The 72,089-nt window shown below is 36.7% G+C and overlaps 1 protein-coding gene and 2 pseudogenes across 1 annotated transcript; all 3 read left to right on the forward strand.

The window, feature by feature from the left end:
* The first annotated feature begins 2,079 nt into the window (after nt 1-2,079).
* LOC129899903 (uncharacterized) lies at nt 2,080-20,476 on the forward strand (annotated as a pseudogene).
* Nucleotides 20,477-28,250: 7,774 nt separating this feature from the next.
* LOC129899904 (secreted RxLR effector protein 161-like) lies at nt 28,251-28,592 on the forward strand. Its single transcript, XM_055974902.1, has one exon. The coding sequence runs from the start codon at nt 28,251-28,253 to the stop codon at nt 28,590-28,592; it is 342 nt and encodes a 113-aa protein (XP_055830877.1).
* Nucleotides 28,593-45,723: 17,131 nt separating this feature from the next.
* LOC129900997 (uncharacterized) lies at nt 45,724-55,965 on the forward strand (annotated as a pseudogene).
* Nucleotides 55,966-72,089: the final 16,124 nt, after the last annotated feature.

Genomic DNA, 72,089 nt, shown 5'->3' on the forward strand with positions numbered 1-72,089 from the left:
CGTGCCAAGAATGTGCCTCAGTAGTTTGGTCCTTGATGCGGTGCGCCACTGCGATGTGTGCAGGTTTTAGGTGTAATCAGCCTGGCGCTGCAATGGCGCGATGCGCCACTATCGCGCTAGGTGCATTTTTGCCTATTTTTTAGAACTTTTGAGAAGAGGCAATTTGGGAACTTACCCAAATTATATATGTATCACCCTAGACTATTTTGAGATCATATTTTCAGCCCCCACTCTTTCTTTAAAAATCCCTACGAGTTCTTCTCTCTCTCTTCTTCTTCTTCTCCATTTCCAACAAGAAGAGCTCCAAGAGCTTCAAGATTTGAGTTCCCCATTGAAGACACAACATCAAGGTTTTCTTCAAGTATTTACTAAGGTATGTAAGGCTATTCAAAACATGGGTTGAGTCCACCCATGTGCCCTACTCTTGATTTGAGGTTAGATGTTCATGAAAATGGAGTTTCTTGGTGTGGTTTATGTTTGTATGAGCTTTGTCCCCTATTTATTTAATTCTATATGTGTTGATGTTGTTGAGCTAAGAAGTTCTTAAAATGGGCCTTTATGTGAGTATGAGTTGATGAAGATGAGTTGTTAAATATATTTTATTGATCTTCTTAATTATGTGGATTATGATAAAAGATGCTATCTTCTTAAAAATGTTGCCTATTATAAGGTGTCGATTGAAATTCTTGAAGTTTTGATGAGTCTCAAAGATTTCTCAAATGGATGGAGGAAATGATTGGTTATGCCTATATGTTGCTATAAACGTGCATTTAATTTTCTTTTGAAAGATATGATTGAGATTGATCGGATAGTATGATTGGAAGAGATTTGATCGTGATAGAGTTGATGAGTTGACAAGGTTGTAATGAGACTTCTCAATATGATTTGATTGAGTTGATTGGATGGAGTTTTATGAGCATTGAGTCTTGGGAGAAGTATCGAGCACCGAATTGGGCAAGACTATAGTCTATAGTCGAACACAATAACTACGTCGCCAAACGTAGGGGGGATTGAACCGTTAAAGTTGGATGCTTCCCGCAAGATGTTTGTCCTGACATTATAGGACTTGGTTGGATTGGATCCATGATTAGTTGATTCATTCATACCCTGGAAAAGTATGAACGGATGCGGCAACAACGTCGGTTTGTTGTACTTTCACTGACTCATAAGTGATGGTTGTCGGGTAAGAGAAACTCCCAAATAGGTCTTGATAGTACTCTAAGTCAGATTGAGTGGAATTGTATGTGATTAGTCCCGTCTAAATCATATCCTTATTTAGACTTAGGACATTTGATTGAGTTGTTATCCCTTTTGAGTTGAGATTCCGAGTTGATTGATTCTTCCTTGATGTTCGTTGCATTCGGCCATTTTAAATACTCGTACATTCTATGTACTGACGCCATTTGACTTGCATTGTTTCATGATGCAGAGACAGGTACTAGAGATCATTAACCAGCACTCCGTTGAAGATCCACATACACTCCCAGCTAGTTGGTGAGTCCTCCTAGTTCCTAGAGGATGTTGAGCTTTCTTGTATAGTGTGTTGTCGTTTCCTTTATTTTGATTATTGGTAGCCATGGACTTGTCATTGGCACCTCTTAGACTTTGATAAAGGCTTCATAGACTGGAATGTGGGGAGGTTGAACTGTTATTTTGAGGAGTCTTATTATATTATTTTGTTTGGGTTGAAAATTCTTGGCCTTCAGCCCCCATATATGTATATGAATAGTATTTCATTAATTGAGTTTTGCATTAAGAGAACATGATTGAATGAATGTGTGACTGGACCAGGTGGTTCGCTCAGAGGTCAGAAATGACCTTCGAGTGCCGGCCACGCCTAGGGTACCCTCTCGAGGCGTGACAAATATGATATCAGAGCACAGAGTTCAAGTGTCCTAGGGAGTCTATGAAGCCGTGTCTAGTAGAGTCTTGGTTATGGGTGTGTTGTGCACCACACTTATAAGCAGGAGGCTATAGGACATTAGGAATTGTTTCACTTCTTTCATACTCTGACTTCGTGCGCTAGAGTTAAACTTTATAAAACTCCTTTCTAATTCGTGCGTTTGTACATTATAGATAATGCCTCCTAAAGGTATGGCTAGCCAGCTAAACGTTGACAACGCCGAGATGCCCCAATCAGAGGTACTTCCAGCAAGGGCTAGAGGCCGACCTGTGAGGTATGCGAAGATAACCCAAGTGCCTGCTACTTCGCCTGCACCCACATCAGAGGCAGAATTTCGAGGGGCGATTGCAATGCTCAGTCAGTTAATGGTTGCCCGGAATGGCAACCAGAGTTTGCCGACTCTTAGCTCTAGTTCCCAAGAGCCATCTGCTGCCACTAGAATTAGAGACTTTCTGAGGATGAATCCGCCTGCATTCATGGGTTCTAAGGTTGATGAAGACCCCCAAAACTTTATTGATGAGATGTGGAAAATTTTGAAAGCTATACATGCTATGGAAATTGAGGGGGTTAAGTTGGTGTCTTATCAACTCAAGGATGTGGCAAACATTTGGTATAACCAATGGGAATAAGGTAGAGGTGAGGATGCTAAACCTGCTATGTGGGATGAATTTAAAGGAGCTTTTCTTGACCACTTCTTTCCCCGAGAATTGAGGGAAGCGAGGGTGGAGGAGTTTGTAAATCTGAAACAAGAAGGAATGACTGTTAAGGGGTATGGCCTGAAGTTCATCCAGCTGTCCAGGTATGCTCCAGAAATGATCCCAGATATGAGGCCAAAGATGAGTAAGTTCGTCTCCGGGTTAGGGAGGCATATGAAGAAGGAGTGCAAAGCAGCATTGTTGATCTCGGATATGGATATTTCAAGACTAATGGTGTATGCTCAACAGGTAGAGGATGAGAAGAGGAAAGACAAGGAGGAGCATCTGAGCAAGAAGGCAAGATCCGCTGGGCATGAGAATGAGCAGAGGCAAAACAAGGGCAATATGTCCTTCTTCCAGAGGAGGCCTCCCAATTATGCCTCATCTACCGCAAGTACACCTATGCCGCAGAATAGGTATGACCGGCAAGGACAGAGTTGCCAGAATTTCAGACCCTAGAGTTCTCAATCACAAGCTAGCATGGGTAAAGGTTCGCAGGAAAAGCCACCATGCGTCAAGTGTGGTAAACTCCACTTGGGAGAGTGCAGAGCGAGGAGGGCCGGTTGTTATAAGTGCGGCCAAATGAACTATTTTCAGAGAGAGTGTCCAGCATGGGGAGACAGGGCCCAGTTCTCTACTACCGCACCACCGACTAGGGGTGATCAGAGAGGCACTACTTCAGGCATGAGGGGAGGTACATAGTGTTTATATGCCATGGGTAGTCGCCAAGATCAAGAGAACTCTCCTAACGTCGTGACAGGTATGATTCGAGTCTCTTCTCTTGATTGCTATGTATTGATGGATCCGGGTGCCACCCTATCCTTTGTGACTCCTTATGTGGCTAGTAAATTTAATAAAATTCCCGAATGCCTTCTTGAGCCTTTCAGTGTAGCTACTCCGATCGGTGATTCTATCTTAGATGAGAGAGTCTAAAGAGATTGCACTGTGCCAATTCATCACAAGGATACCTTGGCTGACTTGGTTGAGTTGGACATGGTGGATTTCAATGTGATCCTTGGCATAGACTGGCTTTATGTCTGTTATGCCTCTATTGATTGTAGGACTCAGATTGTCAAGTTCAAATTCCCGAATAAGGCAGTCATAAAGTGGAAAAGGAGTCCTGTCACGCCTAAGGGTAGGTTTATTTCTTACCTTAGGGCTAGGAAGCTAATCTCAAAAGGGTGTACCTATCACCTTGTCCGAGTGAAAGATGACAATGTTGATTCTCCATCCCTTGAGTCGGTTCCGATTGTCAATGAGTTTCCCGACGTTTTTCCCAAGATCTGCCTGGAGTCCCTCCTGATAGGGAGATCGACTTTGGGATTGATGTTCTTCCTGATACCCAGCCTATCTCAATTCCTCCCTATAGAATGGCTCTAGCTGAGTTGAAGGAGTTGAAGGAGCAGTTGAAGGACTTGTTAGATAAGGGGTTTATTAGGCCGAGTGTCTCACCATGAGGAGCTCCGGTCCTATTTGTGCAGAAGAAAGATGGATCCCTTAGAATGTGTATTGATTACAGGCAGCTTAACAAGGTCACCGTAAAGAACAAATACCCTCTCCCCAGAATAGACGACTTATTTGATCAACTTCAGGGTGCCACTTGCTTCTCAAAGATAGACCTCAGATCCGGTTACCATTAGTTGAAGGTGAGGGAATATGATATTCCGAAGACCACTTTTTGGACTCGTTATGGCCACTTTGAATTTTTGGTCATGTCCTTTGGGTTGACGAATACCCCTGCAGCTTTCATGGATCTCATGAACCGGGTGTTTAAATCATATCTTGATATGTTTGTGATTGTGTTCATAGATGATATTCTGGTCTACTCCAAGAGTGAAGAGGAGCACACCTATTATCTTAGAGTCGTTTTACAAACTTTGAGAGACCAGGTATTGTATGCAAAGTTCTTTAAATGTGAATTTTGGCTTGCATCAGTGGCCTTCCTAGGTCACATTATATCTGGGGATGGTATACAGGTTGACGCCCAGAAGATTGAGGCTGTGAAGAATTGGCCCAGACCCATATCCCCGACAGAGATAAGAAGCTTCTTGGGTTTGGCTGGCTACTACCGAAGGTTTGTAGAGGGATTCTCATCCATATCATCACCATTGACTAAGCTGACCCAAAAGAAGGATATGTTCTAATGGTCCGATGCTTGTTAGGAGAGTTTCCAGAAACTGAAGGCCAAGCTGACCACTGCTCCTGTCCTGACCTTACCCGATGGAACAGAGGGCTTTGTGGTCTACTGTGATGCATCCAAAATTGGCTATGGTTGTGTGTTGATGCAAAGGGGGAAGGTGATAGCCTATGCTTCAAGACAGCTTAAGGTTTATGAGCGAAATTACCCAACTTATGACCTTGAGCTGGCAGCTGTGGTGTTTGTGCTTAAACTTTGGTGCCACTACTTGTATATAGTGCACGTTGATGTGTTCACCGATCACAAGATCTTAAAATATGTTTTCAGCTAGAAAGAACTCAACCTAAGGCAAAGAAGATGGCTCGAGCTACTCAAGGACCACGACATGAGCATCCTCTACCATCCAGGTAAAGCTAATGTTGTTGCTGATGCTCTTAGAAGGTTGTCTATGGGTAGCACTACCCATGTAGAGGAGGGAAGGAGGGAATTGGCAAAAGAGGTACATAGATTAGCCCGATTGGGCGTTCGTTTGGAAGAGAACAATGGAGGCATAATTTCTATTCAGGATGGGTCTACATCCTCACTTGTAGTAGAGGTAAAAGAAAAACAAGATCAGGATCCCGTCCTCCTACGGTTGAAGGATGTTGTTCACAAACAAGGGGTGATGGTTTTCACCAAAGGGGTAGATGGTGTGTTGAGGTACCAAAGTATATTGTTTGTACCTGATGTCGATGATGTTCGAGAAAGGATTATGGCCGAAGCGCATAGTTCCAGGTATTGTATTCATCCAAGCTCCACAAAAATGTATCATGACTTGAGGGAAATCTATTGGTAGAGTGGGATGAAGAGAGATATTGCGGAATTTGTTTCCAAGTGCCCGAATTACCAACAGGTGAAGGTTGAGCATCAAAGGCCATGTGGTTTAGCCCAAAACATAGAAATTCTAGAATGGAAATGGGAGATGATCAACATGGACTTTATTACAGGCTTGCCGAGGTCCCGAAAGCAACACGATTCTATTTGGGTGATTGTGGAGAGAATGACAAAATCAGCTCACTTCTTGGCGATTAAGACTACCGACACCGCAGAAGATTATGCAAAGTTGTACATTCAGGAGATCGTCAGATTGCATGGGGTCCTTTTGTCTATCATCTCAGACAGAGGAGATCAATTCACTTCCCAATTTTGAAAATCCTTTCAGAAGGGACTGGGTTCGAGGGTGAACTTGAGTACAACCTTTCATCTCCAAACATATGGCTAGGCAGAGCGCACCATCCAGACATTGGAAGATATGTTAAGGTCATGTGTGCTTGACTTTAAGGGAAATTGGGATGACCACTTACCTCTCATAGAGTTTGCGTACAACAATAGCTATCATACAAGCATCCAAATGGCTCCCTATGAAGCTTTGTATGGGAGGAGGTGTAGATCACCCATTGGGTGGTTTGAAGCTGGTGAGATTGAGTTGATTGGGCCTGACTTTGTTCACCAAGCCATGGAGAAGGTGAGAGTTATCCAAGATAGGCTAAATACAGCCCAAAGCCGCAAAAAATCTTACACCGATGTGAGGAGGAGAGACTTGGAATTTGAGGTGGGTGATTAGGTGTATTTGAAAGTGTCACCCGTGAAGGGTGTCATGAGGTTTGGAAGGAAAGGGAAGCTCAGTCCTCGATATATTAGTCCTTACCAGATTTCGAGGCGGATTGGGAGTGTTGCCTATGAGTTGGAGTTACCCTCAGAGCTAGCCTCTATTCATCCAGTGTTCCACATTTTGATGTTGAAAAATTGCTTGGGCGATCCCTCGTTGGTAGTCCCCATTAATAGTATCGGAGTTAAGGATAGTTTATCCTATGAAGAGGTTCCAGTCTAAATTCTTGATCCCCAAATCCGCAAATTGAGGAATAAAGAGATTGCCTCAGTTAAAGTCCTATGGAGGAATCAATTTGTTGAGGAAGCTACATGGGAAGCGGAGGAATCCATGAAATCTAAATATACACATCTATTCGTGCCTACCGATGAGAATGTTGAAGGTAATGCCCATTTCCTTGATTTGAAATCATTTGTGCGTTTTGAGTGTTGATTGAGAATTTTATTGACTGAATGACTGAATTTTGATTATGATTTGTAGCCCGAGCCCATTCTTGGTCACTCGTCATTCGAGGATGAATGATCCCAAGGGGGAGATAATGTAACACCCCTCAAAATTTTTCCCTAAGATTTGGACACTTCTTGTATTCGGGTAGAGTCGAACTCGAGTATTGTGGGGTCACAAAGGACCCCTAGGACCAAGCCAAGTCCAAACGATTCGTCGTGACTAAGTTTGATGGGGAGTTCGCATGAGGGGTTGACTTCTAACAACCCTATATTTTGATATATGATGATCTGGGTGGACCATGACCTATTAAATTAATGGTCGTCGAGTCTTCTTTCCAATGCCACTAAGAATGTACATTTTGGAGTTTGGAGTCAAAAGATATGACGATCCTAAGATGAACTAGCACAGCAGAGATTTCCAGGCCTGGGTTGCAATTGCTGGAAAACTAGGCTTGGCGCCGCAGAGGTTTGGTCTCTGGCGCGGCGCATCACTAAAAGGTGTGTAGGGTTTTTCAAGCCAATTTCCAGAACCTAGAAAATATTGGCCTTGGCACTGTAAGGGCGCGACGCGCCACTATCACACTAAGAATGTGCCTTAGTAGTTTGGTCCTTGACGCGGTGCGCCACTGCGAGGTGTGAAGGTTTTAGGCATAATCAGCCTGGCGCTGCAATGGCGCGATGCACCACTATCGCGCCAGGTGCATATTTGCCTATTTTTCAGAAATTTTGAGAAGGGGCAATTTGGGAACTTACCCAAATTATATATGTATCACCCTAGACTATTTTGAGATCATATTTTCAGCCCCCACTCTCTCTCTAAAAAGCCCTAGGAGTTCTTCTCTCTCTCTCTTCTTCTTCTTCTCCATTTCCAACAAGAAGAGCTTCAAGAGCTTCAAGATTTGAGTTCCCCATTGAAGACACAACATCAAGGTTTTCTTCAAGTCTTTACTAAGGTATGTAAGTCTATCCAAAACATGAGTTGAGTCCACCCATGTGCCCTACTCTTGCTTTGAGGTTAGATGTTCATGCAAATGGAGTTTCTTGGAATGGTTTATGTTTGTATGAGCTTTGTCCCCTATTTATTTGATTCTATATGTGTTGATGTTGTTGAGCTAAGAAGTTCTTAAAATGGGACTTTATGTGAGTATGAGTTGATGAAGATGAGTTGTTAAATATATTTTATTTATCTTCTTGATTATGTGGATTATGATAAAAGATGCTATCTTCTTAAAAATGTTGCCTATTATAAGGTGTCGATTTAAAGTCTTGAAGTTTTGATGAGTCTCAAAGATTTCTCAAATGGATGGAGGAAATGATTGGTTATGACTATATGTTGCTATAAACGTGCATTTGATTTTCTTTTGAAAGATATGATTGAGATTGATCGTATAGTATGATTGGAAGAGATTTGATCGTGAAAGAGTTGATGAGCTGACAAGGTTGTAATGAGACTTGTCGATATGATTTGATTGAGTTGATTGGATGGAGTTTTATGAGCATTGAGTCTTGGGAGGAGTATCGAGCACCGAATTGGGCAAGAGTATAGTCCATGCTCGAACCCAATAACTACATCGCCAAACGTAGGGGGGATTGAACCATTAAAGTCGGATGCTTCCCCGAGATGTTTGTCCTGACATTATAGGAATTGGTTGTATTGGATCCATGATTGGTTGATTCGTTCATACCCTGGCAAAGTATGAATGGACGCGGCAACAACGTCGGTTTGATATACTTTCACTGGCTCATAAGTGATGGTTGTCGGGTAACAGAAACTCCCAAATAGGTCTTGATAGTACTCTAAGTCAGATTGAGTTGAATTGTATGTGATTGGTCCCGTCTAAATCATATCCTTGTTTAGACTTAGGACATTTGATTGAGTTGTTATCCCTTTTGAGTTGAGATTCCAAGTTGATTGATTCTTCCTTGACGTTCGTTGCATTCGGCCATTTTACATACTCGTACATTCCATGAACTGACGCCATTTGGCCTGCATTGTTTCATGATGCAGAGACAGGTACTAGAGATCATCAACCGGCGCTCCGTTGAAGATCCACATACACTCCCAGCTAGTTGGTGAGTCCTCCTAGTTCTCGAAGGATGTTGAGCTTTCTTGTATAGTGTGTTGTCATTTCCTTTATTTTGATTATTGGTAGCCATGGACTTGTCATTGGCACCTCTTAGACTTTGATAGAGGCTTCATAGACTGGAATGTGGGGAGATTGAACTGTTATTTTGAGGAGTCTTATTATAATGTTTTGTTTGGGTTGAAAATTCTTGGTCTTCGGCCCCCATATATATATATATGAACAGTATTTCATTAATTGAGTTTTCCGTTAAGAGAACATGATTGAATGAATGTGTGACTGGACCAGGTAGTTCGCTCGGAGGTCAGAAATGACCTTCGAGTGCCGGCCACCCCTAGGGTACCCTCCCGGGGCGTGACATATTGCATATTGGAGATTCTCGATATCCACTTCTTCTTCGGTCCACATTATTCTTGGAATTCCATTGCTATAAGATACTTTCTACACTGGAATAGGTTCCACTCCAGTCACATGTAAAGGTTTTTGATTCTGAACATTGAGAACATTAGCATATCTATTGTTAGCCATTTGAATTTCGGTATGCAAAACCGTAGGAAAAACAGTAGGCACGATAGGCAAATTAAGGCTACTATTCATAGGATCTGCAGACGACGCTTTGGAGCTTAATGGGGGAAAACATGTATCTTGTAGGAGGTTTGATTGATCAACCCCAAGATTAGGCTGACCTGCATCCATGGTGGCCATAGACAATGAATAGGGGTGGCGGCGATAAGATTTCAGCGACTAGCAGCGGCGAAAACCTTAGGGCAATGTTTTTTGAACTATTGCTGCATGATTCAAATTTGATTTAGAAAAGAAATTTTTGTTATGAATTTCAATGATCTTGATGACTTTTTATTTCTTTGTTCTTCAGACTAATTGAGAATGAAAAGACAAAGTCTTTTTTACAATTTATTATATAAACTCTTGAAGGGGCAACAAGGGAGTGGAAAAACAAAAACTAAGAAAATCTTTCTTCCTTATTTTGTGCTGCTGGATTTTTCTTAAAGCTAAAATACTTCTTTGTTACTTTCTGACTCCTAGTTTTAATATTAGAAGAGCTTGTTGAATTTTGAGGAGTTGGGATACATCTTAATTGGAGAAATATCTTTAAGGACAGTGTCATAGACACGCCTCAAGCTACCAGAATTTTGTGATTTCTAATATTTTACCAATAAGCTCAAGGATATATTTTATTATCATGATCACGAAAATGATCAATCTACTATTGTTACTAATATTGTTGCATAAACATCTCATGGTGTTTTTCTTGTTGTGCCTTTGCATAACTTTACCAAATACTTCCCTGATGTTTCAAAGGTGAGAGTGTTTGGTGGACAAAATTTTAAGAGATGGCAAGAACGTATGTTCTCTACTCTTAACATCTAGGGAGTGACATCCGTGCTAATAGATTCAAAATCGGATGATTCAACTTCTAATCAACTAAATAAGTGGATTTATACAAACAGGGTATGTAAGCACACAATACTAAGTACTCTTTCTAATAAATTATTTGATGGGTATTGTTCTAATAAGGAACCAAAGGAGATTTGAAAATTGCTACTTACTTAATATACTGCTGAAGATGCTACAAAACAAAGTTTGTTAGTGGTAACTTTTACAAATGGAATATGACCGAGGGGAAAGATGTGAAGGAACAAATCAACGAGTTTCACATATTAGTGGAAGATCTTAAATTGGAGAAAATCATTTTACCGAGCAATTCGTGGTTGGTTTGTTGATTGAAAAACTACCGTAATTTCGGAGTGACTACAAGCAAAATTTAAAGCACAAACAAAAGCAATTGTCTCTTGATGATTTGGTGAAACAAATCATCATTGAGGATATCAACCGAAAGCAATCAATCTCTGCCAAAGCAAAAGAAATCACTACTAAAGCTAATCTTGTGGAAGACTATCACGATCCAACTACCGGGATATCTAGGCACCTATTCTAACAACTAGATAGGAGAAACCTAACCACTGGATTTTGAACAGTTAATGCGGAAGAAAATCAAACATACTATAATACTTTAAACCATGACAAAGTGTCCCAACTGTCAGCAAATGAAGGTTGAACATTAAAGGCCTGATGAAATGGCTCAAGATATAAGCATTCCTATGTGGAAATGGGAGATGATTAACATGGATTTCATCACAGGAGTAACTCGTATGCGCCGACAACATAATTCAATTTGGGTAATTGTAGACCGGATGACTAAATCGGCCTATTTTGTTTCTATTAAGGCTACGGACTCAGCAGAAAATTACGCCAGATTGTATATTCCAAATTTAGTCAAGCTTCATGCAGTTCCCTTGTCTATCATCTCAGATAGGAGTACTCAATTCACTGCTCCTTTTTAGAAGTCTTTCCAGAAGGGTATAGAAACCCGTGTGGACCTCAATACATCTTTTCATCTGCAAAACTGATGGACAAGCAGAGCGCACTATTCAGACTTTAGAGGATATGTTGAGAGTTTGCATTATTGGCTTTAAAGGTAATTGAGATGATCATCTACCTCTTATTAAAAATAATGAAATCGAGTACTATACTTTTTTGAGGCTCGCATACACAAAGGAAATTCCTTTCTTGTCCAACACAAAATTGAATATAAGAAAATACTTTTCAGAAAAAAATAAAAAAAATAATTTATTTTCTGCTACAAATTTATGGAACCTAACATACTAGCTTGAAGTTGAAAAATAGATTTCATGCAAATTGGTGGTCCAATAAAATAAAAGTATCTACGTCAATTTATACACAATAGAATTTCATTTAATTACCAACTTCAAAGTATCATAAAAAATAGAAAAACTACTTTTTCCTGGTCAGGTCAATAAAATCATGAAATTCTTCTTTTTAAAAAAAAAATAAAAAATAAAAAATAATTTTAGCTGAACCAATACATGATTTTATTTTAGACTTTCTAGGATCAGGTATCAAAAACTGCTAATTCATATAGATCCATCAAACCAGCCCAAGAAGCACGACAATTGCTATGAATTAAATTATAAGAAATTTTTGAAATCAAAAATAAATATTTGTGAACAATGTGAATATTATTTGAAAATGAGTAATTCAATAGAATTGAACTTTTGAACGATCCGGGTACTTGGGATCCTATGGATGAAGACATCAAGTTTCCATTTTGTATATGTCAGATCATGAATTAGCAACTGCTTTCAATATCCAAAAAAAGTGTAAACCATACAATACAATGCAAGCAAGAGTTCCTAGATTCATGGAGATATACCATAAAATATTTTCAGGAATAACCAAATCCAAATAATTTTTTCATGTATTTATTCTTTGAATTTGAGGTTGCATAATTAATACATTAAAATTCTTTGTATCAACATATCTTTGTTCTTTGTATCTTTGATTAGTTTGGTATTTACTTTTATGAACCAATGAAATACCTATGGTTTGATACATAATAAATTGTCCATTATTTTTTATAGACAACTGAATACTAATGATTCTAACAAAAATCCACTTTTGGGGCTGAGAGGAATCTATTATTTCCACTTTTTATTTGTTATTGAATTGTGTTCAACTTTTTGACAACATGAAAAAATCAAACGCTCTGTCCTCCCTCTCTATCTATCTAAGTGATGGAAGGGCAGAGGCCTTTGGAGTGTGATAAAAGAATCAATTAAAAAGGATCCCCTAATTCCAATTTGAAATTCATTGGTGTTGGATTTTATTAACCAAAGAGATTTGGCTTTGTGCTACAGTTAGCTCGGCACCAATCAAGAATCCCCAAGAAATTCTTTCATGCATAAAATCAAGGATTGTATGAGAGAAGATGTAGGTCTCCAATTGGTTGGTTCGAGGTGGGTGAGGCCATTTTGATAGCCATGGAGAAAGTTATATTGATTATGTAGGCTTAATCTTATTTTATCTAGGTCTGGTTCATAGTTTACGAGACACTAGATGCATCGAAAAGTCTTATCGAAACCTAACACATCCTAAAATCTTACATCAGAACGGCTAGTCCTTTTCAAGATCTTACATTAGAAAGTCTTGATATAACCTAACATATCACGGAATCTTACGTCGGAATAGTTAGTCCTTTCCAAATTCTTATGTCGGAAAGCCTTATTAGAAACCAGAAATCTCTAGAATCTTACATTGGAGAGGTTGGCTCCTCTCCAAAATCTTACATCGGAATGGATGTAAAAATACCTAATGGCTCCTGGAATCTTACATCAGAATAATTGTAGAAAATATCAACATATCCTATAATCTTACATTGAAATAGCTATAACGCTAACTAGCTCCTCCCAAAATCTAACCTTGGGTTAGCTAAAATGTAAAAAAGGAAAATAGGGATACTGAATGAGTCTAGGTCACCACTCACCACAATCAACCAAATATAGATGCTATAAGGCTACCCAAAGGTCACAACCTAGCCCAAAGAGCCACATCTAGCCCAACTCAAATCACGAAACAAGACTCGCGGGCCACTGAAACCAACATCTAAAGAAACTCTACAAAAATCTTGGATAAGGCTCCACAACACCAATACTAAGGCCATTCTAGCCAAATTTCAACTCACGAGAACAATGGTTATCAACTAAAATCAAGAAATCTCAAGAATTACCCGAAATAACCTAAATAAAGCCAAAATGATACAATTAAGGTGATGTAATTCTCATTAAGGCCGTAGAGAGGTATTCAACAAGCGCCAATCGATTGCACTAACTAATGAAAAAATATGCGAAAATTAAAGACAAGAAAGTAAACATAGATAGATAGACACAAAAAGAAAAAATAGAAAGCAACCGAAAGGTATATTAAACCTTAAGACCTCAATCTGTTAATCCTACAATGAGAACCTACCTCTTACGATGACCTCGAGGGAAATCAATTCACCTCGCAACCAACATTTCTAAATCACCCAGGTCGATACAATACATCGCCACACATGATATCTTTCTGATCAAAATCTGGTATAAAGAAACACATTCTGAAATTATACATATATAAACCACTGTTTTACATTCTTCACAAGTGTGCAACTAATTCATTTTAGGTAATTCATCAAAGTTGCCTATAATATTTCAAAAAAAATAGCCATTCGATTCAATTAATGGAACACGTGATACATCTCTCTATATGTATCTCTGGAAATGGTTAAGGGGTGGACTTCTTTCTAGACATCTAAGCAAGTAAGTAGTTCTTATTTTTTGAATGCATTGTATATGTATTACAAGTTTTTATTTGTATAGTTACAACAAATATACAGATCCAATATTGTTTGTTTATATATAATAGATGCCTAACATTTCTCATTCGTATATCTTACATGATTGTATTTGTTAATGATTTTTGGTGATAATGTTATAGTTAATCGTATTAATTGAATGGCAAGAGATACAATGATGATCAATACAAAAAAAAGAACATGATTGCCTTATTTGTGTAGATGCATTTTGGTGGTGTTACTATTTCTAACATAAATTGGTTCTACAAACTTGCCTCTGAAGGACAGCTGCTCGATGACTTGGTATAAATTTTATTGATTATTTTTAATATATATATAATGTATTTGTATAATAATTACTATATGTATTTGTTATTATTATTCATACAACATATAGATGTGATCTTGTACTATCTGAGAAAAAAAGTGAAGTACTCCAATAACATTACATATACGTTCAACACAATTGATTGCAATTTCAACACATTAATACACAATATGTGGGAAGCATATTCTGATACTGAATAAGTTTCATGTAAGGCCAGTTCAAAAGAGATAATTCTCGACTATATAAATGCATATAGGATGCATATTGTTGTACCATGGCATGCGGTTGATAATATTTTTATTTTGATGAACGTGAAGAGAGAATACACTAGGTATTTGATTGTTGTATCCTTCATGAACTGTTGAATAATGGTATACGACTCACTCAGATCCTTTGTAATACCCAGAAATTTGAAAGTCGAAACACAAAGAAAATATTGCAAAAAACTACTGGCGCATGCTCCTACGAGTGGACCTAAAGAACTACAAAGGCCTACGACCTGTAGGAGGGCAGTCATAGGAAGTCTTAATATTTGAAATTTCTTTAGAAATTTCAGAAGTTTGGACGAAGCCACTTACGATTTGTACAAGGACCTATGGAACGTAGGAGGCAATTGTAAAATGGGTTCAGAGATACTAAAATTCTGATTTAGTAGGATGGAGGGTCCCTACGGACCTTTGGAAGAGCTATGGGCCATAGGTGGACCCATAGTTGGAGATTCAGAAAGTGAGTTTTTGAAGTTGTACAGAACGAACGGCGTTTACAATCCATAAGATCATCTACGACCTGTAGGGCTGGGTCGTAGGATGAAATTCAGAGGCTTGGATTTTGACCCTGATTCCACTAACCGTTTTACGACCGTAGAGTGACCTACAACCCATAGGTAGGGTCCGTAGTGTCACTTCAGCATATTTTACCGAGAAATATTTTAGACATTTTTTATTCTTTTAACACCTAAGTTACGTTGTTTTGGGCTATTTTTCACGACCTATAACTATCCAAACCCTTCAAATTTCTCCTATTACCTCTCATTCATCCAAAACTCTCTAAGGCTCTTAAGGATTTCTCTCCAAGGGATTTCTTCTCCACTAATCTAGGGTTTCAAGAACTCAAGTTTCCTTTTCAATTTCATAGCTAAGGATCATCAAAGTATGTGGGAAACTTCATCCATGGATCTCCTTCCATTCATGGAGTAAGAATCTCCAATTTAACTATGATTTCTTACAAAAATTTATAAGGTTTTGATGATCTTTCATTGGGTTCAATCAATTATACTTTTATTCAATTTCAATGATCTTATTATGCATGATTTGATCTTAATTACACGTTTTTAATAAAAAAAAATACAAATTCATGCATTATTCCTATTTTATGATTATGAACTAGGTTTGAAGAATTATGCATGCATCATGAATTTATGAATCATGATTTTTAGGATGTTTAAGAAAGTATCAATATGAATCTTTGTGAAACTAAGTTTGCTTTAAAGGAAAGTAATCTCATCATGATGGTTTTCCATAATTTATCCACTTTGTTTTAAATGTGTTTTTCTATAAAACAAAAAAAGCTTATCTAGATGTAGATGCTTTTGATTCGGTAGCTCTTATGACTTTGATTGGATTGCGTTTTATGATATGTTTTAAGGAGCTATTATAATGGTTTCATGTATTTTATGAAGAACTTGGTATTACTAGATTCTTATCTTTCTTCTAAAAAATTAGGATTTGTTTATTCATGATTTTCTTGTTGAGACTTTACCTAGCACCGAGTGGACTACGAACAATCACCTAAGTCCCATAACTATCTGCCTCCGTAGGATGTCCCAAATTGGACAATCAAAGCTTAAGCTAGTATATCCACAAATAGCTCATATAAATGGTCCTCACTTTAGCAAGTGGGGTGATCTTTTTTCGATCTGGGACAATAATACCATAATCCATGTGTAATATCTCAATTCTTGAGAAATTATTTTTCTATGAGAAATGACTATTTTGACCTTCCCCGTAGTATTTTTCATACTTTGTTTGTGATATGGGGATGATTGGCACAGTTTCCATTGCAATCGGGCGAGATTTTTGTGATTTGAGGCCTTGAGTGAGAGGTTTCATTGATAGGGTTGACTTTGGTCAACATATTGAGATCTGAGCGTCGGATGGGAATTCTTTCAGTTTCATTGGACTTGGAACATCGAGTTTGGTCTAGTTGAGAATCGACTTAGAGTCTCGGGACCTTAGTTTTCGTTTTTAGAAAATAGGCTAAAAGTTGAATTTTTAGGCCAAAAGGGATTTGGGAGGGTAATTTCATCATAACGACTTTTTTTCGAAAATCTAATGATTTCATTGAGTCCAAAATATAAAATTTAGTGGTAGCATATTCGATTAATTTTTATTGGACTCCGAACGTATTCCGAGGGCCTGATCGGAGACTTAGAATTTTTCCCTCTTTCAGGTTCTGGTTTCCTGGTGCAATATCTGCTTAAGCGAACCAGGTTCACTAAAAAGAACCTCCCCTTAAGAGAGGATGCATCGCTTTAGCAACTCCTTTGTCACTTTAGCGACACCTGAGGGGTAAAAAATTGAGTTTTAGACCATTTCTCCATTTTCACTCGTTTGGAGCTTAGAGAGCCGATTCTTGGAGAGAATGTTTGGAGGAAACTATTAGGGTGAGTTTATCTATTCAATCTTTATCATTTTCCATCAATTTCACCTTCTCTAATTATTCAAAAATCAAGATTTCAAATGGGTTCTTGAGGGATTTTCTTCCCAAGTTCAAAATAAAATATTTGGTGATTTCTAACTCGATTCTTGATCAATTTTTATGGATTTTTCAATCACGAACTCCCCTTGATATGTAGAACATGATTTTAAAATAAAATTCTAACTTTTTCCTTTTCATTTTTGAGGTAATATTTGGGATTATTAGACTCTTTTTTATGTAATCTTGTCATTATTGATAGATGGTAATCGATTCGGAGTTGGTATTCGTGGGTTGAGATCCTGTTAGAGTATTTGTACGAAGTTTGGCATTCGAGGTAAGTTTGGTTATTCTTTTTTGAGACTGAGATGGGTAATTAGTCATTCTTATATTATAGACTTTGGGATTGGGTTGTAGTATAAATTGGGATTGTTAATTTCATTGAGATGCCCGTATGGGGTCCTATTTGGGCTGTGTAGCCCGCGTGGGAGCCTTATTTGCTATCTTATTTGCTTTGAGAATATATAAATTATGATTTTCCTGTGAGAGAGGCGTGAGGAGACTATTTTGACTTGTAATGCCCGCTTAAGGGGTTAAGTTGGGGGTTTTGAGCGTATTTGCGTACTAAAATGTTTTACAAAGAGGGTGATCACTTATTTCAAAACATTTCCTTCTCATTACTGTCTATTGAGGGTGACTATTCTTTTTAGGTTGAGTTTTGAGAACTTTGAACCATGTATTACATGTTGAGTTGAATATTGCCTCCACGTTATATGTTTTTTGGTGCATTCATCCTCATTTATCATATCATTGATCATGGGAATTTGAGAACTGTGAAAATTCTTTTTGAGAAAGAAAATGTGACACCTTTTTATATCTTTGAGCACAATCTTGGTGGAAAGTTGATAAGATATTAAATTGTGATTTGGTATATGGACTGAGAGTCCCCCATGGGTCCTTTTCTGGAAGCCTTAGCTCGACAAGTGTATACAACAGGTTGTGCGACAACCTTGATTCCACTGTACCACCACATCATTGCATCATCATACTGTATTGCATTGCATTGCTATCTCTGCTACTTAACTTATTTGATTAATTTTGATAATGAACTGTTCTTATGTGTTTACTTTAATCACGTTGTTTTATATAAACTAGCCGCACCGATGCCGGAATGGGACTTTTCTGTGTCCAGATGAAACTATTCCTTAGTTTATTTTATAGGTTTAATTAGTTCTTTATACTCAGTAGGCTAAACCTACTGAGTATATCTGGATGTACTTACCCCTACTTTTGTGTTCCTTTTAATGCAGATCCTAGTCAAGGTGTTTTGCGTGGTAGTTGATCTTTCTAGTGGACTTCATATCCCGGGTTAGGAGTGAGATCTAGGGATCCGGATTGCCACTAGTTCTATCTTCTATTTCTCAGTATTTAGTACTACTCGGAGACTTATGTTGTATATTCAGATTCAGACTTTGTAATAGATATGCTTTATACTTATAATGTCAAGTTTTGGGATATTCCTCTTTGTTGTCTTTCTTTCCATTGGTTTGTTTGGTTCCTCATTTGCTCTATAAGCTTGGTTTTTCATTTGGTCACGTGAAAATTATCCCAGTCCAGTATTGAAATGCTAAATTCAGGGAATTGTATTACTAAATTGTGGTTTTGCTTATCTTTCAATCTCTATTTGTTGGCATGCCTAGGGAAACCCTCTCTAATTTGTCTCTTGTTTGTTACTCAAGATGGCAGGGGTAATGAAACTGTGCTATACAATCAAAGGCATACTACAAAAAAGTCCAATTTAGAAGCTACTCCTCTTCCATTCACTTTTGGTCATGAAAGCAAAAAAGACAACAGGAAAGATGTTGATGCACTTTGCCTTTCCCTTTCTCCTCCTCCAGTTATGAAGGATAACAGGAAAGCAATTGTTGACCCTTTAAGTAGCTTGTCTCCTATGACTAAAGAAGTTAAGGTGAAAGGAGTAGTTATTCTATCTAGCCAAGTTTCAGGAAATAAAGTTGTAGTTAACAATCGAAGCCAAACTATAAAGAGGCCTAATTTAGAAGCTACTGCTCCTCCCTTCACTTCCAGTCAAGAAAACAAAAAGGACAAAAGAAAAGAGATTGATGAGCCTTTCCTTTCCCTGCCTCCCATGAATATGAAGGATAAAGGGAAAACAATTGTTGAGCCTTTCAGTAGCTTATCTCCAGAGACTATGCAAGATAAAGGGAATAGAGTAGTTGTTTTTTCTACCCCAATTTCAGGAAATAAGAAGACGAAAGCTATTCATGAGCATTTCACGTCTTCATCTCCTAAGAAGGAAAAATCCAAAGCTTAGGCAATTTCTCATGAGCAATTCTCTTCAGTTGAAAAAGCAGCCGAAGAAACATTTGGTGTTTTGTCTGGAAGTTGCTCATCTTTAAAAAAACAAGGGTTTAGTTTCCCCACCTTTCCAAATAAGAGATCGAATAGGTGTCTCTCTCTCTCTCTTTTATTTCTTTTCTATTCATGTCTTTTTTTACATGCATGTAGTCGTGAGGGAGTGGTATTTTCCTTTTTCCTATAATATCAGTGTTTTTTCCTTTTTTTCCGAGGCTAGTCACAAAGCTTGTTGTGATGGTTTAATTTACTGATATCCTATACCAAATATAGGTTGTTAGTTGATGTGAACTTTTCATGCTCCTAACATGGAGCATACAAGCTTGGTCAATTAGTTGTACCTCTAGTTTGCACCCTGAACAATTATCATTGGCACGTCTCCATGACTATCTATCCTTTTTCCAAGTTGGGTGTGGCTGAAAATTTATGTCTTGGCAATGCATTCAACCTAATATTTATTTTTTTATCTGCCTGAAGTAGCTTTATTTTTAATAAATTGGGCATTTCAATGGTTCCACAAGTGCTTAATATGTAAGATAGTTCTGCAGCATGCACATTGGCAACAACCTCCTCTAGCTCTCTTTTATTTCTTGTGGCATATATGAAATTGGGGAGTTTATGTTTAGCATGAAAAAGATATTATAAATGTGAATGTGACAGCCTAAATATTCAATGCTGATGCTCTCTTGATTCTTGTTTCTTATATGTAGGACTGGATTCAGTGAGTTGGTAATATTAAACTAGCTGGATCATGGACGGATTCTACTGAAAAGCGTTATAAGATTTGTCAACAATCATCTCTTTTTCTACTGATATCTAATGAAAAGTATATTTCACTGGCCTTCTTAGACATCCTTTTCATTGTCGTTAAGATCTCTAGGACTTTCACTAATATTGGGTGTTGACCCTATTTTATGTTCTGTTTGTAGGTTCAGTTTCAGATCTACAGGAGATAATATGCTAAAAATAAATTCATTCATATTGTTGCACAATTAACTTGTGAAAGACACTCATTATGGTTCAGTTAACATTCTGAATCCTTTCTTTTCTAAGAGATCCCAGTAGCAAGCCTGAGCTTACATGGCTAATCCCCCGAGCAAATTTTTCTTCACCAACCATGTAAACCTAATATTAGGGGAATATGTACTAAAATATGACTCAGTGAGATATCTAAAACTGTGTGACTGATGTTTAAATCTAGTAGTAATTTTTTTTAATATTGTTGGTATATCTGCTTGTAGAAAGAATGCTCTGTAATCTCTCTTTAATCATGATCTTCCATTTTGATGGCAATTTCCATGCATGTGTTGATGTGGATCAATAAATATTGGAGTTAGGGGTGGGTGTTAGGCTCTTCGATTCAGTTTTATTAGACTTCGGTTCAATTTGGTTTTGAAAAAGTGTAATTCGGATATCAAACAGAAGTAATGTGGTTCAAATTGATTTTTTCTACTTGGATTTGATTTGATTCGATATTTTTAAAATATTTTTTTTGTGCAAATGAGAAATAAGATGAGCACCAAATAATCAACGTATAAGACCAAATTCTTATACTTTTAGGCCTAACTATTTATTTTTCCAAAAAAAAATATTTTGGAAATATTAACTTTTCAGCCTACCAAATACACACTCATGTCTAATCTTTTAGTATAATATCATCATATAAATCTTGTATATGATATCCGCAGTGCAAATGACAAATTTCTTTGTACATTTGTGAGATTGAAAAAAAAAGAGGTTTTTTGAAATTATGAGTCAACATTTCATGTGAGAGAAAGGTGTCAGATACAATTTCAGTTATTCGTTTGAAAATTAGGAATTAATTTATGGCAACTAAAGAGTAAAGAGAGTTAGGAAAAATTACGCGAAATGACAAATATTTAATTGTTATTATGTACTTAAGCTATAGTTTCAGTTAATTATTAAACCCGACAATAGTCCAATAAAATTTTCTATTTATATAATTCGGTTCCTAATTGTATAAATCCATGATTTGTATATTCTTACCCAACTATTTGTATACGATTTGTTGATACATTTGATTTGTATCAGGTATGAAAAATTAATAACTATATAAAATAAGAATTTGTATATAATTATCATCCTTGTCTATGATTTGTTTATATATTTGATTTGTATAAGTTCTAAAAAATTCTTAAATGTATGAATGCAAAATTTAAATATAATTACCATGTTTGTATATTGGTAAATGAAATATACAAAGAAAATATCCATAACAAACAAAACTATAGTTATGGAGCGTAATTAGACAAATTTAGCTAAAGAGCATAATTATAATACTTAAAGTTGTTATTTGTGAAATTTTCACGAAACAATTGGGCCAGCTTGGATAAAAAAAGGTTGTATGGGCCGAAAAGTTTTGGGTCAAAGTTAAATATAGGGAAAATTTCATTTATGTACAAAAAAATAAACCTGAGTCTTACGCGAAATGACAAACATTTATGACTTGTTTGGAAAGTCACCCTGGTAATTGAATTTGATATAATTGGATGTAATTATATTGTTTGGTATGTTTGGTTGACCATAGAATTACTTGGTGAATAAGTAATTGAGTGTAATTGGCTAATTACACTCTATAATTTTCAAGAGGAAACTATGAATTGGTGTAATTACATGGTGTAATTACAAGCTGATTACTTTTTAATATCTTCCTTTTATTTTTATTTTTATTTTTTTGCTTTAATTTACTTTTTATTAATATTTTTAAATTCTTATTATTTTTATTATTCTAATATTTTCTAAAAAAATATATTTTTTATTATTTAAATTTCATTTCCTTCTCATTTTTAACTTTTACTTTATGTGATTTCGTACAGTTTTTCTTATTAGTTTGTTTATTCTATATTTATTATTTTTTTTAGTATAATTTTGCTAGTATTTGAATTTTTAAATTAAAATAGAAGTGATTGTTGAATAAAGTTGCATATTTACGCTTTCATTTTCTGTTAAATCATATTTATGGATTTTACTTTCCTCTTCTCTCTCTTCTCTCTCTTCAAAAAAATGTTAAGTCATCCTCTTCTTCTTCTACCACCGAGACAACTCCGGCCGGCGATCACCAGGTAAGTCTACTTTCCCTTTCCTCTCGCTTCTTCTTAGATCGCCTCTCTTTCCTCTTCACTGTTCCTTTTTTTCAAACTAAAAAAAAACCTAGGTTCTACTCTGTTAGGGTTCAGCGAACCCATCTCTTTTCTTTTCCTCGTTTCTTCTTCTTGCTTCTTCTACACAGAGGATTGTACACAAGCAGATTTTTAGTGTGAATTTTGGGACAACAAGCTTTGCTCTTGATACGACTTGGTATATATATATCGTTGTGTGATCTGGTTCATAGTCAAAACTCAGATTTATTGTGTACAGTATTAGGCATTCTCAAATTTATTATTTTTGTACTGTTTATTACTATATGCAACTCTTAGTTATTGTCTTCACCTAATTGTTGATTGGATAGTATCTTTCATCTCTTGTACTGGTCCTTGCTTTTCTTTGGTTTTGAGATTTACTAGTGTGTTATAGACTCTTTGCAATTTGCTCTCCAACATAGAACTCAATTTTCTAGAGGTTGGCATCTTAATATTATGTTTCGAATATATAAAGTTTCTTTTATACACCACACTAAAACCATTATTACGCTTGTATTTAATCTAACACAACCTCCTTCTTTAACTAGACATCGGACTGAATGTACGAATCTTCATATGAACCAGTTATAAGTCATCATGATTACTTTATCATTAGTAATGATTTCTTTAAACGAAAGACTTTAAAAGGTTTTCAATAGTTAAAATTTAAAGAAAATATTACTTAAATCTGTGTTTCACAAGTTCAGTTTTACTTAAGACAACTACTGCAACTAAAGTTAATAATTTGGTTCATAACTTTTGGCTTTCAGAATCCTCACTGTAGTTTTTTTCCAAAATGACAGAATTCGTTATAATTAAGGTATTATTATTGAGTTGTGGTAGCTGTAAAAGAAATTGAGCTAAAGGTCTACAAAAAACCAATTTCATCATTCCAGATATATAATTTAACATTATCCATGATAATCCTCATAAAAACATAAGCCCACGAAAACAACGAGTCTAAAAGATCAGATAGCAAGATAGCAAGGAGGAATGTTCAGTAGGTGCTTCTAAGCAATATATTTACTCCTTAATGTGAAAGAGGGAAAAAATAAACCTAAATGACAAAATCCAAAAAACCAAATCATATATATATAAGACGATCTAGACCCGCCTATGTGGCAATCTCATTGATCAGGAAGTGTCTTTTATCTTTTTTTAACAATTTTTTTTCCTCCGTAAAGTCAGAACCCTTCGCTACCTAATACACCGCTTCAAAAGAGGGAATCATTTTCCCTTGGCTGATAGAGGGGCTTCATTTTACCTCAACAACAAACCTGTTAACCATAGGCAAGCTACCATGGTTAATAATTTGTTAGAGTTAGTTGAAGCTTGTTAGATGTTAGTTGTAGGTTGATAGTGACTTGTAACTAACTACTCAAACTCTATAAATACAACTCACTCATACCACATGAATGATGAGTGTGTGTATGCACAATGTGACTATTAAGAGCAATGTAATCTTCTCTCCTTTTCTCTTCTTCTCTGTAACATCTCCTCTGCTTCTTCTTCGTCTGCTGCATCTGCAGCTTCTCATCTTCTTCTTCCATCTTTCTTCTCGTCTAACTCATCTTGATTCATATAGTCATCTAACAAGACTCCATCAATGAAGTTATCATGGTATCAAAGCATTTGGTAAAATCCTAGAACTGGAACAAACAGTTAAGTACTGAAAAAAAGAGAAGTGCAGGTGCTTATCTCTGAAAGGTGTTTGAGTCACAGTCAAGTTTCAACATTCTCACTTTCGAAGCAAGTTCAATGGTGAATCTAGGTAATGCTGCAACTAGAACACTAGGTGCTGAGAACTTCAACTCAAACACAACAGCATCTGAGCTGGTAATACCAAATATTGACCACAATCATCCTCTCTTCTTGCATCAAAATGATACTCCAGGTAGCTCATTAATTTCTCTTCAACTAGTTGGTTCAGAGAACTACGCGATCTGGAGTAGATCAATGAGAATTGAATTAATAGGCAAGAGTAAACTTGGATTCATTGATGGTAGATATCCTAAGTCTAAGTTTGGACCTGAGTTTTCTGATGCTTGGGAGAAATGTAATGCGGTAATCCTCTCTTGGATTATGAATGCAGTTCGACCAAGATTGCTGGGGACTGTGGTGTATGTAGGAGATGCACAAAAGGTTTGGTATGATCTAAAGGAAAGGTTCGACAAGATAAATGGAGCTCATGTGTATCAACTCCATAAAGAAATTCATGGTCTAAGTCAGGGAACCATGTCAGTTTCAAATTATTATACAAAACTCAAAGGCTTGTGGAATGAATATGATTCAATTATGCCTTATCTAGGTTATTCATGTCCTGAGTCTAAGAAGTTTCAAGATCATTATGAGTATCAAAGGTTACTAGAGTTCCTAATGGGAATAAATGAGACCTACTCTGCAGTTAGAGGACAGATTTTGATGCAATCTCCAACTCTAAATCTGAACAAAGCCTTCTCCCTTGTCATGGATCATAAAAGTCAAAGGAACATAGCACACACTAACTATGAATCATGCCTTCCTAAACTGATGGAAAGTACTGCATTGTTTAGCCAAAAAGGGAGTGGTCATAGTGTTGGTAATGGGAACTCTGGTCATCAACCAGGTGGAGGTGGTGGTAATTCAATTAGAAGTCACTATGAAGCTCAGTTCAATCCTCAGAAACCACAAAAGTCTGTTATCACTTGTGAGGTGTGTGGTTACAGAGGTCACACTAAGGAGCAATGTTTCAAGGTCAAGGGATATCCAGTTGGCTGGAGATCCAAGAAGAAAACTGGTAGTTCTACACCTAGCTCTAGTTCCTTCGATAACCAAGTTACAGTTGCTCAAAGTGCAGGCTTATCACACAATGAAGAACCTAGTGCAGCATACAAGTCACCTGCAGCTTTCTTCATAAAAGAACAATATCAGCAGATAATGCAGTTACTAACCAAAGGCAGTGACACTGGTGGAGAGCATTCAGCCACATCAGGTAGAGTTTTATCAACACTAGTGTCCAAATATGTGAATAAGGAGTGGATAGTTGACACAGGAGCCACTAACCATATGACATCTCAGCTGTCATCACTAGATAAATGTACCTCAGTGTCTAAGCCTGAAAGAAGGCAGGTACTACTACTAACAGGAAATGTTGCATTAGTGTCTCATGTTGGCAGCACAAAAGTATTTGGAGATCAAGTTATTGACAATGTACTCTTTGTTCCTCATTTCAAATGCAACCTCTTATCTGTGTCTCAACTAACTAAGGAGCCTCAATGTATGGCAGTCTTCTTTCCTAATTTTTGTGTCTTTCAGGATCTCTACAGTGGATAGGTCAAGGGGATTGGTAGAGAAGATGAAGGACTCTACATTCTCAAGAAAGGCTTCAACCATACTGATCCTACTCATAGGAGATGCAATACTTCTACTACTCAAGCTTCTTCTACTAGTGCTGTGTATGGTAGTAGTTTTGATTCTAGTATACTGTGGCATAGCAGGTTAGGACATGATCCTATTGATGTAATAAGAAGGTCATTTAGTCTTGCAGGAGTAGATATCTCTGACAGCTCACCTTGTACAGTGTGTCCATTAGCAAAACAAATAAAAGTTCCTTTTCCTGTAAGCAATCACACTTCAAAGGCACTCTTTGACTTGGTGCATTGTGATGTATGGGGTCCATATAGAGTACCTACTCATAATGGAATAAAATACTTTGTTACTGTAGTAGATGACTACTCCAGATTCACTTGGCTATTTCTTCTCACAGCTAAATCTGATACTATAGTTGTGATGAGACATTTTTTTGCTCAAGTCCATAATCTGTTTTCAACTTGTGTCAAAGTGCTTAGAACTGATAATGGACCTGAATTCATGAGCACAGCCTTTCAGTCCATGCTGTCAACTCTGGAAATATGTCATCAAACTACATGTGTATACACTCCTCAGCAAAATGATGTGGTAGAAAGAAAGCATAGAACTATCTTAAACATGGCACGAGCCTTGAGGTTCCAGGCATCAGTACCCTTGTAGCTTTGGGGAGAATGTTTTACCACAGTTGTCTATATCCTTAATAGACTTCCATCTAAACTTTTGTCTTATAAGTCTCCCTTTGAGATACTATATCAACATCCTCCATCCCTCTCTCATATCAAAACTTTTGGTTGCCTATGTTATGCTACTTGTCCAGCCATCACAAATAAGTTCTCCCCTAGAGCCATACCTGCTGTGCTTATGGGATACTCTTTGTCTCAAAAGGGGTACCTCCTATATGATCTGCATACTAAGTCCTTGTTTGTGAACAAACATGTTGTGTTTAAAGAAGATATGTTCCCTTTTAGAGACTTTCAAACCTCATCCAATCCCATCTTTCCTATCTTAACTCTAGTACAACCTGATAATGATCATCCCCCTACTAGCTTATCACCTATTTTTCCTCCTCAAGACTCTCAGCTACCACTTATTCCTGAAGACCATTCTCCACTTCCATCTCCTATAGCATTTCCTACCAGAAAGTCCTCCAGATCAACCAAACCTCCTATCTGGCTTCAGGATTTTGTTACTCAATCCAAAAGTCACTCTTGTCTGTTTCCAGTTTCTGACTTTGTTAGCTACAAACACTTATCTCCTTCTTACAACTCCTGCATCAAGACATTCTCAGTTATCTCCGAGCCCTCTTCTTATCATGAAGCTGCTCTTGACCCTCAGTGGATCCATGCAATGCAGTAGGAAATAGATGCCTTGATGGACAACAAAACTTGGAGTCTGGTAGATCTTCCTCCTGGTAAGAAGCCTATTGGCTGCAGATGGATTTACAAAGTAAAATACAAATCTATAGGTGAAGTGGAGAGGTAGAAGGCCAGGCTAGTTGCTAAGGGTTATAGCCAACATGAGGGTCTCGATTATAGGGAAACTTTCAGCCCTGTGGCCAAAATGGTTAATGTGAGATCCATCATAGCACTTGTTGCTTCAAAGGGTTGGCTCATCCATCAGATGGATGTTCACAATGCCTTCCTTAATGGTGATCTGTTAGAGGATGTCTACATGACCATTCCTCTTGAGTTTGCTAGACAGAGGGGGGGAACACTAAAGTCTGCAAACTCCACAATCTTTATATGGTCTCAAACAAGCACCAAGACAGTGGAACTTCAAGCTAACACAGTCTTTGCTTTAGTTGGGATTTCATCAAAGTCACTATGACTACTCACTCTTCACTAGACATGACAAACATGATATACTCATTGTGCTGGTATATGTAGATGATCTTTTGATCACTGGTAGTAACCAGGATATCATCAAAGACACCAGAAAAGATTTACAGAAGGAGTTCAAGATGAAGGATGTAGGAGAGCTCAAATTCTTCCTAGGGATTGAATGTGTCAGATCAAGCAAAGGGATCCACATATCTCAAAGAAAATATGATCTTGAACTAATAGTTGAGTGTGGTCTAGGGGGAGCTAAACCTGCAGCAACTCCCCTGAAACAGAATCAGAAGCTCACATCTGCACAATAGCATGAGTGTATTGGAGGTACAGGTAATGAGGGACATAAAGATCACAAACTGTAGGATCTCAGCAGGTACCAAAGACTAGTAGGAAGACTTCTATATCTGACTATGACTAGACCTGACTTAGCCTTCTCAGTTCAGGTTCTGAGTCAGTTCATGCACTGCCCCAAAGAGTCTCACATAGAAGCTGCATTGAGAGTAGTTAGGTACATAAAAGAAGCCCCTGGTCTTGGACTACTAATGCCAGCAAAAGACACCAACAAGCTTCTAGCCTACTATGACTCAGATTGGGGAAGCTGCTTGGAAATAAGAAGGTCTGTAACTGGCTACTTGGTCAAGTTTGGTGGAGCCTTGATATCCTGGAAATCTAAGAAACGGGAGACTGTAACCAGAAGCTCAGCTGAAGCTGAGTTTAGGAGCATGGCTCACTGTGCTGCTGAAGTTACATGACTTGTAGGGCTGTTTGAAGAACTTGGCATACACATTGAGCTTCCTATAACCATGGTGTGTGACAGCAAAACAACTATTCAGATTGCTGCTAATCCTATCTTTCATGAAAGAACCAAACACATAGACATCGATTGACACTTTGTAAGAGAAAAGATCAACCAAGGAATGCTGAAAACAGAATTCACACACACCAAGGATCAACTAGCTGACTTGCTCACAAAGAGTCTTGGCAAGGCACAACATCAGCTGCTGGTGAATGAGCTTGGAGTCATGAACTTGTTCAAACCATGAGCTTGGGGGGGAGTGTTAACCATAGGCAAGCTACCATGGTTAATAATTTGTTAGAGTTAGTTGAAGTTTGTTAGATGTTAGTTGTAGGTTGATAGTGACTTGTAACTAACTATTCAAACTCTATAAATACAACTCACTCACACCACGTGAATGATGAGTGTGTGTATGCACAATGTGACTATTGAGAGCAATGTAATCTTCTCTCCTTTTCTCTTCTTCTCTGTAACATCTCCTCTGCTTCTTCTTCGTCTGCTGCATCTGCAGCTTCTCATCTTCTTCTTCCATCTTTCTTCTCGTCTAACTCGTCTTGATTCATATAGTCGTCTAAAAGACTCCATCAATGAAGTTATCAAAACCAAAGTAGAAAAAAAACACAGTGAAGAATCCTAATAAAGGGGTGCTTTGCCCAAGCTTTACAATTTCAATGGTCGCCAAGGAATAGAAGAAATTAATAGAGGAGAAGCAATTTTTTTTACGTCCAAGTTACAAATTCTTCAAGTTTGGTTGGTTTTTGATTTCATGTCTCTCCTTATTTAATTTCTTTCACTATCCTAAATAGAGTATTTTTGGCTGAGTATTGGTGTAAAATAACACCATCTTACTTCGGCTGGGTTCCAAAAATTAGCAGACGTTGCCCTTAATTAGAGTACTCCAAAAGTCAGTCTCATAATTTTAAAGGTCTTTGCAAAATATCCTCCTCGAAGTTCAAAGTTTAAAGGGACCTTCGAACAGCCCCTTCAGAAAATCACAGAAATCAAGGATCAAGAAGAAATTAATTGTTGTTGTAAAAATTGAATTGGTATGAGGTTGTATGAATCTTGAGTTTTGATCGATTGCTTGTCTTTTTGATCTTATCGCAGGGCTTGTGCGGTTTATTTTGTCACTTCGCGTCATTCACCGGAGCGATCTTTACATTACAACTTAAGAGACAACGAGTTGAAGCACATACTTTCTCTTTCCTTTTTTAAGTCTCCTCTTCCTCTTTTGACTTTTGTGTTTTTTCCAGATTGAAATATATGCATTTTTTCTTTCCTTACTCACTTTATGCCTATTATCTTCTAAGTGTTTTTTCTTTGTAATTACTTTGTTATTTGTGCTCTATTCTATATGTATCTTGAATGTATTATGAATGCCCATAGAGTGTTTGATGAAATGATCCATAGTGAAACTTTGCCTTTTGCAGTAGGAACTGTTGTTGGTGATGGTGCGTCAATGTATCACACTCTCTCTCGATTTGTTTGCTCTTCCCTTTTATTTCCCTCAACTTGTGCGCTTTATTCCTCAAATAGAACAATTGAAAAGTCGCCTCCTTAATTTCCGTGCGTCTCTTCCCCTTCTTTCTCACAATGAATAACTGATCTTCCTATTCCCTCCTTTCTTCACAGCCGATATCTACCATTGATAAAGCCGAAAAAACAGACTGCTTTTCTGGAAAATTAAAAAAAATATGCTTATCGTACAGTTCCATCATAAACCGTCCTGATAAGGGTGGCTATCTGAAAAGGTATCGATCCAGTTTTTTTCTTAAATTTTATCTATAAATTATATATTTCAAAAATCCCTTCTACCTTTGTGCACAGATTGGTATACTACGTTATTTTAGAACCAAACGGTTCACATGTTGCAGAAATGCAAATGTTTTGTTCTCCTTCATTCATAGTCATAGCGTTACCAAATAATTTCTTCTTTAAGGTGGCAATTTTGATCGCTACTTTCTCTCCTCTCTATTCCATGGGAAAAAGTTTCTCTTTTCCCTTTCATGTATTCCATTCTTCGGAGTTCCAGCGATCTTTGAAAACCATCAAACGTACTTTCAAAATTGCAGCATTTGTGACCGCAGTTTTAATTCAATTAGTTGATATTAAAATCGGTAACGTAAAAAGACAGAGACTAATAATTTCTTCCCTTTTTAAACAAAATTCTATCACACACTTTTTGTTCCTTTTGAAATTTATTCTACAAAATATCAGTATCAAGTTATTTTCACTTTTTGCTCTCTTTGTTTTTTTTTTAAAAACTGGAAACTGATTTTGGACTGCCGTCTGAGTACGTGTCGTCACCAAATTTTCAAGCATTTGGTTATTTCACTTAAGTTTCGTACAAATTCGATCACAATTCACAATATGGAAGAGAAGCATTTTTTCAATTATAGGAGCAAAGATCAAGCAGTGTTATCATTAGTTGGTAATATCTTCCTTCTCCCCTTTTTCTCCTAAGTTAACTTTTTGCATCAAGATCTACTATTTAGTTACTGTGCTCTTTTGTGTTTTCTTAATTTTTTCGCAGATTTTGTTTCTCTTTTTAAATTATCATTAGAGATTATTCAGCCCTGTTATTTCCTCAATGTATTTTTTTCATGTGTTGTAATTTTTTGTTGGTCTACTAAAATTAATAAATGCTAAATATAGAGAGTGAGAGAAAATAAAAGTGTTAGAATAAGTTTTGGAAAGTTCTGGTGAAAACGGTCATCAAAAAGTATATCTATTATGAGGGCACAGTAAATTTTTAAAACTTTAGTTCTTACAGTTTGTTGAAAGGTGGATGGGCGGGGATGCCGAGGCATATAATGTATTATACGTCTTAAGGCAATGAACTTTTCTATCTATGGAAGAAAGGATTAGTTTGAAATGCTTGATGCAGAAAATACAAAATGGGGAGATCCAAAATAAAGGGTACTGATTATATATGCAGCTTAATTTGGATAAATAGTTGTTACATGTAAATGGCTTAATGGTTAGAATCTGTTTGGATTGACTTATTTTTAAGTGTTTTAAAGACAATAGTTTTAAAGCAGTTTTGAGTGTTTGGATAAATTTTATAAGTACTTATAAGCATTTGACTTAAGTGTTTTAAAGACAATAGTTTTAAAGCAGTTTTGAGTGTTTGGATAAATTTTATAATTACTTATAAGCATTTGACTTTAAGCCGAAATAATAACAATAAGTTAAAACCATACGTCAGGATTTCTAACTTATGATTCTTGGCTTACAAGCAAAAGTTAGTCGCCAATTCAAATAGTCTCTTAGTCAAGAAATCTGGGGAAAAAAGCATGCTTTATATTGATTCTGATGTGAAGCAACACTATGAATACTATAATTTCTCTCTTTCTGGAAGATCCACTTTAAACACGTAAGTCATGAAAACTTTTTTCTTTTGATTTCATCTTTTGTGTTCTTTGTTTATCATTTGCTCTGTTAGGAGGATCTAAGCTCAATTGGAAAAACAAATTGTCTCGGAAATATGAGTTGGTTGAGTAGTGCCTGCAAACAAACAATTATTGTGTGAAGAGAGGATGATTAAAACATTTATTTCACTGCTCCAATTATCTAAGTCTCCAAGGGCTGTGAATATGGATTTACTAATCTACTGAAGTACTATTTTGTGTAGTTCTTGTACTCAGCTTTCAGATTATTTTTTTGCAACTCTAAATAGTTGTATTTTGCAGAGAAAAATTTATTTCAGTTTCCATTTGCCTTTAGTGTTATTCAATATTCTTTCACAATGCAGGCTTGAACTTTTTTTTTTGCCCTGTGCAAATAATAAATTCTGGAATAAAAATATGATTAAACATTTCAAATTTGCATTTGTTTTTTAATATATGATGTTTTTGCGCCAGTGTCCATCGGTCTATTCTTCCAGAAATTTCATAGATGACTAAAATCTTGCTGCTAAATACACCTTTGCTTCCGTTAATTTCACTATTCCTACACAATCTTTAAGAAATCCTACTCTATTACTCTTCTAACAATTATAAAATAAATAAAGCACATGTACAGAAATTTCTAATAGTAGCCTCAGACATGATGATATTATATATAAAACACAAACCGATTTTAGTTTTATCAATTTTCGTTCTCTTTAAATCACATGAAAGGAATCTTTGCGTGCATAAGATGTTAATCATTTATTTTAGTTTGAGCTTAGATATTTTTCAGCAGTTTGATAATTTCATTCCAATTTTTAATGGATGGCAATGGTCATCTAAGAATAAATCCATTAAAGAGGGTATACTAAGTTTGTAAAGAAATGTTGGCCTACTTCCACACTTGATGTATGGTATAATAAAGATTTAGTAATTTATGATATGGAGTTTATATTGAAAGATATGTGAATCGATAGAGAGTTTTCATCATAGAGAATTGAGTGGCATTTGAATTTTTTAAAAGGATATTCTTGGAAGACAATTGAAGAGTATATAGTTGTAACTTGTAAGCCTTTGCCACCCCTTTTTTCATGTTCATTTACAGTCTTCGTATGAAAAATTTCATCATTCATTTAATAATAGCATAAAAGATCAATTAATATTGAGAAGAACAAAAATTGTAGTTGATAATATATACAAGATAAAAGAAAGTGATCAAATAGAAGTACTTTTACATTCATTCGTTAAAGGTTCCTAAGATATATATGTAACAATGCAAAATTTATATTGAAACATTGTTAGTGTGAATCTTACATTAGCTTAGTAAAATAAGTCATGCAAATTACCTAGTTGCAAATAAATTGGAATATGCAACTATATATATACATAGAGAGATATAGAAGAGGAAAAGAAAATCATACTAGGGGTGGTGGACGAATTCCCAGGCAGAAGAGGATTAGGGTTTTGAACAGAGTTGAAATTGAAAGAAGCGATGCTAGTTTCAGTGTTTGCCTCCTTCTGTTTTGAAGAATTGGAATCAGAAATTGAAGGTTTTCGAATAACATTTTGGGGTTTTGAAGTAGAAGCAGAGGAAAAGGAGCAAAGCTTGTGGAGAGTGGTAGTGGGTATAAGATTGAAATTAGAGATGTCGACAAATGGTTCTCGATTCTTGTTCATAGATTTAGAGTTGTTTGGATTATTCCTTTGATCAGCCATGAATTTAGAGGTGTTTGGATTATTCCTTTGAGTAGCCATGGATTCAAATCATCAATCTTTTGATTGTTAACTGTGAGTAGGTTGTTGAAGAAGTTAACAATCAATTAGCTGTCGGGAAGATTTTTGAAAAATATCACCGGATTTATGGGGTTCAGGACAAGATATATATTACGAGTTTGCTAGAGAGGTCTTTTGGACTCGCGATTGTTAGCTTTTGGAATCCTCTAGTCTCTCTCCATACTTCTTCAACCTTTTAATCTACGAGAGGTCGATTGGTTAAAAAACTATATTGCACAAAGATTAATAATTGAGGAATTAATAATACAAAATTCATACACATAATTACATTCCTTAAGAACATACCTCAAAAGTTCAAGTATGTCAAATTATTCACCAAAATCATTAAACTTAGAGTCTGTTTGGCCTTGTGGTCGAGAGATTAAAAAAAAAAATTCTTTGAAAAAGATACTTTTTAAAAATTAAGGTTCTTGATCAATTAGTAAATTTTTTTTTGATAAAAGCGGCATCAACTTTTTTGTGGTTGAGAAGAAGCTAAAAGTTTTATGTGGGTAGGAGGTGACGAAAAGTTTAGAGTAATGTACATCATTATTCTAAGGGAAAAGGCTCAAATATACCATCGAACTTTGAAAAAAGGCTCATTTATGCCATCCATTAAAAGTTTGGCTCATCTGTGTCATTGCCGTTTGAGAAAAGGCTCATCTATGCCATTATTTTTTAATTCCAGTTTTGCAAAGCCATCTAAACAACTTTTAACATTTTTCTATTAGAATTTTGAATCAAATGTACTTTTTTGTCTTTTTTTTTTCAAAAACACATGAATACCAAATATCCAATTTTTCAACTTCTTCATATTTTTACGAAATCACATCAAATTTCAATAGTAACATCCCTCCAAGATAGAAATCAAAAATCAATATCTTTTAAGCTTGAATTCTACCTAATCCAAAAGACATACTTAAAATTTCTTCAAAGTTTCAAAACTTTAACCTCCTTTAATGGTGAAATTTTCACTACAATTCTAAATTACTTGAAATTTTGAAGGTACACCTAAAAAACACTATTTTAAAGTTCATTATGTCTATGTTCAAAATTTCAAGTGATTTGGAGTTGTGAAGAAAATTCTACATTAAAATAGGTTAAAGTTTTAAAACTTTGAAGAAATTTTAAGTGTGTCTTGTTGGGTTAGGTTGAATTCGAGCTTAAAAGATATTGAGTTTTGATATCTAGCCCGGATGGATGCTAGTATTTAAATTTGAGGTGATTTCGTAAGGAATTGAAGAAGTTGAAAATTTGGATTTTTGGTGTTTTTCATTTGTTTTTGAAGAAGAAGAAGACAAAAAAGTACATTTGATTCAAAACTCCAATAGAAAAGTGTTAAAAGTTGTTTAGGTGGTTTTGCAAAATTGGAGTTAAAAAATAATAACATAAATGAGCCTTTTCACAAATGACAATGGCATAGATGAAGCCAAACTTTTAATAGATGACATAAATGAGTCTTTGCTCAAAGTTCGATGGTATATTTGAGCTTTTCCCCTTAAAATAACGATGTACATTACTCTAAACTTTTCGTCCCCTCCTAACCACACAACTTTAGCTTCTTCTCAACCACAAAAAAGTTGATGCCGCTTTTATTAAAAATAATTTTACTAATTGATCAAGAACCTTATTTTTTTAAAAGTACCTTTTTTAAAGAAAAAAATATTTTAATCTCTCGACCACTAGGCTAAACAGACTCTAAGTTACATGATTTTGGTGAATAATTTGACACACTTGAACTTTTGAGGTATGTACTTAAGGAATGTAATTATGTGTATGTTTTTTGTATTATTAATTCCTCAATTATTAATCTTTGCGCAATATAGTTTGTGAACCAACCGACCTCTCATGGATTAAAAGGTTGAAGAAGTATGGAGAGAGACTAGAGGATTCCAAAAGCTAACAATCGCGAGTTCAAAAGACCTCTCTAGCAAACTCGTAACATATATCTTGTCCTGAACCCCATAAATCCGATGATATTTTTCAAAAATCTTCCCGCCAACCAACTGATTGTTAACTTCTTCGACAATATACTCTCAGTTAACAACCAAAAGATTGATGATTTAAATCAATGACTACTCCAAGAAATAACCCAAACACCTCAAAATCCATGGCTGATCAAAGGAATAATCTAAACAACTCTAAATCTATGAACAAGAATAGAGAACCATTTGCCGACATCACTAATTTCAATCTTATACCCACTACCACTCTCCACAAGCTTTGCTCCTTTTCCTCTACTTCTACTTCAAAACCCAAAATGTTATTAAAAAACCCTCAATTTCTGATTCCAATTCTTCAAAACACAAGGAGGCAAACTCTGAAACCAACATCGCTTCTTCCAATTTCAACTCTGCTTAAAGCCCTAATCCCCTTCTGCTTGGGAATTCATCCACCACCCCTAGTATGATTTTCTTGTCCTCTTCTATACCTCTCTCTCTGTATATATATAGTTGCATATTTATATTTATTTGCAATTTTCTTTTTTGGATTTTGTCATTTACGTTTATTTTTTCCCTCTTTCACATTAGAGAGTAAATATATTGCTTAGAAGCACCTACTGAACATTTCTTCTTGCTATCTGATCTTCTTGACTCATTTTTTTGTGGGTTTATGTCACGACCCAACCCCGTAGGCCGCGACTGGGGTCCGATCTGGACCCCCGTATACCTACCTATCAGTTGTAGTCATATTGAACTATGAACAAGGTAATACTACTCACAAAAAAAAACGCAATGAGTTAAAACTTTTTCATGTACGTATGACCTCCTTCACTCGTCTCATAACACATAAAGGAATGCAAGACGATAAGGCTGCTGTAACATAAAAACAATACTCACAAAATGCCATATAGACACAATCGAAACGAGCTCACAAACATCCCACATTCATATGTCTACAGACCTCTAGGAATAGTAACAACAACATAAGGCAGGACAAGGCCCCCGCCGTACCTCTGAATGTACAAATGTATACATTAAGTGACCAGCATCAAAATTTAGGCTCCAGAACAGTGAAAAACTTCCAACACAGCTGAGAGGAACTCCTATGCTAATGGATCTCCAGAATAAACATCTGTACCTGCGGGCATGAAACGCCGCCCTCCCGAAAAAAAAGGGGTCAGTACGATATATGTACTGAGTATGTAAAGCATAACACATCATAACTGAGATCATAACTAAATTAGGGATGCAGGGGATAAGTATAACAATTAACAAATTACTGTACCTGCACCTTAGGACACGTGATCCTATACACCATCATATACTGTGCCCGACCCTCTAGTGAACTCGGTGTCATCATCATTACTTTATAATCACATATCATCGTATCATAATGCATTTTATTTCATCATATCGTCGTATACGGTATCATACCATCGTATATGGTATCATCTTATCATGTATATCATCGTATTATACCCGGTTCACTGCAGGGCTCAGGGTCACAATGTATTGCTTTAATCTCATATACATGCCTACATAAAGTATCCGGCCCTTTAGTGAGGGACTCGGTGAATGGAGTGGTGTACGTCTATAGCGTACCATCATAATATACACATGTACCCGGCCCTCTAAGGAGGGACTCAGTGTTCCTTCCTTATTTCACCACATATACTATCATATTATAGCCGGCCTGGGACTCGGTGAATAATCGTATCGTCATAACATATAACATATATCACACCTCACGTACGGCATCGTTTCCTCGTGCGTGGAACTATACACATCTGGCCTGGAACTCGGTGAAAGAAGTAGTAACACTGTGCACGATAACATATCCCGGCCCATCATGGGACTCGAGGAAGGATGGGTTACGGTATGCACGAGTAGAGTAGTGAGAAACCATATGCAACTAAGTCATTATCTAAGACTCGATGAAACAGTCAAGTGAACCGTCACCTGAAGACTGAGGGAGTAATTATCCGAGGTATCCCTTTAGATGTCATTAGGGCTTATATCAGTTGGGGCTTCAGGGATCACAAACATGCATCAAAATAGTGCCACATAATTCATGCAATCAGAAATATAGTCTATGCAATCAGAAATACAATTTATCTAGTCAAAGACTCAACTCATGCAATCAACGGCATTTATCATTTCAGAGCCTCTAAAAAGAAGAGCTGGTACCTCTACTTTCTATTCATTATATAGTAGGCTCGAGAATAATAGTTTGACTACTTTCAGACTCTTAATGTTCAGGAGTGACTACAAGTCACGAGTTACAATCAGAGGTCATAAATGGAATTACCTCTAAACCTATATCATATACCATTTCACTTAAAGTTGAGCCATTCCAAAGGAAAGAAGAAATAGGCTTTACATGTACTAGTTTTCATCACATAGAAGACTAAAAGGCAATGACTCAGCTATTGCAGAAGTTCTAATATCACGAAGTAAACAAGAGTCTCGACTCATACTCAGGGCTTTACGAATGGATTGAATCCCGAATATCATATACATATCATTTATAACTTATATCTAAGACATGCCAAAAGAAAAGAAGAATAGCTCTACATATTTATTCCAAAAACACGCCAAAAGAAAACTTCACATACCTTGTATGGACTTCTCTTAATCACGTCCACATCGTTGTCCTCGAAACCTATTTAACATGGAAGTAATGTAAGTATTAACAACTTTGGACTTTTCAGCAACTTAGACTACCCACGAGTATTCATAACATTCATCCCTTCGCTCACCTTCTCGACTAGTTCCTTAACTAGTTAGGATGTTAACGAAAATCGGGCAGCACCTCCCCTATAATGTGCCCTATCCGAATTACCAACCATGTCCTTAGAACCTGCAGCCAACCAAAAATGCAACCAGCAGCCCATACATATACATATTACGACCAAAATTACACAATATAAACCCCCAACAATTCACTCGAACCTAAGATACCAAAACTAGAGTTTTTTAATCTTTCTTTCGCGAATTCTTTAATTGCAAAGCAGAGGGTCATGTGGATGCAACCATCAGCTCCCACACATCATTTATATAAATTTTAGACCCTGAAACACGCCACAACACAACCAGCAGCAGCCCTTACGCGTACAACACCTTATTTTGACAACAACTTAACTATAGCGATTCCAAATTCATTTATTCCGAACGCTGAACTTTTCAAACCTTTTCCCCAACTTCCAGCAGATCCTAAGGTTTTTAATACACCATAATGTAACATCATAAACTTCAAATTAGAGGGGAAGAACTTACCTTTCCCGAAATTGGCTAGAACTCGCCGAAATCGCGCCTCGGAATTGTTTTCACGTGCTGAATCATTGTGGCAGCTTGCTGTCCGATTTTTGCTGCACCAAATCCTAATTTTGTACTACTAATACTTCCATATCATTGTAGTATACGCTAATTAATTAATTTACAGAACAAAAACGGGACTTACCTATTTTTTTCTCCCAAGCCGTCGAAATTTTCTCCTTAGCTCTTAGGGTTTGTTTTCTCACGTTGCTGCTGGAAATTTGTTAATGAACTAAAGTAATTAGGATACATATCAACTTATATAGGTGGTCCCAAGGGGTGACACGTGTCATCCCCTAAGGATGACACGTGTCAAGCCATAATTGGCCACCGTGTCATGCTGCCAATTAGGGGCTGCCACGTGGCAGCGGGGTCCACCTCCCCCAAGAAGCTGCATCACCTACTTGACCCTAAGTAGGTGCATCACCTGCTTGCTTGAGGTGCTGCCACGTGTAGCTCCTCCATTGGCTGCCACGCGTCGTCTTTTTCCCTTCCTCGCGGGTTCGTAATCTCGTCTTACTTTAAGAGATCATTTAATCCGCACTACGTAAGCTTGGTATATCCTTAAGCAACTTAAGTGTATAATAATCTTAACTTAGTGTCTTACGTATGTAAATCGAGTCCTACGACTCATTTCTTAGCCTCCAACTCTTTCCGGATTCTTATGACTCTATCTCCAACCTCCCTTCTTGCGAGGTATCACAATCTTCTTTCCTTAGAGTTGTTTGATAGTGTCGTAGATTATCCGGCTCACATGATAGGGTCTAAGGAACTTACGAATACGTTCCGAGCTCAAGAGTGCAGGGTGTAACATCCTTCCCCCCTTTATAACATTCATCCCCGAATGTTGAATAAAACTTTCCTTAAGACTTTATACGGATCATAAGGAGATTCCTTTATACTGGAATGACATATATTTTCATCCAAGTAATTGATATACGAGTTCCAAGACTGGGCTATCCATAGACATCGGGAATAGGTACGGACACTTGTGTTTTATGTCCTTAGTTCGCAACCCGTTTAATCTGCTGATCCCGGATGGAGATAGGTTGCCCCTCGTAGGATAACTCCCTGTTACATGGACCTCCTCCACGGGAAATATTCTGGGAGCGTCGTTCCCATTCTTACGGAGCATTGATCTATGAAAACTGAATGTATTGTTTCAAATCGGACGGTAGGTCCCACTCATAGGCAGCTTTATCTATTCTAAAAATGCCCTGCGAAGGATCAATGTATCCCTTCTTACTGACTTTAGGCTGCTAATCGATATCTTGTCCCGGAATAAGCTTTACTTCATCAATAATTTAGTGGATCACATCTGGGACTGTCCCTTAATCGAAGGGCAAAATGTCATACTAAGATTCATCTAGGTTCCTCAATCCCTTTCGAAATGATTTCCAGCAGTTAGCTGTAAATTGAACTTTTCTATCTGAGATAATAGATGTGGGGACTCCGTGAAATCTTATTGTTTCCCTACTATGTCATTTCGCAAAACCCTCAGTTGAATATACCTTTCTAACTGGAGGGGAACAGGTTGATTTTGTCAGTCCATCTACCATAGCCCGTATGAACTCCCAGTTTCCTTAGAATGCGAGGCCAGCTCGTACTATAATACATATTAACTGCTTTCCACCTCCGAGTTGGGGTTTCCATTCCCTGAGATAGGTTATCAGGATGTTGATGCTTCTTTTAACTTAAGCTCTTGTACAACTCCTCTTAATCCAACTTATAATACCTTAGGTATGCTATCTTTCTCTTTTACTCAAATCTTCTCTCCAGTTTTCTTACCATACATCATATTGTAATCCTTACATAAACGTGTGTACGGACTTAGAGCAGTCTAGAAAATTCCTTAGCGTTGATATACTAGTGGCTTACCTCCTTTAGTCGAGGTCAGGGCTCCACTATGGTTCTTGTCCTTAATACCGATTATATCTGAATAGTTCTGCCTCGAACCATCTTACACTTTTCCTGAATAGATTCTAAATATGGCAATCACATTGTTATTACTAACTTTCTTTTATCGAGTAATCATTTGACCTCGCTCTTAGTATGCCAATATTCATAAGCTGCACCACTATTCTTGTGCCATTTTCACGAGGTGCGTTGTATTTCAGTCATAATCTTTTCTGCTCTTGGCTTACTCTGTTCTATATGTGTCATTGTACTAACACGCCTTTATAATCTCTTTTTGTCATACTTGTTTTATTATCTTTCTCACTTCCCAAGGGGTCACCCATCCCAGTGCTACTCTCATTCGAGCACGCTTAACTTTGGAGTTTTGACGAAATCCGGTGCATTAGTGTGAGTCTGATCACGCCCATCCCTTATGGGGTCTCGTTTGAAGTTTAAGCGTTTCCACTTACATACGATAGCATCAGTTGATTTTCTCTTACGCTTGTACTTCTCCTATCCACTTCCCCCCTTTTAGGGTATACCCATGTCATCCTCTATTTATTTTCATCCATTCATATGCAAATGATTCCACTCCACCATATTTAACGTGTTGTACCATATCTACATCTTCTGTTAAATCATCCCCACGTTAGGTTGCCTTTCTAGGAAACCCTAGCATACCCGTAGGGTGCTTTAGTATTCGCAATGTATCGTATAAAATCTCATCTAACAATTGATATTCGAGTAATATCCGTAATGTAGCAGTACATTCAAAGCCATATTCCATTCATCCCAATCAGTAATTAGGGAGGGCTCATAATTGGTGCACATTCCCCACTCGAGTGTACTTATACTTTAATGACTCATGTTTCGATCTTCGTCATTATACTAACTTTATTCCAGTGGATACCACTAATCATTAGAGTGGAGTCACGTGTACACCATACTTCTTTACGCCTCCTGAGCTTGCATCTTTGTCGTGTGCTTTAAGGCTCATTTCTAATCCTGCTTAAAACCATATCAATTTCGTGGTAGTAGGGGCCTTATCTTATTACTTTTTCATCATACTATACTTTCAATTTGTAGCTGTCTTCTTAACACTTCATATCTATCACAATTCTTTATCCCTCGTACTCTTGTCTTAGTCATACCGTTACTTCCTTCAACCATAACTAGTCATAGTTTATCCCTATGTATCAATTCAGGAGATGCCTCGCCATATCGTTTTATCCCAATCTATCAGTCTTCTCTAAGTCATCTTCCTTGGCTTATAACTCTTTTCCAACTTCGTTCTACTATATCAATATCGATCTCCTAGTTTCTATTGCCATTAATTCAGTAATTAACTCATTTCTCGAGGTCATCCATACTTGTTTAGTCAAATCTCATCATTGTTATGAGAACCACCTTTTAAGACATACTATAATCCTGTACCTCATTCTCCTCTTATTTCTAGGAAAATTTGGGCAGAGTTTCCTCTGTATTTCTTACTATCTCAACACCTGCACGCAGAAAATGCCAACAATGCCTTACAGGGCCAACATCATATATATTCCTATCATATTATATCGCAGCCACACAGGCACACACATATAGTCATATCATCTTATCTCACAGCCACACAGGGCGCCCACAATTAACAGTATGAAAATAGGCTTACATGTTATGTCCACTCGAGCTACACCTGTTACACTTTCCTGTTTACCTTTCCTTTCACTTTTCAATTGTATATGTCAATCGTATTGCAACGCCTTACCTGACATAGGTCCTTTATGCCTTTGCTTACCTACGTGCTTTGTAACTTTCAATATCGTCAGTTACTTTCTTCTATCGACGTTGTCTTTCTGCTAAAATCGCAGGTTAGTATGAGTAATTTCATTTCCTATGGCTCGGCTCTATCGCACGATCTTAGATTTGAAAGAAAGTAACATCCTAAATGTCCTGTAGCCTCCTGTCTATACATGTGGTGTACAACACACCGATAAACAAGACTCTACTAGACACGGTCTGTATACATTCCAAGGATGAACTGCTCTGATACCACTTCTATCACGACCCAACCCCGTAGGCCACAATTGGGGTCCGATCTAGACCCCTGTATACCTACATATCAGTTGTAGTCATATTCAACTATGAACAAGGTAATACTACTCACAAAAAAAAACCCCAATGAGTTAAAACGTTTTCATGTACGTATGACCTCCTTCACTCATCTCATAACACATAAAGGAATGCAAGCCGACAAGGCTGCTGTAACATAAAAACAATACTCACAAAATGCCATATAGGCACAATCGAAACGAGCTCACAAACATACCACATTCATATGTCTACAGACCTCTAGGAATAGTAACAACAACATATGGCAGGACAAGGCCCCCGCCGTACCTCTGAATGTACAAATGTATACATTAAGTGACCAGCATCAAAATTTAGGCTCCAGAACAGTGAAGCACTTCCGACACAGCTGAGATGAACTCCCCTATAATGTGCCCTATACGAATTACCAACCACGTACTTAGCACCTGCAGCCAACCAACAATTCAACCAGCAGCCCATACATATACATATTACGACCAAAATTACACAATATAAACCCCCAATAATTCACTCGAAACTAAGATACCAAAACTAGAGTTTTTTAATCTTTCTTTCGCGAATTCTTTAATTGCAAAGCGGAGGGTCATGTGGCTGAAACCAGCAGCTCCCACACCTCCCCTATAATGTGCCCTATACGAATTACCAACCATGTACTTAGCACCTGCAGCCAACCAACAATTCAACCAGCAGCCCATACATATACATATTACGACCAAAATTACACAATATAAACCCCCAACAATTCACTCGAAACTAAGATACCAAAACTAGAGTTTTTTAATCTTTCTTTCGCGAATTCTTTAATTGCAAAGCGGAGGGTCATGTGGCGGAAACCAGAAGCTCCCACACCTCATTTATATAACTTTTAGACCCGGCAACATGCCACAACACAACCAGCAGCAGCCCTTACGCGTACAACACCTTATTTCGACAACAACTTAATTATAGCGATTCCAAATTCATTTATTCCGAACGCTGAACTTTTCAAACCTTTTCCCCAACTTCTAGAAGCTCATAAGGTGTGTAATACACCATAATGTAACATCACAAACTTCAAATTAGAGGGGAAGAACTTACCTTTCCCGAAATTGGCTAGAACTCGCCGAAATCGCGCCTCGGAATTGTTTTCACGTGCTGAATCGTTGTGGCAGCTTTCTGTCCGATTTTTGCTGCACCAAATCCTAATTTTGTACTATTAATACTTCCATATCATCGTAGTATACGCTAATTAATTAATTTACGGAACGAAAACGGGACTTACCTATTTTTTTCTCCCAAGCCGTCGAAATTTTCTCCTTAGCTCTTAGGGTTTGTTTTCTCACGTTGCTGCTGGAAATTTGTTAATGAACTAAAGTAATTAGGATACATATCAACTTATATAGGTGGTCCCAAGTGGTAACACGTGTCATCCCCTAAGGATGACACGTGTCAAGCCATGATTGGCCACCGTGTCATGCTGCCAATTAGGGGCTGCCACGTGGAAGCGGGGTCCACCTCCCCCAAGCAGCTGCATCACCTACTTGACCCTAAGTAGGTGCATCACCTGCTTGCTTGAGGTGCTGCCATGTGTCGCTCCTCCATTGGCTTCCACGCGTCGTCTTTTTCCCTTCCTCGCGGGTTCGTAATCTCGTCTTACTTTAAGAGATCATGTAATCCGCACTATGTAAGCTTGGTATATCCTTAAGCAACTTAAGTGTATAAGACTCTTAACTTAGTGTCTTACGTAGGTAAATCGAGTCCTACGACTCATTTCTTAGCCTCCAACTCTTTCCGGATTCTTATGACTCTATCTCCAACCTCCCTTCTTGCTAGGTATCACAATCTTCTTTCCTTAGAGTTGTTTGATAGTGTCGTAGCTTATCCGTATCACATGATAGGGTCTAAGGATCTTACGAATACGTTCCGAGCTCAAGAATGCAGGGTGTAACAATTTATGTTTTTATGAGGATTGTAATGGATAATGTTAAATTATATATCTGGAATGATGAAATTGATTTTTTGTAGGCTTTTAGCTCCTTTTCTTTTACAGTTACCACAACTCAATAATAATACCTTAATGGATATTCCGTTATTTTGGGAAAAACTATAGTGAGGATTCTGAAAGCCAAAAGTTATGAACCAAATTATTAACTTTAGTTGCAATAGTTGTCTTAAATACAACTAAACTTGTGAAACATAGATTTAAGCAATATTTTCTTTAAATTTTAACCATTGAAAACCTTTTAAAGTCTTTCGTTTAAAGAAATCATTACTAATGATAAAGTAATCATGATAACTTATAACTGGTTTATGTGAAGATTTGTACATTCAGTCCGATGTCTAGTTAAAGGAGGAGGTTGTGTTAGATTAAACACAAGCGTAACAATGGTTATAGTGTGGTGTATAAAGAAAGCTTTATATATTCGAAACATAATATGAAGATGCCAACCCCTAGAAAATTGAGTTCTATGTTGGAGAGCAAATTTCAAACAGGTTCCTGCCATTTGAACAGAAGCAATCTACATAATGATTAACATTGATTTGTTTGGTTCTTCATTTGCTCTATAAGCTTGGTTTTTCATTTGGTCACGTGAAAATTATCCCAGTCCAGTATTGAAATGCTAAATTCAGGTAATTGTATTACTATATTGTGGCTTTGCTGACATTTCAATATCTATTTGTTGGCATGCCTAGGGAAAACCTGTCTAATTTGTCTCTTGTTTGTTACTCAAGCTAGTAGGGGTAATGAAGTTGTGCTGTACAATGGAAGGCACACTACAAAAAAGTCCAATTTAGAAGCTACTGCTCTGCCCTTTACTTCAAGTCATGAAAGCAAAAGATTGATGATTTGAATCCATGGCTACTCAAAGGAATAACCCAAACACCTATAAATCCATGGCTGATTAAAGGAATATTCCAAACAACTCTAGATCTATGGACAAGAATAGAGAACCATTTGCCGACATCTCTAATTTCAATCTTATACCCACTGCCACTCTCCACAAGCTTTGCTCCTTTTCCTCTGCTTCTACTTTAAAACCACAAAATATTATTCGAAAACCCCCAATTTCTGATTCCAATTCTTCAAAACACAATTCAGCAATAGTCAAAACAATCTCAACAATATGCATCATGCGACATCAAAATGATCCCACATGTTACAGTATGATAGCATATGTAGCAACTACAGATCTCAAGAAGTCACAACCCAAACGGATAACTGGAGACGTTAGTCGAGCGACCTTGGAAAAGTTAGCCGACTAAAGACTCATCAAATGGAATACATCCATATGTCACCAAATCTGCAGCACCATGCACTGACATTGCATGAAGCACTCGCATCTCATGGATAAGCTCGGTATGAAAAGGATTAAGAAGGTGAAGATGAAATGAACCATCTCGATCAATGGAATTTGAAAGTTTCATATACTTGTTCTTCAATTTAGCTATGTTTTATTGTAGCTTAGTTGAATAGGACTAGTATAGGTTTCCTTCTTGTATTGATATGGAAGGGGAGAGTCTCCCTCATTTATGTTTTCTTAGTTTTATTGTATCGAGAGGAGTCCTCTCATAGGTTTATCGCTTTCCATCTACCAATGGGGATGAGCTGACCGATCTTAGTAGGTTGGCTGACTTATGAACCATCTTAAGTTTGGAAGTAAGGTTTATGTCCCCCTCCATGTATTTTTATTATTTTTATTTATATTAAGGCTTGGGGGTGCTGCTCAACCCCTGACTGTGCACGAGAGGTGGGAGCCTCATGTAGGGTCTGTTCCCCATAAAAAAAATTCTTCAAAACACAAGGAGGCAAACTCTGAAACTAGCATCGCTTCTTTCAATTTCAACTCTGTTCAAAACCTTAATCCTCTTCTGCCTGGGAATTTGTCCACCACCTCTAGTATGATGTTCTCGTCCTCTTCTTTATCTCTCTATGTATATATATAGTTGCATATTCTAATTTATTTGCAATTTTTTTTTGGGTTTTGTCATTTAGGTTTCTTTTTTCCCGTTTTCACATTAGAGAGTAAATATATTTCTTAGAAGCACCTACTGAACATTCCTTCTTGCTATTTGATCTTCTTGACTCGTTGTTTTTGTGGGTTTATGTTTTTATGAGGATTATAATGGATAATGGTAAATTATATATCTGGAATGATGAAATTGATTTTTTATAGGCTTTTAGCTCCTTTTATTTTATAGTTACCACAACTCAATAATAATACCTTAAAGGATAACGAATTCCGTTATTTTGGGAAAAACTATAGTGAGGATTCTGAAAGCCAAAAGTTATGAACCAAATTATTAACTTTAGTTGCAATAGTTGTCTTAAATACAACTAAACTTGTGAAACATAGATTTAAGCAATATTTTCTTTAAATTTTAACCATTGAAAACCTTTTAAAGTCTTTCGTTTAAAGAAATCATTACTAATGATAAAGTAATCATGATAACTTATAACTGGTTTATGTGAAGATTTGTACATTCAGTCCGATGTCTAGTTAAAGGAGGAGGTTGTGTTAGATTAAACACAAGCGTAACAATGGTTATAGTGTGGTGTATAAAGAAAGCTTTATATATTCGAAACATAATATGAAGATGCCAACCCCTAGAAAATTGAGTTCTATGTTGGAGAGCAAATTTCAAACAGGTTCCTGCCATTTGAACAGAAGCAATCTACATAATGATTAACATTGATTTAGTTGGTTCCTCATTTGCTCTATAAGCTTGGTTTTTTATTTGGTCACGTGAAAATCATCCCAGTCCAGTATTGAAATGCTAAATTTAGGGAATTGTGTTACTATATTATGGTTTTGCTGACCTTTCAATATTTATTTGTTGGCATGCCTAGGGAAAACCTGTCTAATTTGTGTCTTGTTTGTTACTCAAGCTAGTAGGGGTAATGAAGCTGTGCTGTACAATGGAAGGCACACTACAAAAAAGTCTAATTTAGAAGCTATTGCTCTGCCCTTCACTTCCAGTCATGAAAGTAAAAAAGACAAAAAGAAGGATATTGATGCGCCTTGCCTTTCCCTTCCTCCTCCTCCAGTTATGAAGGATAAAGAAAAAGCAATTATTGACCCTTTGAGTACCTTGTCTCCTGTGACTAAGGAAGATAAGGGGAAAGAAGTAGCTGTTCTATGTAGCCCAGTTTTAGGAAATAAAACGGTAGTTAACAGTCGAAGCCAGACTGCTAATAAGTCTAATTTAGAAGCTACTACTCTGCCTTTCACTTCTATTCATGAAAACAAAATAGAGAAAAGGAAGGAGATTTATGCGCCTTTCCTTTCCCTGCCTTCATGAATATGAAGGATAAAGGGAAAGCAATTGCTGAGCATTTCAGTAGCTTATCTCCTGAGATTATGCAAGATAAAGGAAATAGAGTAGTTGTTCTGTTTACCCCGATTTCAGGAAATAAGAAGAAGAAAGGTACTCATGAGCCTTTCATGTCTTCATCTCCTAAGAAGGTAAAAGCCAAAGCTAAGGCAATTTCTCATGAGAACTTCCCTTCATATGAAAAAGCAGCCGAAGAAACATTTGGTGTTTCGTTTGGAAGTTGCTCATCTTTAAAGAAAACAAGGGGGAAAGCTATCACGACCCAAGCCTAGGGCCTAGATGTGACATGGCGAATGAGGAACCCGAAAGTACCTCAAACAAGCCTCTTAGCATTCTTTTAGCCTTTCATAGGTAATGATGATAAATAAACAAGCAAAAATCATAATAGTAAATCTTCAACTTACATATGTCCAACAATACCTCTAACTTTTAGATTTAATGGGGCTAAGACAAGTCCCTAGCTCACCCTCAATCATAATAGAAGAAATACCATAGTAAAATATCTCAATATATCATAAGCTAGAAAGATAAAGGAGTATTATTCCCGAAACATGGGAATTCACCAAAAGTAGTCTTCAATGGAATCTCAACTAGCCATGTGGAGGAGAACGAGGAGGAGCACTGATCCCTACATGGTGATATCATGTTGGCAAAAGAGTATGTGTTAGTACTTTGAATGTACTAGTATGTAAGGATGCATGAACATTGAGGAAACATTAAAATATTTATGTAATATGGAACATAATGTAATGCATGCATAATAAATCATATAGATATCCTTTAAAACATTCATTTTGTGGGAAAATAACCATGGCCGACATTTAAGACTATGCGAGCTATTACATGGAATCCAACATAATCCTCTACGTTGGCCGGGGAGACTACTTGTCAGGTAGAACTCCATCAACTTTATTCATTTCTTTAACTTTAAGGGCTATTTATGGATCCATTAGCCTAAGCCTACAAGGACTCCTATGTTGTCACATAGTTAATGAGACAAGGGGTTGCTACTAGGATTCCCTTACCGAATCCCACATCAATGCCCCATTCGGTGCTAAGTCAATCCCACGGAATAGTTTAATACTTCAATATATTCATAGCATATAGCTTGAGAATTCAAAACATCATATTCGGTGGAATAACTCATTAAAACATTTGATTATTCAAATATGCAAGAATTGTCCTTATTGCATAAAGAATCCATCATTCATATCATTTCATCATTCTTTTATTTCATAAGACTCCCTTTTGATAATAGATATTGTTTTCATAAACATTCATTTGGAGTCAAAACTTTCAAGCCAAACTTTATTCAAAATATAGTAAAATTAGGTGGGTTCAAATCACTTCAACTTGCAAACATGTGTGTAAATAAATATACATAAATACTTTAAAATCCATTAATTAAAAATCATGCTTTACATAACCCACCATGAATTTCAAGAACCTTTAAATAGATAAATAGAGGAACCATCAATTCATAAATATGAAATTATGTTGCATCAAAATAGAACAATAATTATTAGTTTAACCATGATTCATGATATTAAGAATAAATAAGAATTTCCCATAAGAAAATATTACTTGAAATCAAGAGACTTAATTGAAAGGGTTTTTGGACTACATGGATGGAAGAACCCATGGATAAACACTCACATAACTTAGAGTAAAGTTTAAAGAAAATAAACATAATTTATCATATAATCAAAATAATTTAGACATGAGAGTGGAAAAATACTCTCATTGAAGCCTTACATACCTGGAATTCGAAGCTTTAGTCGAAACTGAAAGATTTAATGAACACTCTTGAGTCCTAGCTTTTCTCCTCACCGGAATGTTTTGTGTACTATCTAGAGTATATGAATCAACGGAATAGTATTTCTTCACTACTAATAACTAAAACTATATTTAAAAATGTGTAAAGAAGTGTATAGAGAGAAGACTTGCTTGAGAAAGTTTGATGAATAAAATGAGGAAATAAGGTGGGTATTTATAGGTGGAAAAGAGGGACCTAACAATAAATAAAATAATTATAAAGAAAAATTTGAAAATTTAATAGAAAATTATGATGTCATGGATGAAGTTAATTGGAGGACAATTTATGTCATGAGTGATGTCAAATGTATCTAGATCTTTCCATGGTAGGTGAAATGAGTTATCTTTGACAGAATACTCCTTTTCGGAGCTGCTTTTAAACAAGATAAATTACTTATTATGATTTGGTGTCTTCATAAGAATTGTATATATAGAAGATTAGTTTCATTTCGTTCAAGAATCAACTAATTTGGAGCATCCTACAGTGAGATATGAATTTGCTTCTACAAACACTCTATTTCGTCACAGCACACTGTCTTATAATAATTAATTTATTGGACCTACTTAACCTCCGAAACTTAAATTATGGTCTTCACAAAAGTTATAGGTAATGATCTTGTTGTTACTCAGAAATTTGAATCACCTAATTTGGACAATCTTATAAAATGTTATGCTCAAAATACAGAAGCTGTATTATTTTTAGGCGAGAATTGAAACATCGTATACAACGTTTTTAGGGGATGTTACAAAAGTGATGGTAGATGCTTCAATTTTTAGTTGCCCCACCTTTCCAAATAAGAGAAAGAATAGGTGTGTCATGCCCCGAGAGGGTATCCTAGACATAACCGGCACTCAGAAACTATTTCTGGCTCCCAAGCGAACCACATAGCCTGATCAGACATCCGTTCATCCATTCAATTAGCGGAAGACTTAAAATAAAGAGAATATTTGGAGGGCAACTCAAATCATCAATCTAACTCAAAGAATAAAGGCCATGGGCCAACAAATCAACTCCAATATTTGTCATTAAAAATAGTTTGACAAGAATAATTCAAGGAACGAAATACTCATTCGACCCATCACTATCTAGTCTATGAAGCCTCTATCACTACTATCTAATTGGTGCCAATGACATATTTATGGCTACCTCAAATCAAAATGAAAAAGGGCTAACTCGATGCAAGAATAACATAAGCGGTGCCCTCTGAATGTAGGGGAGAACTCACCAATACCCTGAGTATGAATAGATCCTCAATGGTGCTCCTATTGACGATCTCTTAAACCTGTCTCTGCATCATGAAATGATGCAGGTCCAAATGGATGTCAGTACATGGAATGTACGAGTATGTAATATGGCAGAATGAAACATATCTCAAGGAAGAGTAACGTTGGTTCAGATATCTCAACTCAAAAAGACAAGATAGTCTCAATCAAAGTGTCATAAGTCTAAAGTAAGAATACAATTTTTTAGACAAATACCAATCATATACCATACAATCTAATCCAATCAGGTACAATACAGTTTAATCAAATCATATACAATCCGATCCAATCCAATCCAATCGTACACTATCCGATCACATTATCATTTAATCCAATCCATCACATATCACCTCATCCGATTCAATCATACACAATCCAATCACATATCATCCAATCCAATCCAACCATGTATATTTTGATTCAATCTAATCCAAGCATGTATATTACGATTCAATCCAATCCAAGCATATGCAATCAACTCCACCATAAATTCAAAAGACTCAATTCAATAGATATGCAAATTAAGTTATGCAATGTTTTACAATTCAACTCAATCATCTACAATCACAATCAAATCAATCATATCAAGCACAATCCATTCAATTGGGAGTTTCTCTAACCGACAACTATCACCATATGAGCGAGTGATAGTACAACAAGCCGACGTTGTTGCCACGTCCGTTCATACCTTTCTAAGGTAAGAACGAATCAACAATCATGGATCCATAACCAATCAAGTCCTATCATGTTAGGACAATAAAATGGGAAACATCCGACTTTAACGGTTCGATCCCATGGGAAGCATCCGACTTTAACGGTTCAATCCCTTCCTACGTTTAGCGACATAGTTTATTGGTTCAAGTATGGACTATACTCTTACCCAATTCGGTGCTCGATACTCCTCCCAAGACTCAATATGCTCATATCTATCAAGTGAGTAAAATACTCAAATCAACTCATTTAGTCTCATTGGACTCTTTCAAATCAACTCATTTAGTCACATTGGACTCTTTCAAATCAACTCATTTAGTCTCACTGGACTCTTTCAAATCAACTCATTTAGTCTCATTGGACTCTTTTTAAAACTCAAATCAAATTTGGCTTCATTGGACCTTCTTTCAAATCGACTCATCTCAAATCATCAAACTCTTCTCTTTAAAATTTTATACAATCTCAACTCAATCTCAAAAATCGATATTTTAAAGTAAAAATGCTCAACTCATTTATACTCAAAATACTCATGTTCAAAAATAATTAAAAGACTTCTCAAACTCAACTCATGCTTAAACTCTTTTTAAATCATAGATGAAAATAATCATTCTTTAAACTCAAAAATAGTGTATAAATAGTTTATGCAAAAATGTTCACAAATCCTTCATTTAAAACTCCTTCTCCAAAGATCCTTTATTTTCCAAATGTTCATAAGACTCCAATCAAATCAAATTATGCAAATCACATGTCACATAATCACATTAGACTCCAATCCACTTCATCACACAACATCCTCATCAACATAACCTCTTCATTCACATCATCGTCAAATATCATCATCACCTCATTATCAAATATTATCATTCACATCATCATCGAATATCATCATCACATCATCATTAAAACATCACTATTCGCATAATTATCAAACATCATCATCCAAATCATTATTAATTATCATCATCACATCATTATCAAATATCATCATCACATCAATCGTCAAACATCTACTCCAAAATCCTTATTTTAATCCTGTGTTAAATTTGTAGAAACAAGGGGACTTTCTTAACTATCCAATTCATTCTTTTCATTCCAATCAATACATATACCCAAACCATCCATCTCAAACTCAAGACAAATTATGACCAAAAACAAATCTCATTTTGGGTTCATGTGAATGAATACATGAATTCATACTCTCAACAAAACTCAACTCAAGAACACCATCAATACATATGAATTTATATACAAAACTTTATTTTTGTTCAATGATATGAAATATAACTATTCAAGAATTTAAGTCATGAAAATCACCAATCAATTTCTAGTACATAAAAATACTCTAGAGTTCAGGAAAATTTTAAGGAAAATCTTCATAAAAGGTTTGAATCTTTCACAACTTCTACCTAACATATCTATGGGCATATGGAATAACTCAATCCATATTTTAGGTTAGCCTTACATACCTTGTTTGAATATCATCTCTCACCGGACACTAAGACTTGCCTTGAAGATCTTGAATCCTTGAGCTTTTGGGAGGCTTTCTTGTTGGAGATGTTTGGGAGAGAAGAGAATGGAGATTAGGGTTTTTAGAGAGAGGAAGAGGGCTGAAATAATGGTCCAAAACGTGACCAATCAGTGTATAAATAATTTGGGAAAATACCCAAATTTCCCTTTCTCCAAAAATCTGGAAAACAGGATAAAACGCTCCTGGAGCGAAGTGGCGCGTCGCGCCACTACGGCGCCAAGTTGAATTTAGGCTTAAAAACTGCACATCTGATAGTGGCGCGTCGCACCAAGGACCAAACTACTGAGGCTATTTTATGGCGCGATAGTGGTGCATCGCGCCCTTACAACGCCCAGCCTATATTTTCTGGGTTCTGGGAAATAGGCTTAAAAACCCTGCACATCCCCTAGTGGCGTACTGCGCCAGGGATAAAACTACTGAGGCTTGTTCCTGGAGCAATAGTGGCGCATCGCGCCACTGCAGCGCCAAGCCCAGGCTTCCTACAGTCACAACCCAGGCCTGAAATTCCAGTAGTACTAGTCCGTCTTAGGATAGTCATAACTTTTGACTCTGAACTCTAAAATTTACAATCTTGGTGGCGTTGCAAAGAAGACTCAAAGACCTTTAATTTGATATGTCATGGTCCATCCAATTCATCCTATTTTAGCAGACATAGTCATTTGAAGTTGACCCTTATACTAACTCGTCCGAAAACTTAATCGATTGAGATTCTTTAGACTCGACTTGGTGTTAGAGATCCCTTATGACCCCTAAAAATATATAACACACTTCAATTACTTAGGAATTAATCCTAACTCGTGTGCAAGATTACAAGTCCTTCGGTTCGAGTCTACACTCACGTGAAAAAATATTCTAGTCTTTGCAAAACAAAATTTGGGGTGTTACAAGGTGTCTCTCTCTCTCTCTCTATTTTATTTATTTTCTATTCATGTCTTCTTCTACATGAATTTAGTCATGAGGGAGTGGTTTTTTCCCTTTTCCTATAATATCAGTGTTTTTTCCTTTTTTTCTGAGGCTAGTCACAAAGCTTGTTGTGATGGTGTAATTTGCTGATATCCTATACCAAATATAGGTTGTTAGTTGATGTGAACTTTTCATGCTCCTAACATGGAGCATGCAAGCTTGGTCAATTAGTTGTACATTTAGTTTTCACCCTGAAAAATTGTCACTGGCACGTCTCCATGACTGTCTATCCTTTTTCCAGCTTGGGTGTGGCCTTATAATTTCTTTCTTGGCAATGCATTCAACCTAGTATTTATTTCTTTATCTGCCTGAAGTAGCTTTATCTTTAATAAATTGGGCATTTCAAAGGTTCCACAGGTGCTTGATATGTAAGATAGTTCTGCAGCATGCAAATTGGAAACAACCTCCTCTAGCCCTCTTTTATTTTTTGCGGCATATTTGAAATTGGGGCATTTATGTTTAGCAAGGAAAAAGACATTATAAATGTGAACGTGACAGACTAAATATTCAATGTTGATGCTCTCTTGATTCTTGTTTCTTCTATGTAGGATTGGATTCAGTGGAGTTGGTGATATTAAACCAGTGGGATCATGGACGGATCCTACTGGAAAGCGTAAGAAGGTTTGTCAACAATCATCTCTTTTTCTACTCATATCTAATGACAAGTATATTTCACTGGCCTTCTTAGACATCCTTCTCATTGTTGTTAAGATCTCTAGGACTTTCACTAATAATGGGTGTTGACCCTGTTCTATGTTCTGTTTGTAGGTTCAGTTTCATATCTACAGGAGATAATATGCTAAAAATAAATTTATTCATATTGTTGCACAATTAGCTTGTGAAAGACACTCATTATGGTTCAGTTAACATTCTGAATCCTTTTTTTTCTAAGAGGTCCCAGTAGCAAGCCTGAGCTTACATGGTTAACCCCCTGAGCAAATTTTCCTTCACCAACCATGAAACCTAATATTAGGGGAATATGTACTAAAATATGACTCAGAGAGATATCTGAAACTGTTTGACTGATGTTTAAATTTAGTAGTAATTTTTTATAATATTGCTGGTATATCTGCTTGTAGAAAGAATGTTGTGTAATCTCTCTCTTTAATCATAATCTTCCATTTTGGTGGCTAATAACCAAAATGCTTTTGCAGAGGAGGTGCACAAAGCAGAAACCTACTGTTGAAGAGTCCTTGCCACGAGATTTTGTCAACTATTGGCGACAGCATTTTAAAGAGATTGATGAGTTTGAATTGCCAGAAGAGGAAGCATCATATAGTGATTTGGACTAGAAAGGAGAAAAATAGTTCTTGGCAGGAAGCAAATCTAGTCTGACCAATTGACGCTCTCTGTATAGTAATGTCCATATACTTTATAAATATAGTGCTTGGCAGGTAGTCTGACCAATTGACCCTCTCTGTATAGTAATGTCCATATACTTCATAAACGTGCTGATGTAGCTGACTAATATAGTTTTCAATGATAGCTCCTTATAGTTCTTGCAACTGTTGTGTGCATTTTTTGTCTGAAGGAGGGATAAAAAGGTCTTTTCCACATAACAATTATCACTTTCACGACACACGAACTCACATTTGGAAAGTCATGAAATTGGTTCGTTTCTTGATCAAACTAGACGTAGTTGTAGGAGGTGTCATATCTTTGATCAAGAAATGAACCAATTTCATGGCTTTCCAAATGTGAGTTCGTGTGTAGTGAAAGTGATAATTGTTACGTGGAAAAGACCTTTTTACCCCTTCTTCAGACAACAAATGCATCTTTACTCTTTTTGGTCATGAGAATCATATAACCTTTTATTGCTCGAGCAAGGGAATTCATTTGTCAAAAAGGAAAAAAATCATTAATATACATTCAACAGTTGCACACACATAATTGATTTCAAGTTTTGGTTTTGCTATCCTTGCAACGTGGATGGCAATTTCCATGCATGTGTTGATGTGGATCAATAAATATTGGAGTTAGGGGTGGGTGTTGGGCTGTTCTGTTCAGTTTTATTAGACTTGGTTCAATTTGGTTTTGAAAAAGTGTGATTCGGATATCGAACAGAAGTAATATGGTTCGAATTGATTTTTTCTACTTCGATTTGGTTGGGTTTAATATTTTTAAAATTATTTTTTGGTGCAAATGAGAAATAAGATGAGCACCAAATTATCAAAATATAAGACCAAATTCTTATACTTTTAGGCCTAACTATTTATTTTTCCAAAAAATAATAATATTTTGAAAATATTAACTCTTCAGTCTATCAAATACACACTCATGTCTAATCTTTTTGTACAATATGATCATATAAGTCTTGTATATGACATCCACAGTGCAAATGACAGATTTCTTTGTACATTTGTGAGATTGAAAAAAAATTAAAAAGAAAAAGATAGAGGATTTTTGAAATTATGAGTCAAAATTTCATGTGAGAGAAAGGTGTCATATGCAATTTCAGTTATTCATTTGAAAATTAGGAATTAATTTATGGCAACTAAAGAGTAAAGAGAGTGAGGAAAAATTACGCGAAATGACAAATATTTAATTGTTATTATGTATTTAAGCTATAGTTTTAATTAATTATTAAACACGACAATAGTCCAATTAATTTTGCTATTTATATAATTCAGTTCCTAATTGTATAAATCCATAATTTTTATATTTTACCCTAGCTATTTGTATATGATTTGTTGATACGTTTGATTTGTATCAGTTATGAAAAATTCATAACTATATAAAATAAGAATTTGTATATAATTGTCATGTTTGTATATGATTTGTTGATATATTTGATTTGTATAAGTTCTAAAAAATTCTTAAATGTATGAATGCATAATTTGTATATAATTACCATGTTTGTATATTGGTAAGCAAAATATACAAAGAAAATACCCATAGCAAACGAAATTATAGTTATGAAGTGTAATTAGACAAATTGTAGCTAAAGAGCATAATTATAATACTTATAGTTGTTATTTGTGAAATTTCCACGAAAAAAATTAGGTCGGCTGGGATAAAAAAGGATTGTATGGGCCGAAAAGTTTAGGGCCAAAGTTAAATATAGGGAAAATTTTATTTATATATAGAAAAATAAAACTGATTCTTACGCGAAATGACAAACATTTAGGACCTGTTTGGGAAGCCACCCTGGTAATTGAATTTGGTGTAATTGGATGTAATTATATTGTTTGGCATGTTTGATTGACCATAAAATTACTTAGTTAACATGTAATTGGGTGTAATTGCCAGAAGGTAATTACATTCTACAATTCTTAAGAGGATGCTGTGAATTAGTGTAATTACTAGCTGATTACTTTTTAATTTCTTCCTTTTATTTCTATTTTTATTTTTTCTCTTGAATTTACTTTTTATTAATATTTTTAAATTCTTATTATTTTTATTATTCTAATATTTTCTAAAAATATATTTTTTTATTATTTAAATTTTATTTCCTTCTTATTCTCAACTTTTACTTTATGTGATTCCGTAAAGTTTTTCTTATTAATTTGTTTATTCTATATTTATTATTTTCTTTAGCATAATTTTTCTAGTATTCAAATTTTTAAATTAAAGTAGAATGTTATAAATAAAATGACAAACCAAATTAAGAAGAGGGAAGAGAGATTAAGTAAGTAATTTTATAGTTTTCTTCTCTTTTAATATGTTCATCCATGCTTACAAGAATGCCTATTTATAGGCCTAAAAGAAGAAACAAAATATAGTGGAAACACATAATAGAGGAAACAAATTATGGTGGTAGATAAGATATAGTGGAAACAAATTGTGGTGGAGGATAAGATATAGTGGAAACAAATTGTTGTGGAGAATAACATGGACATATATTATTTTATAACACTTCCCCTTAGATGTCCATGTAAAATAAAGGTTCTAATGAAAGAACAAGTATATATCTTTATTTCTAATATGCATTATTTGCTGTCTCATTAAAAATCTTAGCAGAAAAAACCCATTGGAATAAAAACCTTGGTTAAGGAAAAAAAGTGCAGTGCTTATGTACTCCCCCTGATGAGAACATCACTTAATATCACGAAAACGACGCATTCAAATTTTGTATCTTATTTTCTCAAAGGTTGAAGTCAGCAATGCCTTGGTAAACATATCTGCTAAATTATCACTTGAACGAACTTGTTGGACATCTATTTTACCGTTCTTTTGAAGATTATGAGTAAAAAAGAATTTTGGTGAAATATATTTTGTTTTGCCTCCTTTGATGTATCCTCCCTTCAGTTGAGCTATACATGCAACATTGTCTTCATATAATATTATTGGAACGTCTCTTTTCAAAGAAAGGTCACATGTTTCTTGATTGTGTTGAGTTATTGATCTTAACCAAATGCATTCTCGACTTGCTTCATGAATGACTATTATCTCTACATGATTTGAGAAAGTTGAAACCATAGTTTTCTTTGTTGAACGCCATGATATAGCTGTACCACCACATGTAAATAAATAGCTTGTCTGTGATCGACCTTTATAGGGATCAGACAAATATCCCACATCTACGTAACCAATCAATTATGACATGGATTCATTTGAGTAAAACAATCCCATATCAATGCTCCCTCGGAGGTATCTGAATATATGCTTAATTTTATTCCAGTGTCTTCGTGTTGGAGAAGATCTAAATCTTGCTAACAAGCTTACAGAGAAAACTATATCTGGTCTAGAATTGTTGGCAAGATACATTAATACACCAATTGCACTAAGATATGGTATTTCAGCACCAATAAGTTCTTCATCATTTTCATGAGGTCGAAACAGATCTTTATTAATATCAAGAGATCTCACAACCATTGGTGTACTCAATGGATGTGTTTTATCCATATAAAACCTCTTTAAAATATTTTTAGTATATGTTGATTGATGGACAAATATCTCATTTATAAAATATTCAATTTGTAGACCAAGACAAAATTATCTTTCCGGGGTCGTTCATTTCAAACTCCTTTTTCAGATATTTTGTTGCCTTTGAACGTTCTTCCAGAGTTCTAATAATATTCAAATCATCAACATATATTGTTATTATGAAAAATTTAGATCCAGGCCTTTTCATAAAGACATAAGGGCAAATTGGATCATTTCTAAATCCTTCTTGTAGAAAATATTCGTTAAGACGATTGTACCACATGCGCCTTGATTATTTCAACCTGTATAAAGATTTTTGAAGCTTTATTGAGCAAGTTTATCGAGAATCCTTGAATGCTTTAGGCAATTTGAATCCTTCGGGAATTTTCATAAAAATGTCGTGGTCTAATGATCCATATAAATAGGAAGTGACCACGTCCATTAGGTACATTTCAAGCTTTTCATGAACTGTCAAATTCATTAGATACCTGAAGGTAATTTCATCCACCACAAGGGAATATGTTTCCATTTAATCAATGCTAGGCCTTTGCGAAAAATCTTGGGCTACAAGTTTTCCTTTATATCTTACAACTTCATCTTTTTCATTTTGTTTACACACAAAAATCCATTTGTACCCGACTGGCTTGACACCTTCAGATATTCAAATTATTGATACAAAAACTTCACATCTTTCTAGTGAAGTTAACTCTGCTTGAATTGCATCCTTTTATTTTGACCAATCATTTCTCTGTCTACATTCATCGATACATTTTGATTCAAGATCCTCATCTTGTTGCATTATTTCAATGGCAATATTATAAGAAAAAATATTATTGACCACAATATCATTGCGGTTCCACTTTTTTCCTATCGAGACGTAACTTATTGAAATTTCTTCATTCTCATTATTTTTAGGTACTTGAACCTCCTCGGTGCTATCACTATTTGTTGTGTCTCTAGGATCTTCTTGAGCAATTACCTTCAAATTATGATTATTTATTCCTTTCCTTTTTTGAGGATTTTTATCTTTAGAACCAATTGGTCTTCCACGTTTTAAGCGTGGCCTAGACTCATTTGCTTGAACAAGTTGTCCTACCGGGACATCAACTCTAACTTGAGCATTAGCAGCTGAGATATGCAATTTAGTAACCTGTGGTAAGTTAGTAAATGCATCCGACAGTTGATTTGCAATATTCTGCAAATAAATCAACTTTTGAACTTCTTGCTCACATTGATTTGTTCGAGGATCTAAATGAGATTGTGACAATGAATTCCAATCTATCTCATTTTTCAATTGCTTATTTTCTCCCCCTAATTTTGGGTATACTGATTCATCAAAATAAAAATCAGCGAATCTTGCCATACATAAATCTCTAATCATAGGTTTTAAATAATTTATAATAGAAGGTGATTCATACCCAACATATATTTCCAATCTTCTTTGGGGACCCATCTTTGTACGGTGCGGTAAAGCAATTGGAACATATACCGCACATCCAAAAATTCTAAAATGGTATATATTTGGTCTCTTCCAAAAGCCAACTAAAATAGGAAAAATTCATGAAAATTTGTTGGCCTTATGCGCACAAGTGTTGCTGCATGCAAAATAGCATGCCCCCATACCAAAAGAGGAAGTTTTGTCCTCATTAGAAATGGTTTAGCTATCAATTGGAGGCATTTAATCAGTGATTCTGCTAGACCATTTTGAGTATGAATATGAGCGATCGGATGCTCAAATTTTATTCCAACTAACATACAATAATCATTAAAGAATTGAGATGTAAATTCACCAGCTTTATCAAGACAAATTGTCTTTATTGCATAATCTGGAAATTGTGTTCTTAACCTTATAATTTGAGCCAACAATCTCGCAAAAGCCATGTTGCGAGTTGATAATAAGCATACATGTGATCATCTTGTAGATGCATCTATCAAGACCATATAATATTTAAATGGTTCACATGAAGGGTGAATTGGACCACATATATCATTCTGTATATGTTCTAAAAATGCAGGAGATTCAATCCCAACCTTAGTTGTTGATGGTTTAATAATCAGTTTTCCTTGAAAATAAGCAAGACAAGAGAATTCCTTAGATTGAAGAATTTTCTGATTCTAAAAAGTGTGTCCATGTGAATTCTCAATAATTTTACACATCATATTATAACCAGGATGGCCCAATTGGTCATGTCAAATAATAAAATTATTAGAATTAGTAAATATTTTGTGCACTATGGCATGTGATTCAACAGTACAATATTTGTATGGTACAATTCAGAAGAAAGTGCAGATAATTTTTCGTGTAAAATTTTCTTCTCTGCATTTATTGTAGTAATATAAATGTATTCAATCTTTTCTTCATTCGCAGTCTCAATATGATAGCCATTTTGGCGACTAATCTTGAAACTTAACAAGTTTCTTTGAGACTTACTACAATACAAAGCATTATCAATTACCAATATCGTTCCTCCAAGTAGTAATAAGGCCGCTCTTCTAGAGTCCTCAATCAATTTTGTACTATCGGATATTGTATTGACATAGGCCGTTTTCATAATCAAATGACAGAAATATTTCTTTTCTTTAAATATCGTATGAGTTGTGGCACTATCCAAAAGGCACATATCTCCATTATTCATCTTGGATCCAATTGAAGACTGAGAAATTTATTTATCTTCATAAAATAAAAATACATTATAAGAGATAAAATAAGTAATAATATTGCTAGAAAACATAAATCCTTTTTTTAAGTAGATAAAAGTAAAACATGATAATCAAAAGTACATAAAAACGACAACATATTGTAAATCATACAATAAAATTAAACATTAATTACAATCCCTAAAGAAGTCTTCAACCTTCAAATGAGTAATATCATTGAGGTCATTAAAATCATTATTCTTCAAAGCCAAATTTGCTTTAATATTATGATTATGCAAAGGTATTGCTCAATATCATCAAAGGAAGAAGAAGGAAACTCTTCATCCATAGGATTCAAAATGATGAAGGTAACTAGTTGCAAGGGGATGATGACATAGCCAGGGCTGCTTGTGATCATTTCCAGAACATTTTCACTGGTGAAGACACTCATATTCAGGAGGATGCCCTTCAATGTATTCCTAAGCTTGTCACAGATGATCAAAACAGGGACCTCCAAGCTCTCCCCACCTTGGAGGAACTGAGGACTGTGGTCTTCTCTATGAACCCCAACTCAGCAGCTGGCCCTGATGGAATGAATGGTAAGTTTTTTCAGGAGTGCTGGGAGATCATCAAAGAAGATCTATTCAGAGTGGTCCTTTATTTCTTTAATGGTCAAACATTGCCTAAGTACTATACTCATACCTGTTTGGTTTTACTCCCAAAAGTAAGCCATCCAACCAAGCTCTCAGAATTCAGGCCTATTAGCCTTAGCAACTTTACCAATAAGATTATTTCCAAGCTTTTATGCCTCAGACGAGCACCTACTCTTCCTACTCTTATTTCCCCTAACCAATCTGGTTTTGTTAAAAATAGGAGTATCTCTGAGAACATCATGCTAGCTCAAGAAATCATTCACCAAATTAAGAAGCCTAATGTAGGTGGTAATGTGGTCATTAAGCTGGACATGGCCAAGGCCTATGATAGAGTCTCTTGGTCCTATATCTGTTTGGTCTTGAGGAAAATGGGCTTTGGAGAAGGGTTCATTGATATGGTATGGAGAATTATGTCTCACAATTGGTATTCCATCATTATCAATGGCTCAAGACATGGTTTTTTTCACTCCACAAGAGGTCTGAAGCAAGGGGACCCTCTTTCTCCCTCTCTGTTCATCCTTGGGGCTGAAGTTTTATCTAGACTCCTGAACAATCTCCATCATCATCCTAATTATCAGGGTTTCTTCATGGCAAAGAGGGGGCCTCAAATTAATCATCTCAGCTTTGCAGATGATGTTATCATCTTTTCTTCTGGGAGAGCCCAAACTTTGCAACTCATTATGGAAACCTTGCATACTTATGAGAGTACCTCTGGTCAGCTGATCAACAGAGACAAGAGCCAGTTCATGGTCCCTTCTAATGCCTTCAATTCTACTGTAAGAAGAATTAAGAAGGTCACTGGCTTCAGGCAAAAGGATAGCCCTATCACTTATCTGGGGTGCCCTCTTTACATTGGCAGACAAAAGCTCATATATTACTCTGATTTGATTGCCAAGGTGGTGAATAGAATAACAGGGTGGCAGGCTAAGATCCTCAACTATGGAGGCAGAGTCACTTTGGTTAAACATGTCATCCAAGCACTCCCCATCCACCTGCTGTCAGCTAGCTCCCCTCCTGTAACCATTCTCAAACAGATTCAGAGTATCACTGCAAACTTCTTCTGGGGGTGGAAGAATGACAAGAGGAAGTACCACTGGTCTTCCTAGAAAAACCTTAGCTACCCCTATGATGAAGGTGGTATTGGTGTTAGACAAATCTCTGATGTGGCCAAGTCTTTCCAATATAAACAGTGGTGGACTTTTAGAACTAAGAACTCACTATGGGGAGATTTTACCAAAGCAAAGTACTGCCAAAGATCCAATCCCATCACCAAGAAATGGCACACTGGACAATCTTTGATATGGAAGCATCTTATGAAGAACAAGCACAAAGTTGAGCCTCACATCCAATGGCAAATACAGTCTGGCTCTTGCCTCTTTTGGTGGGACAACTGGTTGGGAGTGGGTCCTTTAGCCCAATTCAACAACAACAGCTGCAGGCTTAACAACACCACTGTTTCAACCTTCATGGACAATGGACAATGGAACACTGATCTTCTCATCCAGCAGGCCCCTCCACAGATGGTGTCTAATATTCTTGCTACTCACATCAATTACCAACCCCTCCAGCAGGACCAACCATGTTGGACACTAAACAACAATGGGGAGTTTAGCTGTTCTTCTGCTTGGAATATCATCAGAGACAAGAGACCCAAAACCAGGATTAACTCCAATACCTGGCATCAATTCATACCTTTCAAATGTTCCTTTCTTGTTTGGAGAGCCCTTAGGGGAAAGTTACCAACCAATGAGAAAATAACCAGCTTTGGACACTCTCCTTCACAATGCTTTTGCTGCTATAGACCTGGCCAAGACACTATAGACCATATCCTTGTTGCAAGAGCATTTACCAGGAGTACTTGGAGTATGTTTGCTGACTCTGTGGGCATAAGCAAGGAGTACACACCTCTCAGAAATTTGTTAATGAGATGGTGGACCTCTAAATGTAGGAATGAGGCTCACAAGCTCATGATACAAGCACTCCCTATCTTCATATGCTGGAACCTCTGGAAGAATAGATGTGCTTCAAAATATGGAGGAAAGCATTCTAACCTTGCAAGAGTAAAGTTCTCTGTCTTTAAAGACACTTCCCACTTGCTGCACAGTGCTTTTCCTTATATCAACTGGCCCAACAACTGGAGGGACCTGGTTCTCTTGGTTGAGCAATGCTACCATGATATCAAGGTCTTCCCTGTATGCTGGTCCAAACCAACTGACCATTTGGTGAAGCTGAACACTGATGGCAGTGCTCTCACCAATCCTGACAACATTAGAGGAGGAGGAATCCTTAGGAATGCATCTTGTGATCTCATGTTTGCTTATGCAATCCCCTTAGGATCTGGAACTAACAATCAAGCAGAGATCAAAGCTGCTATCTTTGGTCTCTCTTGGTGCCTTCATCTTGGCTACAATCAAGTCATACTAGAGGTTGATTCCCAATTACTTCTCAAATGGCTGCAACAGGAAGCAAAGCCTCCATGGTCCATCAAAGAGCTGCTGGACAAGCTCAATAACATCATAAACCAATTCCAGGAATTCAGCTGCAACCACACCTTCAGGGAAGCCAATTCCACAGCTGATAGCTTGTCCAAACACAGCCACAAATGCTCTGTTCCTGATCTCTACTTCAACAAGCAGGATCTTCCCAAAGAGGCCAGAGCCCTCATGGAGCTAGACATGCTGGGAATGGCAAATTTCAGAAGAAGGAGACTCAAAAGGATTAAGAAGCCCCCCTGACAACTGCCTTATTATTGTTCTAATTTGATCTTCAACTTGGATATGTATAATTATAGCTACCTTGAAGATCCTATAATTAGGACTATTGTAAAGAGGAAAGTCTCCTCTACTTATTGCTTTTTTAGACATAAAAACTTGCCTCTACAGGTAAGGAATAGAGTATTATTTCTTCTTTCTTTTCCTATCTCTGTTGTATGTGCAGGTACATACAAACCTACAACTCATCAGTCCACCAGTGGAGAAACAAATTTAGGTGCCCCATGGTGCAGCAATAGCAGGATGCAACAAACTACAAATGGAAGTTTGCCAAATCCAATTGATGCAACCCCTCTTTGGATGGCTGTTAAAGGATGCAAGAACACATGATCATGCATAAGGAGTCCTTTGTACTGCAATTTCAGCCTGCCTCTTACCTTTATCAACAACAACATCCTCCAGCAACAAAGTCACAAACCTGCAACTTTCAGGGAACACATACAAGACAATATTAGTAGCTATTATAACCTGCAGAATTACTTGCCTGTGTGTTTTTCTATTTGTTGGTGCAGGGTGATTTGTACCAAGTGGACATGTCCAAACACCTCCAACTTTTGCAGGATTGCATCATATACTAATTTGGAAAGGCCCAATAAGTTTCAGCTCAAAAGGATAATTGGAGACGTTAGGCGAGCGACCTGGAAAAAATCAGCAGTCTTAAGCCTAAAGAGAGAGAAACTTGGTAATTGGAAGCTCCAGCTTGGGAGTCAAGCCCTCAAAATTTTCAGGGATAAAGAAAAGGCCATATATGCAAACCTCATGAAGTTTCAGGCCAAACAGAGAATTGGAGACGTTAGTCGAGCGACTTGGCAAAAGATAATAGTCTCCAAAGCTCCTACTGAGGTCACTTCCTTTTTGCTAGTTTGTGCAAGCCCCCTTTTGTTTGTTTTTGGCTGTTGTATTATTTCAGGTACCTGGAGTGATGTATCAACATTCATTAACAACAAATACATAGAGAAAAGCCCAAATACAACTTCCAACCACCCTGCAGCACTTAAGCTTCAGCAGGGCAGCATGTGCAGGGTGAGGTGCAGCTTGTGGACCTGTCCAAAGACCTCCAATCTTCATTGCTTGCTTCCTTGGCTATTTGTATGTACAGGTCCACATACCAGGAACTCTCCAGCACTCCCCAACATTCTTCATGACCTGCAGCAACACCAAATTATTTGGATTGCAGCACACAAGGAACATGGTTACAGCATCTTCCAGATTTCTTTGGTTGTGTGGTTTGTTGGTTTTGTTTATCTGTGCAGGTACTCCAAGAAGTTTAACCACTTCAAAACAAGCAACAAGGAGCTGCACACAAACTTGCACCAACCTTTTCACTTCCCACAATTGCTAGACCTTTTTTTAGTTGCTAAGGCAGGTTCACAGTTGCACACCTGCTACAACTTCAAAGTTGAGAATGCTTGGCTTCTCAGGGAACCTGCAGCCATCATCACCCACCCTCTGTACCTCCCATATGCAGCACAACAGCAGAAGTACCAAAAGAGGGATCTACCACAAGTCCAAAATGCAAGCTCCAGCAACCTGCAGATTGGCAGGTTTGTATGCTTTCCTTTTAGGTGCTTGTGCAGGTATACTAAAGAACTCCTACACATGGAAGCTGCTGAACTGACACACTGCAACAACCGATAACATCAAATAACATATGGGAGTCTCTCAATATTGCAAATACAGAATTTGAGGAAGCTAGCTGCAACAGAGGAATGGCACCACATTCAGAACTTTTGGAACTGCTCTTGGAATTGTGTGTTTGCTTGTTTGTTTGATTGTTTGTTTGTGCAGGTTGTTGGAGATACAGGCAACAGTGGAACTCAGATGGAACTCCAACAACCTCATAGACAACATCCAAGAACCAACAACAATATCATGAGTAGCTGTAACATGTTACATCTCCATCAACTTCATATACATACTGTGGGAACACAACACCAAACAACTGCTCAACCACACACCAAACAACAACTCAACCACAGAGCTAAAGCTAAAAGTGCAGACTTGAAAGATGAATTTCAACAGCATCAGCAACAACAGATGCCAAAACTAACACACTCCCATGTACAGCAACCTCTAGACTTGGTTGCTTGTGTATGTTTCTGGTTTTGTCTGTCTGTGCAGGTATCCCAAGGACTTGACCATCATCCAACAGAGGGAGAGACAGCAAGGAGCTGGTTACAGAACTACAAAAACCATGTTTGTTTGCTCCCTTGGCTACTTGTAGGTGCAGGTCTGCAGCAACCATACATTTGGAACCCCATGCAGGTGTTCGAATGCAGCTACACTTTTCTCCACAACAAATCCAAGGCTGTTGGCTACTATAGCTCCATATACTTCCTCTCCTTTCAGCCTCCTTAGCTGGTAATCATGATACTGATACAAAGGCACACTTCACCTGGATTTACTTGGTACGACAAGACTAAAAAGAGCAAAGATGAAAGGAATTTCCCATCCCATGCGAGATAGAAGTTTCGTATACTTGTTCTTCTTCAATGTAGCTATGTCTGGTACGTAGCATAGTTGAATAGGACTAGTGTAGGTTACTTTCCTTTTTTCTCATGGAAGGGGAGAGTCTCCCTCATTTATGCTTTCATAGTTGAATTGTACCGGGAGGAGTCCTCTCACAGGTTTACTGCTTTCTAGTTATAGTTAGTCTCTTTTTTGTATCGGGGATGAGTTAGCCGACCTTAATAGGTTAGCCGACTTATGAACCACCATAGGATCGGAGGTAAGGTTTATGTCCCCCTCCTTGTATTTTTATTTTGGTTATTTATGTTAAGGCTTGAGGGTGTTGCTTAACCCCTAACTGTGCACGAGAGGTGGGAGCCTCGTGTAGGGTCTGTTCCCATAAAAAAAAAAAACATCAAGTGTGACTCTATCCGAGCATTAGAAAAAGAGGTAACATCTCTATTTGCTTGTCTTTTGAAGGAATTTTGATTAATCCTCTCAAAATGCTCAGGCCTCCGACATTCATTTTTTAATGACCTTTCATGCCATAATGATGACAATTACTTCTTGAAGGACCGCTTTGAGAACTCATATTGTTCTCCCTTTTATGTTGACCTCCACCACGATGATTATTATATCATCTTATACCATTGCCACGTCCACGCATATTATTGTGTTCTCAATTTTTATTTTGTCTTTTTTTAGACTGTCCATGTGCTTCTACCACGTTTGCTTTCGGTAATGGAGCAGTTCCAGTGGGATAAGCTTTATGATTTTCATTAAAAGAGGATTATGTTGCTCAGCCACCAGAAGGCATGAGATCAATTCAGAGTATTTCTAAAAAAATTTTCATGGTATTGCTGCTATAATATCACATTAGAGGCATGGAAAGTAGTTAGTGTCTTTTTCAACATGTCCTCATCATTTATAGTTTCCTCACATAATTTTAATTGGGAAGTTATTCTAAATACAATAGAATTATACTCAATTACAATTTTAAAATTTTGAAATTGTAAGTGCATCTACTCATAACGAGCCCTTGGCAATACCGTTCTCCTAAGGTGATCATACCTTCCTTTTAAACTTTTCATTATTCAAGTGGATCTTTCACTGTCAAGTATTCAATTTTCAGGCTTGCATCCAGATGATGACGAAAGAAAATCGTAGCCTTCGCTTTATTCTGACTTGATGTTTCATTTTCTTTAGTTATAACATCACCAAGACCCGTAGCGGTAAGGTGTATTTAAGCATCAAGTACCAATGATAAATAATATTTGCCAGAAATATGATTCTAACATAAGTTTTTGGTTATAAACTTAGAGATTAGGAGGGATAGGCAGAAGAAGACCTTATATGACCGACCGAGGATTAGGTGGGCTGGTTTAAACCTAGTCCTTGCTCTCGAGATAGGGGAGAAGTTAATTGGTATAGGGTCCTAGACTAGTAGCGGGGATGTGAGCAACATGTGGGATATGACAGCTAAGTGCATTAGGGAAGAAGCTACAGAGGTGCTGGGGATATCAAGGGGCAAGTTTGGTAGTCATCAAGGAGATTAGGGGTGGAATGGAGACGTCCAAGGAAAAGTGGAAGCAAAGAAGGTTGCTTATACTAAGTTAGTAGAGTGTGCGTACAAGAAAGAGAAACAAATGCTTAAGGAGAAATATAAGACAACAAAGACAGAAGCTAAGGTAGCGGTCATGAATGATAAGACGGTAGTGTTTGAACGCTTATATGTCTAGCTGGGGGACAAAGATAAGGATGTATAGGCTCACTAAATCAAGAGAGGGAAAGGCTCAATATTTGCATCAAGTGAAATGCATTAAGGACGAGGATGACAAGGTGTTGGTGACGGAGACCTCCATTAAATAAAGATGGCAGACTTATTTCCATAAACTTTTAAATGAAGATAGGGAAAGAAACATTTTGTTGGGTGATTTGCCGCAGTTGGATAGAATACGAGACTTTGGGTACTATAGGTGTATTAGGGTTAATGAGTTTAGATGCGCTATTAGAAGAATGAGAAGGGGAAGAGCGACTAGTCCCGATGAGATCCCGGTGGATTTTTAGAAGAGCACAGATAAGGTAGGTGTAGGGTAGTTGATTAGGTTGGTTAATACTATGCTTAAGATGGAAAAAATGCCCGACGGATAGAGGTGGAGTACAATGGTTCCTTTGTACAGGAACAAGGGCGATATCTAAAACTATAATAACTACAGAGGTATCAAATTACTAAGCCACACTATGAAGGTATGGGAAAGAGTGGTGGAGGTGAGGGTGAGGAAGTGGGTGTCTATTTCTGAGAATCAATTTGGATTCATGCCAGGACATTTAACTACTGAATCGATCCACCTTATGCAAAGATTGATGGAGAAGTATCGGGAAAGGAAGAGGTAATATGGTGTTCATTGACCTTGAAAAGGGGTATGACAAATTCCCGAGGGATGTTCTTCGGAGGTGTTTGGAGGCTAAGGATGCCCCGATGGTGTATATTAGGGCGATAAAAGACATGTACGATGGAGCTAAGACTCGGGTGCAAACGGTGGAAGAAGACTCAGAGTACTTCCCTGTGGATATGGGACTACACTAGGGACCAGTCCTTCATCATTTCCTATTTTCCTTGGTGATGGATGAGTTGACGCAATCTATTTAAAAGGAGGTTCATTGGTGTATGTCATTTGCAAATAACATAGTATTGGTTGATAAGACGTGGGACAAAGTTAATTCTAGGTTGGAGGTTTGGAGACAGACTCTGGAATCCAAAGGATTCATGTTGAGAAGGAACAAAATAGAATATTTGGAGTGCAAAATTAGGTGGTGTGGTAGATGAAGCAGACGCAAAAATAAGGCTTGCCACACAACCTATTCACAAGAGAGAAAACTTTAAGTATCTTAGATCCATAATCCAGGGTAGGGGGACATCAACAGTGATATCACACACCACATTAGGGTAGAATGGACGAAATAGAGGCTTGCGTCTGGAGTTATATACGATAAAAAGGTATTAAAGGGAAGTTTTATAGAGTGGTGGTTAGACAATCCCTATTGTATGGGATGGAATGATGGCCAGTCAAGAACTCTCATGTTCAGAAGATGAATGTTAAGGAGATGAGGATATTGAAATAGATGTGTGGTCATACTAGGAGCGATGGACTTAGGAATGAGGTTATCCGAGAAAAGGTAGGAGTGGCACCTGTGCGGAAACAATGAGGGAAGCGAGGCTGAGATGGTTTGGATATGTGCGAATGAGGTGCGTCGACTCCCTAGTGAGAAGATGCAAGAAGATGGTTGTATGGGGGAATCAAAAGGGTAAAGGTAGGTCGAAAAAGTATTAGGGAGAAGTGATTAGACAAGATTTGGCACAATTCCATATTACCGAGGACTTGACCCTAGATAGGAAGGAGTGGAGGACACATATTAGGGTAGAAGGTTAGTAGGGGGAGGGAATTAGTGGAGGATCGGCGTTTTGTGTCTGTACTATATCTTATTACCACTTTTTTGTTGTGAGTTATTTCTTCATTATGGACTTTCCTATTAATTATTATGTTGTATTTACTGTTTATTATTCTGTTATCTGGGTTTGAGGCACTTGAGCCGAGAGTCTTTCGAAAATAACCTCTTTACCTCCTCGAGATAGTGGTAAGGTCTACTACACTCTACCCTCTCAAACCCCACTTAGTGGGATTCCACTAGGTTGTTGTTGTTGTTGTTAAATCATATTTATGTACGTTATGTTTTTTTTTAAGGGAACAGACCCTACACGAGGCTCCCACCTCTCGTGCACAGTCAGGGGTTGAGCAGCACCCCCAAGCCTTAACATAAATAAACAAAATAAAAATACAAGAAGGGGGACATAAACCTTACCTCCGATCCTATGTTGGATCATAAGTCGGCTAACCTATTAAGGTCAGCTAACTCATCCCCGATACAAAAGAGAAGCTAACTATAACTAGAAAACAGTAAACCTATGAGAGGACTCCTCCCGGTACAATCGACTAGGAAAGCATAAATGAGGGAGACTCTCCCCTTCCATGAGAAAAAAGAGAGTAACCTACACTATTCCTATTCAACT

The sequence above is a fragment of the Solanum dulcamara genome, chromosome 8 (assembly GCF_947179165.1).
Source record: "Solanum dulcamara chromosome 8, daSolDulc1.2, whole genome shotgun sequence".
In the NCBI taxonomy this organism is placed as follows: domain Eukaryota; kingdom Viridiplantae; phylum Streptophyta; class Magnoliopsida; order Solanales; family Solanaceae; genus Solanum; species Solanum dulcamara.

Bases quoted from the DNA above. Each gene is read 5' to 3' on its own strand.
- LOC129899904 (XM_055974902.1), top strand. From the start codon at position 28,251: ATGACTAGACCTGACTTAGCCTTCTCAGTTCAGGTTCTGAGTCAGTTC.